This window comes from Vipera ursinii, assembly GCF_947247035.1.
Source record: "Vipera ursinii genome assembly, chromosome: 6".
Taxonomy (NCBI): domain Eukaryota; kingdom Metazoa; phylum Chordata; class Lepidosauria; order Squamata; family Viperidae; genus Vipera; species Vipera ursinii.
This window is the reverse complement of record NC_139515.1, coordinates 84,996,613-85,054,580: the sequence shown is the minus strand read 5'-3', so window position 1 is coordinate 85,054,580 and position 57,968 is coordinate 84,996,613. Positions and strand designations below refer to the sequence as shown.

Below are 57,968 nucleotides of genomic sequence, written 5' to 3'. Positions count from 1 at the left end.
AATCCCACCATTTTACAAATGGTTTGCCGTTGCAAATAATAAGCATTGTTACATTTGCAAGTTGTTTCCTTTCCTTTATGACTGGCTTGGCAGAGCAGAGGTTTAGATAGTCCTCGGTTTACGACCACAATTGAGGCCAACACCTCTGTTGCTAAGTGAGACAGTTGGGGACAGGGCTTTGCACACAAATGGTGGCCATGTTTTTCTTTTAAATCTAGCCTACAAACGCCCCTAGTTTTCTTTATTTCCAGTGTGAATAACAACTCCCCACCACCAAAAATAGCACAATCTCCCAGTTAAGAAAGAAAACAACAGAGCATCTTTATTTCCACAATAAAGTCCTCGAGTTACGACTATAATGGTGCCTGCCCCTTATGGCTGTCAATCAAAATGTGTTTTTTTTACAATTCTTTTGGGTGATGGTCATTAAGCAAATGTGGTGGTTGTTAAACGACCCCATTGTTCACTATATAGTATATTTATGCCAAAAACCAAGTGTGTCTTCTTTTGGGGGAAAAACTGTCATAAAATGGGACGCTGCTGTAATTGCGGCTGTGTTGCTGAGCTCCTGAAATTAGGTCATGTGACCCTGAGGGGGTGAGAGCGACCGTTGGAATTTTGGATCCAAGTCCCCCTTTTTGGGGGGGGGGGGACCGTCATAACTTCGAGTGGTTGCTAAGCAACTAGACATAAATTGAGGATACTTGTAGGAGCAGCACTAATTTCGGAATGGCTTTTCTGCTAGCGAATTTCAAAGTCCAGCCATCCTTGCAACCTTTAGCTGAAGGACAGGGAAAAAAAAGAATATTTCGCAATGAAAGGAAGAAGACGATGGAGAAAGAAGAGAACAAGAAACACAGGTGCTTTTGAAGGACTTTATTAAAAACTCATCTTCAAGTAAAAATTCGGCCTGAATAAAAATTAAAATATTAAAACTCTGAATATAAACCTTCCGACTTATTTACATGAAATTATATCGGGTAGATTTGTGTCTCTCTATTATACATATATAAAATCCTGTACAAAGAATAAAAAAAATCATAAATCCATAACTGCACGTTTTTGTTGTAAAGTGGTAAAATTTAACAACTTCCTTTTCTTGTCTTTTGTTTTTTTAGAAAACGCTCCTAAACTAGCCCATTCCTTCATGTTTACAATTTAAAAAAAAAAAAGCCAGAAAATTTAAGCTCAACCAATTTCTTCACCTTCTCAGCAGCCATGTTGCTTGAAGTTTTGAAGGGTATTTTAAACAAAGATCCGCAAGCAGAGGAAAAAGTGTAATTCTAGACAGAGAGGAAAAAAAATAATACGTCTTTGCATTAAGATTCTAATAGGCCACTCCGCCATTCCAACTATTTCATGTGACGTTTTAAATCAAATAGGACAATGCTTCCTTTCCTTGCGACTTGCTTCCCTCTCTGTATAAAGTTAACATCCCTATCAAAAGCTAAGAGACAAAAAGGCACGGACTTACACTGAAGATTAAAAAAGGAAGACACAGAATATTTTCAACTGTGGGCTGTATTTTATCAATGGCTGGAAAAACGGGGTAGAAATTAGGAATTTAATATGCATCGTTAAGGAAAACAAATGGACCCAGACAACACGTTGTTTACTAAGCACTTATGAATTGTAAACCCAGAAAACTATTAAAAAAGAAAAAGAAAAAAACCCACAACTTATGGGGTACTGAACTGATGTGAAGGCCTAACAAGGATTCTTAGAAATTGGACCCTAAAAAATCAAGAACTCGCTGTAATCTTTACTGTCTGGAATAAATCACCATCACTGGGGAAAAACAACAACCTAGATACATAAACTGTATTTGGTTCCTTAATTACCCCCCAAATTAATTTTTAAAATACCCTAAAACTCCAGCCTGATTGCTTTCAATAGTTGTGGGTGCTCCATCACTGGAGGCTTTCAAAAAAAGAGACTGAACAACCATTTGTCTGACGGTCTCCTGCAGGGGGTTGGATGGACTAGGTAAAGTTTACCCCTCACGTGTGTGCTAGTCGTTTCCGACTCTAGGGGCCGGTGCTCATCTCCGTTTCAAAGCCGAAGAGCCAGCGCTTGTCCGAGGACGTCTCCGTGGTCATGTGGCTGGCATGACTAGACGGCAAAGGCGCACGGAGCGCTGTTACCTTCCCACCGGAGTGGTCCCTATTTTTCTACTTGCATATTTACGTGCTTTTGAACTGCTAGGTTGGCAGAAGCTGGGACGAGTAACAGGCGCTCACTCTGCTACGCGGCACTCGGGATTCGACCCGTCAAACTGCCGACCTTCTGATCGACAAGCTCAGCGTCCTAACCCACTGAGCCACTGCATCTAGAACAGGGCTTTTCAACCTTTTCACCCATTGTACCACTTTTAGGATATGGCAACATCCGAGTACCACCAGTCGCCTAGCAAGATGTCAAAAACTTGATGACAAAAAAAAGTGATGAAGTACAGGTAGTCCTCGACTTACAACAGTTCGCTTAGTGACTGTTTGAAGTTACAATGCCACTGAAAAAAGTGCCCCCCAAGCCACAGCCGAGCAAGACACCTGCCCGCCCGGCGGCTCTTCCTCCTGTCTGAGGTTTCCATTGTTGTGAGCATTTCTGTTGAGGATTGGCAGCGGGGATGGGGTGGGGGGGTGTTTGGTTTTTATTCCCCCCGTCTGCTGGGTGGTTGCAGTAGGTTTTGGTCACTTCATATGCACCCTGGGACACTGTGACCGTCATAAATAGGAATCAGTTGCCAAGCATCTGAATGTAAATCACAAGACCCTGGAGGTGCTGCAACATTCCAGCTGATCGGCGCTTCTTCTGGGCTCAGCAGAAGCGCCGGGATGAGCGCCGAGCTCCAGCTGGATCCCGGCGCTGATCCCGGCGCTTCTGCTGAGCCCTGACAGCCCTGCAGCTCCAGCTGTCTCTCGCTCAGGCTTGTGCGGTGCTGCCACCGGTTCAGCTCATTCCCCTCCCCCACTACCACTTTTCTAGGATGGTCGCGTACCACCTGACAGGCGCCAATGTACCACAGGTGGTACCCGTGCCACTGGTTGAAAAGCCCTGGACTGGAAGGCCTTCAAGTTCCCTTCCAAGTCTATTATTCTTTTACTTCCTCATGGCCCCTCTTCAATTGGTTAAAGGCAGAAACTTCAAAATGGCCAAATCTGGCAGGATATCAGTGATATCTGATGAAGACTTGGTTGAAGAAGTCAATGATTTCAGGATGCGTTGAGTGAAAATGACGGTGTTGGGTTTTTGGGGGCAGGATTACTGATGACCTGAAGCAAGAGTTGATCTTGCAAGCTTTGCTGGTAATGGTGGTGGATTTCAAACTTTTATTTTATTAAGAGCCGCTTGTATCCCTTCCTGATCACGCACGGGTGCCCAGCACCTTAAAAGATTTCTGACTTCAGCTCAAAATCTTTACTTTAGTTCATCTTGTGGACATTTCTACGCAAACACGGAGGCTCCATATTTCCAAACACCAGGAGTTGAGAAACAGAAATTGCAGGCAAGGCCTTAAAAAAAAAATAAGAAAGCAAAGGGTGTTGTCAGTCGGCATACTGTGTATAAAACGCCAGCTTCACACGTTCAATCTGATGACACAGTTTGATGGCTGGTCCAAGTTTCAGATCCATGCATTCCTGGACCGTTGGAAGCGTTAGCAGGAGAAGAGCTTGTCCATCAATATCCTGCAAAAAGGAGGAACAGATATATATATATATATATATATATATATATATATATATATATATATATATATATATATATATATATATATATATATAGTTAAGGAGGCATCCTCGGTTGAAATTTGAAAACATCTGGACTGTGGGGCTTTTGTACAAATTGATCCAAGGAAGTAACACCCCTGGGTGTGTGTTAATTGAACAAAGGATTTGGCCCAAACAAAATTCATAGGCACCAAAATTTCATTTGGTTTTCCAAAAAAAAAAAAAAAAGGAAATAAGGAACTTTGATGGGAAAGGACTACAGCTTTGGGGGCTTTCTAATTCTTTCTTTCTTTCTTTCTTTCTTTCTTTCTTTCTTTCTTTCTTTCTTTCTTTCTTTCTTTCTTTCTTTCTTTCTTTATTTTATTGGATTTGTATACCGCCCTATTCCTTTAGTCCAGAGAAGTAAGGAAAAATATGGAAGAGACAGATAAAATCATACACGGAGTAGAAAATGTGGACTCCTGAGTTTTTCTCTCCCATGGTACGTGAACCCATTCAGATGACAACGTAAGAAGGTTCGGGGTCAGTGAATGGATCATCTGCCTATCATCAGAGGGGAGGGGAGGGAGGGAGGGAGGGAGGGAAAGAAGGAAGGAAAAGAGGGAAGGAAGGAAGTAAAAGAGGGAGGGAAGGAAGGAAGTAAAAGAGAGAGGGAAGGAAGGAAGAAAGGAAGGAAGGAAGGAAGGAAGGAAGGAAGGAAGGAAGGAAGGAAGGAAGGAAGGAAAAGAGGGAAAGAGAGAGGGAAGGAAGGAAGGAAAGAGAAAGAGAGACAGAAAGAGAAAAAGAAAGGAAGGAAGGAAAGGAGGAGAGAAAGAAAGGAAAGAAAGAAAGAAAGAAAGAAAGAAAGAAAGAAAGAGGGAGGGGAGGGAGGGAGGGAGGGAAAGAAGGAAGGAAAAGAGAAGGAAGGAAAGAAGGAAGGAAGGAAAAGAGGGAGAGAGGGAGGGAAGGAAGGAAAGGAAGGTGAGAGAAAGAAAGGAAAGAAAGAAAGAGGGAGGGGAGAGAGGGAGGGAGGGAAAGTAGGAAGGAAAAGAGAGGGAAGAAGAAGGAAGGAAGGAAAGGAAGGTGAGAGAAAGAAAGAAAGAAAGAAAGAAAGAAAGAAAGAAAGAAAGAAAGAAAGAAAGAAAGAAAGAAAGAACCTGTTCCTGAAATATTTTGGCAAGGGAAGCGCAGTCAGTCAGCCGGAGGAATTGCACCACATCGGTCACTGTCCACTCCAGTGGGTTGCTCTCCAGAATGAGCATCTCTTCCGCAGCCTGCTTGATCTGCAATGAAGCAAAATTGGGATCACAAAACTTAGGACTGTTCTGAGAGTTCGAGTCTGGCTCCTTTCCTACCTAGGATGTCCTCCGATAGGTCTTATAATGCAGCTTAAGTAATTAATATAATCTTGGAAATAGTAGCCTTTAGAATGTTTTATGTTTGCATTTATTTGTACTCTGCTCTTTCTTTCGAATGTTTTCTACTTAGATTTATTTTTAAGTTCAATACTCACAAAGAACACTATATATGTTAACCTTGGCAACTGGAAGAGGCGTGGACTTCAACTCCCAGAATTCCCTAGCCAGCATGGCTGACTGGGGAATTCTGGAGGTTGAAGTCCACAAGTCTTAAAAGTTGCCAAAGTGGAGAAATGCTGGTTTAGATCCTGGGCCAAGAAAAGAAATGGGGGAAGGAAAGTGGAATTCTGGGAGTTGAAGTTCACACAATGTCAAGTTGCCATGGTTGAAAAACACCGCAAGGGAACATCCTCTATTACAGGGGTCTTCAGACGTGGCCCTTTTATGACTTGTGGACTTCAACTCCCAGAATTCCTCAGCCAGTGTGCATGCTGGCTGAGGAATTCTGGGAGTTGAAGTCCACAAGTCATAAAAGGGCCACGTTTGAAGACCCCTGCCCTTATTAGGCTGTGTCTATTTGAAAAGATTTTTGGTCATATTACCACCTAATATTAGAACCATCATTAAAAAGGCACAACAAAGAATGTTTTTCCCATGTCAACTCAGAAAGCTCAGATTGCCCAAGAATTTGCTGGCACATTTCTAGAGAGAAATGATTGAGTCTGTCATTTGTACCTCAGTAACTGTCTGGTTTGGCACCAGCATCCAAAAAAGGACTGACACGGAGTTCAATGGTTAGTTAGGACTGCAGAAAAATGAGTCAGAAAGAGGGCTGAGAACATATATACAGATCGCTCACAACCTGGACACAAACTGTTTCAACTTCTCTCCTTAGGACACTACTACAGGTCATTGCGTGCCGAAACAACTAGACACAGGGACAGTTGCCCCCACTCCTCACCCCTGTGCCATTACTCTGTTGAGCATATAACTCCCACAGCACTCTCTTAGGCCTAAGGTTATTTACCCATGTAGTAGGTTGCATTACTATTATCTTTGTCGTCTTCTCATCTTTCCTACTACCTTCTCCTATTAGTATCTTATGATTCATCACTTATTGTTTGTATCTTATGATTATGATTGTAACTTATGATTTATGATCTATGACAGGGGTCCCTAACCCCCGGTCCGTGGACCAGTACTGGGCCGCGGCATGCCAGCAACCAGCCCGCACAAACAAGCAAAGCCCCATCCGTGGGATGCAGGCAGCACACAAAACCACGCACTCTCCGGTCCGCGGAAAAACCTCTCTCCATGGAACCGGTCCCTGTCGCCCAAAAGGTTGGGGAGCTCTGATCTATGACTTATCCCTTTGTTGTTTGTATATACACTCTTATCCACTGGAGACAATTCCTTGTGTGTCCAATCACACTTGGCCAATAAAGAATTGAAGGACAACTTAAGTGTGTTAGCTCTTAAGTAGCTTAATGTTTGCGAAGGTCCTTTCCTAAATAAACACATTTCCCTTTGGAAACTGGCCTGGGATAGACCACATAAAGAGGGATGTGGCCAACATCCCAAAACAAGCATATGAACAAAGCCTACAAGACAGCAAACCAATGAGGGTTGAGTTGAAGTCATTCCAATGTTGGAGACCCTCAAAAGCAAGGTATGGCTATCCAGCCACTTACCTGCCTGATTCTTTCACTTTTGGCGCGCAGAAAGGAAAGTGCCTTCTGGGCCCGCCCGTCACTCTCGGGCCGAGCCACATGGATGGAGCCTCTGCTGCTGCGTAACTTCATTGTGGCCACTGGTATGGCCAGAGAGATCTCCTCTGAGGAGACATCCGTTAGATCATCCTGCAATTCTGGGTTGATCTCCTCGCTCCATGGGGTGTCTGCTTCTTCCTCGCCGCTCTCCTGCCCCAAAATTTAATTCAATTAATGGACTGTACGCCCCCTGTGGGAGATGACAAGGCTGAGCCCAAGGGAGGGGTCAAATGTGTTATCAGTCTTGAGTCCCTTCTTGCTCGCAAGAATTTCCCGTGACTCTTATCTGCTGCCAATTTGCTTGGACCATTAGTTATTCAGATTCTTGTAGACAGCGCAAGCTTGCAATAAATTCTTATATTCATTTGAATGGCCTGGGTTTCCAGATTCCCATGCTGGACCCCCACCCCCACCCCCCTAAGTAACCAAAGGGCTCCCAGCAGAAAACCATGTTAAGAGAAATCAGCACGCTATCAGAACTGAAACTTCCCTTCTACCTGCAACGTGATAATTAATAATAAATAGCTGTTAATAAGGAGCGTGAAAGGCAATCTGGTGAAACTACCCAATCAAAACCCAGAGGGCCTCATCAAGTGTTTACTGGGAGAGCACCATTTTGCACTAATTTCCATTAAATCAAACAGATAGAACATAGCTAGGCTCCGAAGAGTGGTTATTCCATTAAATAGGAGCCAAGGTAAAGAAACAGCCTTCCCTTCCATGAGGGGTCTTCAAACTTGGCCCTTTTATGACTTGTGGACTACAACTCCCAGAATTCCTGAGCCACCATGGCTTAGCTTGGAAACCTTTCCCTTTTCTCTCAGCATGCCTGGCAGAGGAATTCTGGGAGTTGAAGTCCACAAGTCATAAAAGGGCCAAGTCTGAAGACCTCTTGCCTTACATCACTGCTTTTCAAACTTGGCCAATTGAAGACTTGTGGACTTCAACTCCCAGAATTCCCCAGCCAGCATGTTTAAGGGAATTATGGCATTATCCTGACTGAGGAATTCTGGGACTTGGAAGTCCACATGTCTTAAAGTATGAGGACTGGGGAATTCTGGGAGTTTTAGTTCACACATCTTAAAGGGGCTAAGTTTGAAAAACACTCATCTAGGCGTTCGTGAATTATCAGCTGTACCCCTTAAATTGTCCCCTCTAGCCATTTTCAGTCCATCTCTCTATCCTATCTCTCACCTTGGGGGGTTAGTTCTTACTCACAATAGAATGATGCAACTGGTTGTTTGAGTTATTTGTCTCTGACATTGCATCTCGATACTTTCTGTCTATCTAGCAAACTTTTTAAGGCAGGGGTCTTCAAACTTGGCCCTTTTATGACTTGTAGACTTCAACTCCCAAAATTCCTCAGCCAGGCATGCTGGCTGAAGAATTCTGGGAGTTGAAGTCCATAAGTCATAAAAGGGCCACGTTTGAAGACCCCTGTCTTAAGGAAAATTATAATTTACAATACAGATGTACAATGTAAACAATGTGACCCGAAGGAACGTGAATAGAAAGAGAAGAGCTAAATTATGCACAAATATGGGAGTTGAAGTTGTCTTAAAAGTTGTCTAGTTTGCAAAACACTACTCTGGACAGCACTGTAGTAGATGATTCCTCCCACGTTAATCTAATGTGAAAAAGATGCTGAGACTGTAAAAAGACTACAGAGAAGAGCCACAAAGATGATTAGGGGACTGGAGGCTAAAACATATAAAGAACGGTTATTGGAATTAGGTATGTCTAGTTTAATGAAAACTAGGGGTGACATGATAGCAGTGTTCCAATATCTCAGGGGCTGCCCCCAAAGAAGAAGAAGTCAATCTGTTCTCCAAAGCACCTGAAGGCAGGACAAGAAGCAACACGTGGAAACTAATCTTGGAGAGAATCAACCTAGAACTAAGGAGAAATTTCCTGACAGTGAGGATAACTAATCAGTGGAACAACCTGCCTTCAGAAGTTGTGGATGGTCCATCATTGGAGTTTTTAAAGAAGAGACTGGGCAACCCCTTGTCTGAAATGGCCTAGGCCAGGGGTAGGCAACCTTGACCCTTTTATGACTCGTGGACTTCAACTCCCAGAATTCCTGAGCCAGCCATGCTGAGGGGAAAGGGAGAGGTTTCCAAGCCGAGCCATGCTGGCTCAGGAATTCTGGGAGTTGAAGTCCACGAGTCATAAAAGAGCCAAGGTTGCCTACCCCTGGTATAGGGTTTCCTGCCTGAGCAGGGGGTTGGACTAGAAGACCTCCAAAGTTCCTTCCAACTCTGTTATTCTCTTCTTTCTGACTTATTCCACCTCGTGTGCAGATACTTTTCACAAGAGACCCCAAATCTCACCTCTGAAGATCCTGCTCTGTGCAGATCTACTGCAGAGGGACAATTTTTCTTCGGCATTAAAATGGCTTTCCGCATTTTCATGCAATCAGACAAGTGGGGTCTGCTCTCCAGGCTGTAAGCATTTTCTTCACTGGGGGAAGATTTAATGACTTTCCTCCGTTTTCCATAATAGTATCCTGGAGAGGAAAGGTTTGGTAAAAAAATAAAATAAAAATCAAACCATTCAATTCTGGGGAACTACAGATAGTCCTTGACTTACAGCCATTTGTTTAGCGGCCATTCAAAGTCACAACAGCGGTGAAAAAAGGGATTGAGGAACATTTTTTTTTCATACTTACGACCGTTGCAGCATCCACACGGTCACTTGATCAAAATTCCTACACTGGGCAACCGGTTCATATTTATGACGGTTGGCAACCTTCTGAAAACTTAATAACATAATAACTGCAGTGATTCCCCAAACAAGTGAGGCAAGAAAGGTTGCAAAAATGAGGCAAAACTCGCTTAACAACTGTCACCCTTAAGCAGTAGAAAGTTTGGGCTGAATGAGCATCATTAAGCTGAAGACTTCCTATATTTCTTTCCTCAGCCAGAATCCCAGAAATTCTGATGGCTTCCCCAGTGCTGTTCTTCAGAGTCAATTGAAATTGTTTCCCATCAGCAAATCCCAACACCAAATCTGATTTATTTGCAGGTTTCTAGGCCACCCCAATCATAATACTCCAGGCCAGGGGTAGGCAACATTGGCTCTTTTATGAGTTGTGGACTTCAACTCCCAGAATTCCTGAGCCAGCATGGGGGAACTATGGGCCCTTCATGACTCGTGGACTTCAGCTCCCAGAATTCCTGAGCCAGCCATGCTGAGGGGAAAGGGAGACGTTTCCATGCTTAGTCATGCTGGCTCAGGAATTCTGGGAGTTGAAGTCCACGAGTCATAAAAGAGCCAAGGTTGCTTACCCCTGCTCCAGGCCATGCAAGAGAAACAAAATCCACACAAATTAAAACCAAACCACCGTTTTCTGCCACCATTGTCGTGTACACTTACCATATTTTGTTTTGGTGTGACTGGAACAGTTTTCAGGGCAGTTTTCGGTGATCGGGAGAGGGCTGAATAAATTGGGGCAGCATTCCAGTTTCGCACAAACCTTCCGGCAAAAATCGGGAACTTGGTCAGACGTACGAACTATCTTGACCGTTGCCCTGTATGTTTTCCCTCGGTATCTGTGACAGTGGTTGCAACAACACGCCAAACGTTACACCAGAAATCAAGATATTTTTGGGGGGTGGGGGTGGGGGTGGTAACACTCTAGCCAGGTCCTCACCAAGATAGGTCACAGGGATACAAACCGGGATTTAGGAATGGTTTGTGGGAAGAATCCAGAGAAAGAAATATTTTGGGAAATATTAAAAAGGCAGAATATATTACCCCAAGGGATTTTAAAGGCAGAAACCACCCACCCCACCCCACCCCAAGTCTCTGTGCCCCCCACAGAAACCAGGTCTGCAGAAATGCAGATGTGATAATCTTGTCAAAAAGATTGGAGCCAGGAAGCTGGGATTAGAAAGACAAAGATCCCTACAATCAACAATCCCTCACAGCAAAAATACCCAACACTCGTCAGCTCCAGCTCCAGGGAAGCATGATATGGGACATAATAGGATTAACCCACCACCATCAGAATACCAGAAAGGCACACTCAGACTCAAGTCAAAGTTCATGCTCCAGGAACAACTCCAAACAAAAGCCCAAGAAGGTATAAAAACCCACCACTCCCCGCTACATGTGGTCAGTTTTTTTCCCCCAAGAGCCATCTTTCTCTCTGGCTCTCCTCTTCGATAAACGACAACCTTCTTTCTGAAGCAGTCTCCATTTTGATTATTCCCGGCTTGGACTGGACCCTGATGAAGATTTTTCCTTCAACAGGTTAATAATCTATCTCTATTTGCCATGGCCACCTGTCCACCATCTTGATTTGGCCATACCCAGCAGAAATTCCCAGTGCAAACTATTTCTTCACCAGATAACAAGAAACCATTTTTCCATAATGCAAATACTGGACTGGGGGAACTCACAGAAAGATAGAAAACTGATGGCAGAAAAAGAGCCATCGTCCATCAAGTCTGCCCTTTGAGGGTTTTTTTTCATATTTTTTTTCTTTTTTTAACATGAGAGTTAAATGTAATTTTTTCAATGTAACTCAGAATGTAAGAGATGTATGTTCAATCTTGGCAACATTAAGACATGTGGACTTCAACACCCAAAATGCCCCAACCAGCGTGGCTTAAAGTTGGCAAGGGTGAACATCCCCGTGTTACGGTGTTATTACGTCGCTTTCTGGAAAATTGGCTCCCTGAATTGATTAAGAAACCTTTGCCAACCTCCAAAATAAAGTTGGAGAACTTTTTAAAAAAATAAATAAAAAATAAGGTTTCTTTGGCAGGCATAGAGTCGAGGCCATAAGAGGTTTTCAACCTGCCAAACTGAGTGCGTAGTCATCAAACGGGTATCTCTTGCAATAACATAATAATAATAATAATAATAATAATAATAATAATAATAATAATAATGATGATGATGATGATGATGATGATGATGATGATGATGATGATGGAAGGGACCTTTGAGGTCATCTAGTCCAACCCTCTACTCAGGCAGGAAATAGAAAGACTGTGGCAAAGGCAAGCAAGGGTAGTACCAATAGTAATAGGTGCCTTGGGTACAATCCCAAAACAACTGGAGCAACACTTGAACACCATCATCGGCATTGACAAATTTGCCATTAGTCAATTGCAAAAGGCGGCCTTACTAGGAACTGCTTCCATCCTGTGGCATATCTGTAATACCATCAAACATCCAGATCTGCTTATCCCAGGTCTTTGGTAAGGACTTGATAGGTAGACAAAAATGCCAAATCCAGTCTGAACATCTGGCTGACTGTGCGATGATCAATAATAATAAAAGTTGTAAGGGACTTTGGAGGTCATCTAGTCCAACCCCCTGCTTAGGCAGGAAACCCTATACTATTTCAGACAAATGGCTATCCAGTCTCTTCTTAAAAACTTCCAGTGTTGGAGCATTCACAGCTTCTGGAGGCAGGTGGTTCCACTGATTAATTGTTCTGTCAGGAAGTTTCTCCTCACATATTCCTTTGTGTGATTGTTCCAATAATATCAGCCACACTGAGGTAATAGAAAAAAAAAGAAAACCTCATCCAAACCTATTAGCTGGAAGAATTTAAGATGTGATAGTTTACTAGGCCTTGCATCCGTCTGGAACAGCAGAAATTTCCCTAGTGAAATTCATTTTGCTTTCCTAATTAAGTGTGACATAACTGAAGTTGTAGAAGCAGGGATTAAAAATCTCCAAAGGGCTGTTTTACAAACGAACCTTTAAATAACGCTCCAAAACTTTTGTTCTGAGCAAAGAAGGTATCTATGCATGTACCCCTTGACTTACAGCAGGGGTCCTCAAACTTGGCCACTTTAAGACTTGTGGACTTCAACTCCCAGAATTCTCCAGGCAGCGTGGGGATGAAGCAACGGTGAAAAATGAAAAATGGTCATGTCACTTTTTTCAATTCTGTTGCAATGCTGAGCGGCCACTAAATGAAAGGTCATAAGTCGAGGGCTACCTGAATAGGTAGACCTCCACTTATGAACATAATGGGCACCAGATTTTCCACTACTAAGCCAGGCCCTTGTTAAGCAAGTCATGCCTAATTTTATGGGGGTTTTTTTTGCCCTGGTTGTTAAGTGAATCACTGCGGTTGTTAAATGAGTGACATGGTCATTAAGTGAATCCAGCCTCCCCCCACTAACTTTGCTTGTCAGAAGCTAGCTGCCAACTCTATAAACGAATTTGGCTGAAGCCATTTTCCCTTTGTTTTCGGCTGCCACAAAATTGGGAGGGGGGAACAAGCATTTTCTAGATAAGTCAAAATAATAAATTGTTCTGTGGGAACCAAGGTCACTGCTGGTTGCATTTTGGCCGGCTAAAGTTTCTGTTAGATAGGCCAAAGTAGTTAATTGGGAATTGTGATTTATGACATATTACTGGGGTGGGAAGTTCAACTTTGTAACATTGTAACCTGGGGGGGGGAAACTTCAGTCTTGGGTCCACTTTTGATCGTGCCGATACTTTGTAGCCAAATAAATATGTTCTTTAAGGAAACTTTTTTACCTTGAGAGTTCTTTTTCATCTATCAGAACCATGACACTAGCTAAGAAAGTGGCAAATGCTGTAGCCATCTTAAACACGCACCTGAGTTTCCTTTAGTGACCCATCAAAGTTACGACAGCACCGGAAAAAAAGTGACTTGATCCTCAAACTTACAACTGTCACAGCATCCCCACAGCTACGTGATTAAAATTTGGGCTTTGCCGCCTTGGCTTCACTTAACAACTTGACGCCAAAAGGTCGTGAAATCAAGGACAACTCACTTAACAATCAACCTTGTTTAGCAATAGAAATGCTAGTCCCCATTGTGGTCGTGGGTCTTCAAACTTGGAGTTGAAGTCCACAAGTCTTAAAGTTGCCAAGTTTGAAGACCCTTGTCGTAAGTCAAGGACTAGCTCCATCCTCAAGCACATGAAGTGGAGGCTTTTAAAGCTTTTTGCTGTAATTTGGCGACAGTGGCCATGTTTGGCTCAGTTATTGACACAATAGTTTGTTCAATTGCTTTCAGGTAAAATAATGTCTGCCTGCCAACATCCTTTCCCTCCCATGCCCGCCATTATGAATATATTCTTAAACAGAAACAATCTACCGGTAGTTTTTCTTCCTTTTAGAAATAGTCCTTACTTTGCTTTGAGATTCTCTTCCTGAAAGTTCCACCTGGGGTCGTCGACAAGTTGCAATTCTCGCAAAATGCTTCCGGGTTTGTAGGCAGACTTGACCACCATACGAAGGATCTGAGCAGACGAAAGACAATGGGCTTGAAGCTGTGGCTGGAAAGCATCAAGGACTGCACAGTTCAAGGTTAGTATCAGCACTGTGAGGTAGGCCAGCTTAGAACAGAGTAGAGTAGAGTAGAGTAGAGTAAAAAATATGGAATGCAATGGAATGCAATGGAATAGGATAGGATAGGATAGGATAGGATAGGATAGGATAGGATAGGATAGGATAGGATAGGATAGGATAGGATAGGATAGGATAGAATAGAATAGCAGAGTTGGAAGGGACCTTGGAGATCTTCTAGTCCAACCCCCTGCTCAGGCAGGAAACCCTACAGCATTTCAGACAAATGGCTGTCCAGTCTCTTCTTAAAAACTTCCAGTGTTGGAGCATTCACAGCTTCTGGAGGCAGGTTGTTCCACTGATTGATTATTCTAATTGCCAGGAAATTCCTTCTTAGTTCCAGGTTGCTTCTCTCCTTGATGACGTTCCATCCGTTGCTTCTTGTCCTGCCTTCAGGTGCTTTGGAGAACAGTTTGACCCCACTCCTCTTTGAGGCAGACTCTAAAATACTGGAATATTGCTCTCGTGTCAGTAGTGACACGATAGCAATATGGACAAACTATTGATGTAGACCAGGAGCGCCAAACTGCTGGCCCGCGGGCCCGATGCATTACGCCAAAACCGCGCTCACCCCATTGCCGGCAATGGGGAAAAAGTCGCAACACATCAAGTGACGTTGTAAGTTTGACACCCTTGATGTAGACTATATTAACAGGATCTTGAAAACTTGAGAACTCACGTTTACTCTCCAACAAAGTCAGACCTGCCTCTAGAAGTTATGGATGCTCCAACACTGGAGGTTTTTAAGAAGGGATTGGACAGCCATTTGTCCGAAATGATACCGGGTTTCCTGCTTGAGCAGGGGGTTGGACTAGATGACCTCCAAGGTCCCTTCCAACTCTGTTCTTGTGTTATTATTTTGCATTTTGTCTGCAAAAAATCAACCAAGTTCAGACAGCACGAAGGAGCCCAACCCCACAATCCTCCTCCTCCTCCTCTTCCTCTCTGCTAGCACTGATGATAATACGTAGTTGGTTCATGAAACGTCTGCAAGAAAACCACCAAACTCTGAGTGCACCAAGGAACCCAACCCCACAACCCTCCTCCTCCTCCTCCTCCTCCTCCTCTTCTAGCACTGATGATGATATGTAGTAGAGTCCTGAAACGCTTTTAAGAAAACCACCAAGCTCTGAGTGGACCAAGCACCGCAAAATTCAAGCCTGAGCTACAAATATTCTCTCCTATGGACAGAAGCTTCAACCTGGACTTCATACTCAGCAGCCAGGTGTTTCGGATGGCTTTCCCACTTTGTCTGGGACACCTCACCCTCCTTACCTCTTTAAGGACCAGGACACATTTGCCTGGCCCGACGGACTGTGGCAGTTCTGCCAGTCTGCCTTTGTTGAGATGCGGGCCAGAGAAGCATCGATGGTTGATGAAGAGCACGGGGCAACTGTATCTCCCATTGATGGTTCCTGCAGAGAAGCAGCACACACACAACCCCAACTTCTTCCAGCATCCCATCTGGGCTTCATTTGCTCTCTACCCTCCTCTTTCCCACCATCTTGGGACATAAACAGCATTTGTGTTTATGGAGTCTATCTACTCCAGGGGTAGGCAACCTTGGCTCTTTTGTGACTCGTGGACTTCAACTCCCAGAATTCCTGAACCAGCATGGGGGAACTATGGCCTCCTCATGACTCGTGGACTTCAACTCCCAGAATTCCTGAGCCAGCATGGGGGAACTATGGCCTCCTCATGACTCGTGGACTTCAACTCCCAGAATTTCTGAGCCAGCATGGGGGAACTATGGCCTCCTCATGACTCGTGGACTTCAACTCCCAGAGCTCCTGAGCCAGCATGAGGGAACTATGGCCTCCTCATGACTCATGGACTTCAACTCCCAGAATTCTTGAGCCAGCATGGGGAAAACTATGGCCCCTTCATGACTTGGGGACTTCAACTTCCAGAATTCCTGAGCCAGCATGGGGGAACTATGGCCTCCTCATGACTCGTGGACTTCAACTCCCAGAATTCCTGAGCCAGCATGGGGGAACTATGGCCTCCTCATGACTCATGGACTTCAACTCCCAGAATTTCTGAACCAGCATGGGGGAACTATGGCCTCCTCATGACTCATGGACCAACTCCCAGAATTCTTGAGCCAGCATGGCTCAGCATGGAAACCTCTCCCTTTCTCCTCAGCATGGCTGGCTCAGGAATTCTTCTCATTGCTATTATTTTGTTGCTTTTATTGCTATCTCTGAAGTTACAAAATAGTATTTTGTGACTCCTTTTTTATGCTTTCCCTCTGTTAATCAATGGAATACCATAAAAGTATTAACCCAAAGGTGTTTTTTTTATAAAAGGCAACTTGTTGTTTTTTTTTCCTTTGAGAACCTTTTGCTTCTCATCCAAGAAGCTTCTTCAATTCTGAAGTACCTTCTTGACAATCATAATCCAGATGGTTGAGAATCTCCATAGACATAAAATTATGAACATACAAAGCAACTTGGAAATTCAAATAATGTTTTCTGAACAGAACTGAAAAAAAAGCTTCTTGGATGAGAAGCGAAACATTTTCAAAGGCAAAAAAAAAAAACAACCAAGAAATTCCAGTTGCCTTTTGAAAAAAAGCACCTTTAGGATGGACAACCGTGATCTGGATGATTGAGAATCTTCCAAAGATATACAATTATCAAAATACAAAGCGACTTGCAGTTCATATGATGTTTTTTTTCACTTAGCTATTTCACCAACTTCCCCTTTCCGCCATTTTAAAAAACAATCTCAAATTCAGTAGCAAAAGTTTGAAGATTTGGGGTGGGTGGGTGGGTTTTATATTTGAGGAGCCTGAAGTTATGGATGCTGAGTCCATTGATTTATCTTCTTTGCACTTAAAAGTGGTGGTATTTCAGGTCCAACTTAGAAAAACAATAATCTTTTCCTGGATACTCACCTATCCTGTCCGTCTGAGGAACCCGATGAGGATTCTGAATTTTCTCAATAGGCACTCCCGCTATTATCCTAACAGAGGACCAAAAGAAAAAAGAAAAAAAAGCCACTCAGGTTGCAAACTACAGTCCCCGTTTATCAACCGACCTGTTTATTATTATTATTATTATTATTATTGTTATTGATTGTTAAGATAACTTTACCATCAATCCCATCATTTATTACCTTCGCAGGTCTGGAAAGCAAAGGAAACCTGAAGTTAGACTTAGTGTTCAAATGGCCGGTTCCGATTGTGGTCACTAAACGAGGATTAACTGTACATGAACGGGGGTGTCCAGAGAGGAAGTCAAAAAAAAGTTGGCAGCCACAACCATGCAGTTGAAGTTGAAGCCCACATATCTTAAATGTTGTTGAGAAACACTAGATGGATAAGCACATCCTGGTTTTAAGGAGCTACGGGAAGTCCTCAATTTACAGCCACAATTAAGACTAGAATTTCCATGGCTAACCTTAGACTGCTGTAAATTGAGATGCACCCCATTTGATGACCGTTTTTTTGCCACCGGTGTTAAGTGAATCACTGCGGTTGTTAAGTGAATCACACAGTTGTCAAGTGAATCTGGCTTCTCTCGTTGATTTTGCTTGATAGAAGCCAGCTGGGAAAGTTGGAAATGGGGATCACATGACCCCAGGATTCTGCAACCGTCACAAATAGATGATGATGATGATGATGATGATGATGATGATAATAGAAATAGAAAATAAATAGAAAATAGAAATAGAAAGACTGTGGCAAAGGCAAGCAAGGGTAGTACCAATAGTTAATAGGCGACTTGGGTGCAATCCCAAAACAACTGGAGCACCACTTGAACACCATCATCGGCACTGACAAATTCACCATCAGTCAATTGCAAAATGTGGCCTTACTAGGAACTGCTTCCATCCTGCGACGAGATCTGTAACACCATCAAACATCCACATCTGCCTATCCCAGGTGCTTGGTAAGGACTCGATAGGTAGACAAAAATGCCAAATCCAGTCTGAACATCTGGCTGACTATGCGATGATCAATAATAATAATAATAATAATAATAATAATAATAATAATAATAATAATAATAACAACAACAACAACAACAACAACAACAACAATAATAATAAATAGAGTTGGAAGGGACCTTGGAGGTCATCTAGACCAACCCCCTGCTCAGGCAGGAAACCCTATATCATTTCAGACTGTCCTGTCTCTTCTTAAAAACTTCCAGTGTTGGAGCATTCCCAACTTCTGGAGGCAGGTTGTCCCACTGATTAATTGTTCTCACTGTCAGGAAATTCCTCCTTCGTTCTAGGTTGCTTCTCTCTTTGGTTAGTTTCCATCTGTTGCTTCTTGTCCTGCCTTCAGGGGCTTTGGAGAATAGCTTGACTGCCTCTTCTTTGGGGCAGCCCCTGAGATATTTGAAGACTGCTATCATGTCCCCCCTCATCCTTCTCTTCGTTAAACCAGACATGCCCATTCCCAGCAACCGTTCCTTGTATGTTTTGGTCCCCTGATCATCTTTGTTGCTCTTCTCTGCACTTTTTCCAGAGTCTCAACGTCTTTTTTACATCGTGGTGACCAAACCTGGATGCAGTGTTCCAAGTGTGGCCTTACCAAGGCATTGTAAAATTTAAATTAAAAATTTAATCAAGTACTTTCTAGCTCAGAGCAACACTTTGATTTCCGTGATAAAAACTCTGCTGTAATTGACATTTTAAGGGCGTACTTACTGCTTTTCTGGCTGGACTATTGCAACTTTTCTCTTCCTTTGCACTGGAAAATGAGCACAAGGACAAGGGTTAATTTGGTAAGGCCTGTTTGCAAATGTACTTTCCTGCAGGGAAATTAAAGATCCGCTCACTCTTTTTTTCATGGGCTCAAATTACAGGCAGTCCTCAGTTTATGACCACAATTGAGCCCACAACATTTCTGTGGTAAAGCGAGGCATTTGTTACGTGGGGTTTGCTGGAGTTTACAACCTTTCTTGCCACAGTTGTTAAGGGTTCATAAATTAGTAACCTGGTTGTTAAGTGAATCTAGCTTCCCCGCTGACGTGGTGTGTCAGAAGATCATAAAAGAGGATCACGTGACCTTGGGACATAGCAACTGTCGTAAATAGGAACCGGTTGCCAACCAATTTTGATCACATGACCGTGGGGATACTGCAAAGGTCGCAACTGTGGAAAATGGTTGTAAGTCAGTTTTTCCAGCGTTGCTGTAACTTTGAACGGTCACTAAATGAACAGTTGTAAATCAAGGACTACCTGTACTTTCCAGGATCAAACTGAAAGTTGGGTTTATCTCCTGCCAACTGACACGGCTAACAAATCATCATTTCTCCTTCAATATGACCTTATTCCAGTAGAAGTTCTCCTTCTTCCAGGGGTAGGCAACCGTGGCTCTTTTATGACTCGTGGACTTCAACTCCCAGAATTCCTGAGCCAGCCATGCTGAGGGGAAAGGGAGAGCTTTCCAAGCTGAGCCATGCTGGCTCAGGAATTCTGGGAGTTGAAGTCCACAAATCATAAAAGAGCCAAGGTTGCCTATCCCATTCTCCAAATAAACAGCATTTTTAGAAAAGGCCGGGATGGGAAAACTGATGTGCAAATTATCTTTTTAAAAACCATTTTATAGGAATGTAACTAGTCTTCCTCAACCAGAATGTACTGAAGACGCGTCCTTCTCATCTTGCACTGAGATTACAGGTCATCCTCATTTAGCAACTATGATGGGGACTGGCCACGCAGTCATTAAATGAAGCAGTCACTAAGTGAACTTGTGACTTTGCTTAAGACGGGACTTCAGCTTTCCTTTGCTTAACAGACCTGCAAAGGACTGCTTTCAAAGTTTCTTTTCCGTCACCGGCATATCTGCAGATGGTCGCTAAACAAGACAGTCGCTAAACGAAGACCGCTTGTAGGCGATTTGCTCTACATGGAGCTTCTGTGGAATATGTCTCAAAAGTAGCTGTTTATTCACAGAACCCAGATAACAAACGTACTTTGTTGGAACTGGAGCGATTGCCAGCAAGGTTCCTGGCTCAATTTAATGTATAAGATTACCTATGAAACCTTCTTTTGGCTTAGACCAGTATTTCTGAAATTGTGCGATTTTAAGATGTGCGGACTTCAACTCCCACAATTCCCCAGCAGGACTGAGTTGAAGTACGCACATCTTAAAGTTGCACAGTTGTTAGCTTTGGGATCAACCCTAGATGAAATCCACTCACTCAAGGGTAGGCAACCTGGGTTCTTTGATGACTCGTGGACTTCAACTCCCAGAATTCCTGAGCCAGCATGGCTCAGCTTGGAAACCTCTCCCTTTCCCCTCAGCATGGCTGGCTCAGGAATTCTGGGAGTTGAAGTCCACCAGTCATAAAACAGTCAAGTTTGAAGACCCTTGCTTTAGGCCAGGGGTACACAACTTTGGCTCTTTTATGACTTGTGGACTTCAACTCCCAGAATTCCTGAGCCAGCTTGAGGGAACTATGGCCCCTTCATGACTTGGGACTTCAACTCCCAGAATTCCTGAGCCAGCATGACTCAGCTTGGAAACCTCTTCCTTTCCCCTCAGCATGGCTGGCTCAGGAATTCTGGGAGTTGAAGTCCACGAGTCATAAAAAAGCCAAGGTTGCTTACCCCTGCACTTGCTCAACACTGCCTACCATGTTTTTCTGAAAATAAGACCGGTGCTGTTGTAAATTAAAATAGTTACTACGGTAAATAAACAGTTGTGAGTCGAGGGCTTCCTTCATGGCCTTGGAAGAGAGACAATGCATTTGTTTTTGAGTAGAAACGCACAAGATCACCCACTAATAAGGTTAGCCGTTTGATCATTATGGCCCTCGGGATATTCATTACAATAAATTGCTATTACACCCCAGTCATCCGTGCTGAGGCGTAAGCTTTGAACAATTGTTACTACTTCATTAAAACATTATGCTAAAGGACCCCATGGCGCCCTCCAGCTCTTTGCTCATGATGAGTTTATGGGATCTGTACTTAATAAAAAAATAACCTAAAACAATAAGCAATATATTCTTTCCATTTCAGAAGAACATAATTTGTGATTAAATTTTGCAAGCCTGGTTACCTCCAGGCAGTTCTGTTCCAGGGATCGCATTAGAAGGAAACAAGGCCGGGGGCAATTTTTAATTTTGCCATGCTGTCCAAATTAGGCACGCTTCCTTGTTGATTGAAAAATCAAATTTGCTCTCCAAACAAAATGGCAACAAAATGGAACTGGTCAGTTTCTCAGTCCAACTTGTGAATGTTAATTACAGAATAACAGAAGAACAGAGTTGAGAGGGACCTTGGAGGTCTTCTAGTCCAACCCTCTGCTTAAGCAGGAGACTCTATACCATTTCAGACAGGTGGATGTCCAATCTCTTAAGATAGATCATACTTTACCTGGCTGGCAAAAACCTCCTCACCTTTTCCTTCTCCAGGAAACCCCCCCCTCCACATTTCCCTTCTTAAAAGGCTGTTTATAGGCTTAGATGATGATGATGATGATAATAATAGGGAGGGACCTTGGAGGCCATCTAGTCCAACCCCCTGCTCAGGCAGGAAACCCTATACCGTTTCAGACAAATGGCTGTCCAGTCTCTCCTTAAAAACTTCCAGTGTTGGAGCATTCACCGCTTCTGGAGGCAGGTTGTTCCACTGGTTAATTGTTCTAACTGTCAGGAAATTTCTCCTTAGTTCTAGGTTGCTTTCATGGCATTAAACTACTCCTGAATTCAACTGCATCTTGGCTTGTTGCTGAACTGCAGTTCCTAGAAGACGCAGCCAGTGTGGTTAATACAGGCAGTCCTCGACTTACAACAGTTCTTTTAGTGACCATTCAAAAGTAGAACGGCACTGGAAAAAGTGACTTATGACCGTTTTCTCACACTTAACGACCACTGCAGCATCCCCATGGTCATATGATCAAAATTCAGACAATTGGCAACTGACTCCTATTTATGACGGTTGGCAGTGTCCCCGGCTTCACGTGATCCCTCTTTTGCAACCTTCCAACAAGCAAAGTCGATGGGGAAGGCAGATTCACTTAACAACCATGTTACTAACTGAACAACTGTAGGGATTCACTTAACAGCTGTGGCAAGGAAGGTCGTAAGATGGGGGCAAAATTCACTTAACTGTCTTGTTTAGCAATGGGAATTTTGGGCTCAAAATTTGTAAGCCAAGGACTATCCGTACTCCTTGGTGGAGCAGTGGACTAAAGCCTCCTTAAGTAACACCAGCTGCCTGCAATTAGTGCAGGTTCGAGTCTCACCAGGCTCAAGGTTGACTCAGCCTTCCATCCTTCCGAGGTAGGTAAAATGAGGACCCAGATTGTTGGGGGCAATTAAGCTGACTTTGTAATAATGCCGCTTGGGGGTGTGTGTGAAAGCCCTAATAAGCAGGCATATACATAGAATGAAGGCTACTGCTAAGCACATTTGATTTGTGCTTAGATTGTAAGCTGCCCTGAGTCTTCGGAGAAGGGCGGGATATAAATGGGATTAAAATAAAAAAAAACTCCTGGAAAAGGCCAAACAACTGAAAACTTGTTGCAAAACTTAGCAATCCAGAATTTGCTCTTCCGAAGACTTACCGATGTTTTTATGCGGTGCCAAGAGCTTGTAACCATTTGCTTCGCACCAGCCCACAGGGAAGATGTTCATCGATTCGACATCGGCTATATATTGGGAAGCAGGGGTGTGCGGCGGACCTATCAACGCATTAGAATGCATTATAAACACCAGAAAGGCATCAATTTAGTGGCAAAAAAGAAAAGAAAAAGCACAGACACGTACAAGTGTGGAGAAGACTTTGTTTTCTCCAGCTTTAAATGTGCTTTAAATGGGAGGGAAGGGAGAGAGAGAGAGAGAGAGAGAGAGAGAAGGAAGGAAGGAAGGAAGGAAGGAAGGAAGGAAGGAAGGAAGGAAAAGAAACAGAGAGAAAGAAAGAAGAAAGAGAGAGAGAGAAAGAAGGGAAGGGAGGAGAGAGAAAGAAAGAAAGAAAGAAAGAAAGAAAGAAAGAAAGAAAGAAAGAAAGAAAGAAAGAAAGAAAGAAAGAAAGAAAGAAAAAGGAAGGAAGGAAGGAAGGAAGGAAGGAAGGAAGGGGAAAAAGAAGAATTTAGCAGGAGTCAAGTAGGACTGACTTCCCTTGCAAGCAGTGTTGTGATGTACCTTCAAAAGAGAGCCACATTAGCCGGCCTTTTACCAAAGCGACGGATGCCACGCAGATCTCGGCTGGATTCTGGGGGTTCACTGCTTCAAGCATCATGTTTTTCATAAAAGTTTGGCTACAGGAAGCCTGAATGGCATAAACAGAAAACAAAAGTAGAACATAAAATAACAGGGTTGGAAGGGACCTGAGTGGTCATCCAGTCCAGCCCCATGCTGGAACAGAAAACCTTATACCATTCTGGACAAATGGTTGCCCGCTCTCTTCTTTTCATTTCCCTGCTAGTCCAGTTCCCAAAACAGGGAGTCCTAACCCTAACCCAGAAAAAAATGGTCACCACTCATACTATAATCTTGATATCGAAGATTCTCTTTCCAGGTCTTCGCATATAGACAGTAGGCAGGGAACTACATAGACTGGAAAGCAGGGCCCGTTTTTGCTTCCTACATCCACCCCTACCTTGAGAATTAGGGAATTCAGCTGCTGTGCTGGGACTGCAAATGCTTCTTCTAATTACTTTGGACTTCTGCTGATCTAGCTGTATTTCCCTCTGCATACACTTCCTTGTTGGCTTCTATTCTAATGCTGAAAAGAAGGAAGGGAGGGAGGGAGGGAGGGAGGAAATAGGGGAGGGAGGAGGGAGGAAGAGGAGAAATAGAGGAGGGAGGAAGGAAATAGGGGAGGGAGGAGGAAGGAAGAGGAGAAATAGGTGAGGAAGGGAGGGAGGAAGGGAGGAAGGAAAAAGGAGGGAGGAAGAAGAAAAAGGAGAAAGGGAGGGAAGGAGGGAAGGAAGGAAGGGGAAATTGAGGGAGGGAAGGAGAGAGGGAAGGGAGGGAGGGAGGGAGGAAATAGGGGAGGGAGGAGGAAGGAAGAGGAGAAATAGAGGAGGGAGGAAGGAAATAGGGGAGGGAGGAGGAAGGAAGAGGAGAAATAGGTGAGGGAGGGAGGGAGGGAGGAAGAAGAAAAAGGAGAAATGGAGGGAGGGAGGGAAGGAAGGAAGGAAGGAAGGAAGGAAGGAAGGAAGGAAGGAAGGAAGGAAGGAAGGAAGGAAGGGGAAATTGAGGGAGGGAAGGAGAGAGGGAAGGAAGGAAGGGAGGTAGGGAGGTAGGAAATAGGGGAGGGAGGAGGAAGGAAGAGGAGAAATAGTGAGGAAGGAAGGAAGGAAGGAAAAAGGAGGGAGGAAGAAGAAAAAGGAGAAAGGGAGGGAGGGAGGGAGGGAAGGAAGGAAGGGGAAATTGAGGGAGGGAAGGAGAGAGGGAAGGGAGGGAGGGAGGGAGGAAATAGGGGAGGGAGGAGGAAGGAAGAGGAGAAATAGAGGAGGGAGGAAGGAAATAGGGGAGGGAGGAGGAAGGAAGAGGAGAAATAGGTGAGGGAGGGAGGGAGGGAGGAAGAAGAAAAAGGAGAAATGGAGGGAGGGAGGGAAGGAAGGAAGGAAGGAAGGAAGGAAGGAAGGAAGGAAGGGGAAATTGAGGGAGGGAAGGAGAGAGGGAAGGAAGGAAGGGAGGTAGGGAGGTAGGAAATAGGGGAGGGAGGAGGAAGGAAGAGGAGAAATAGTGAGGAAGGAAGGAAGGAAGGAAAAAGAGAGGAAGAAGAAAAAGGAGAAAGGGAGAGGGAGGCAAGGAAGGAAAGGAGGAAGGGGAAATGGAGGGAGGGAGAGAGAGAAGGAAGGAAGGGGAAATTGAGGGAGGGAAGGAAGGAAGGATGGTTCTGTGACCCCAACCTCTTTGACCTTAACTTTCTACACAAGTGGCTTTTCTTTGGGGAAGAACACATACAATGAAGGTGTAGGACGGTTAATGGCACTGGGCATGGGTCAAGAAAGATCGCGATGCAGTAAAAACGAAACCAGAGCTTACATTTCTGAAGCAGCACTCAGGAGCTGCCTCCACTCCGCACTGCTTCTGGTAATCTGCCCAGTCAAAATCCGGATTAGAATAACCTGCAGGAAATCCCAGGAAACGAACAAAAGATGGTTTTCTCTCATTTTGTGTGGACAGCCCAACAGCCTTCCACCCTCAAGAATAACACGTTTCCTCAAATGTTTACATCAGCCCATTCAAAGCCTGTCTTTCGCTAACTTGAGTTTACAGGAATTGGATGAGCTGAGCCAATGTACACGATTTAGAAGCTTTCAAACATTATCCAGCCCAGGGGGTCTTCAAACTTGGCAACTTTATGACTCGTGGACTTCATCTCCCAGAATTCCTCAGCCAGCGTGGCTCAGCTTGGAAACCTCTCCCTTTCCCCTCAGCATGGCTGGCTCAGGAATTCTGGGAGTTGAAGTCCACCAGTCATAAAGCGGCCTAGGCCTAGGCCAGGAGTAGGCAACCTTGGCTCTTTTATGACTCGTGGACTTCAACTCCCAGAATTCCTGAGCCAGCATGAGGAAACTATGGCCCCCTCATGACTCGTGGACTTCAACTCCCAGAATTCCTGAGCCAGCATGGCTCAGCTTGGAAACCTCTCCCTTTCCCCTCAGCATGGCTGGCTCAGGAATTCTGGGAGTTGAAGTCCACGAGTCATAAAAGAGCCAAGGTTGCCTACCCCTGCCCTATACCACTCTGGATAAATGGTTGCCCAATCTCTTCTTAAAAACCCCCAGTGATGGAGCACCCACAACTTCTGCAGGCAAGTCATTTCACTGATTATACATACACACACACACAAACACCAAATCCAGCCCAATTCTTCGATGCCAAGACAAACCTTTGGGAGGGGTGAGAAGAACTCCGTTTTTAAGGCACCACTGCACCGGCAGGATGCCCAAGGAATCGGCGTGGCAAAGCATCGAGGTGTTGCGTGGTTCGGGACGGAGATCGTCAAGAGTGACTTGCACAAAATGGTGGTTGAAAACCTACAGAGAAACAACGGTCACTAAGTGAATCGTTGTAAGTCGAGGACTGCCCGTACTGTGGTTGGGCGAGAAAAGGAAAGTTCCAGAAGTTCCTCCAAGCTACTCAAGAGAAAGTTTTATGCTCAGTGATAACATGGGCAAAGTATTTTGGACATAACATAGAATTAGAGAACTGCCAAAGCCTTTGGGAAAGAAATTCTAAAATAACAAAAGCAGTAGTGTACAAAGAAAATCTATACAAAATGTTTTATAGATGGCATTTAACATATTGTCTAGGTTCTAACATTTAACTTACTAATATATTGGAAATGTAGACAAAAACCAGGCACTTATTACCATCTTTGATGGACATGCCCCAAAGCCAAAAGATTCTGGTTCAGAATACACACATGGTGAGAGAAAATGACTAAAAAAACATAGAATTTTTAGATTGTGCAAAAATGGATAGATTGACATTGTAAATGAGAGAGAAAGAAGATTTAGTTTATTTTAGATCATGGGACACATTTTATCAATGACTAGAGAAAGGAATTTAATATATATTAGTAAGTTAAATGGTAGAACCCAGACAATATGTTGCTGATAAAATATTAAGCACTTGTGAATATATATATACTGCTCAAAAAAATAAAGGGAACACTTAAACAACACAATGTACTGTATTTAATAGTAGGATGTCTTATCTTGTGTTCCGTTTATTTTTTTTGAGCAATATATATATGTGTACATGTATGTGTATGTGTGTGTGTGTGTGTGTGTATATATATATATATATATGTATGTATGTATGTATGTATGTGTATATATATGTATATATGTGTGTGTATGTATGTATATGTATGTGTGTGTGTGTATTTCTTTTAATTCTTTGTTAGCAAAACCAAAAAAATTACACAAATATGAGCTGTCACTGCTGTGACTACTGCCTGTGGATGGCCTTGGGTTAGACTGAAACAGGAAATAAGATTTGTCCCGTGTTTGGAGCCTAGCAAGGTAATCTAAATGTTGGAGCATTCCTAGGAGACCTCAAACCCTCATGCTTTACCTCAGCTGCAAAAGAACTGATTTTAATTCTCAATTCCATTTTGGTGTCCTCACCTTGGTTATAGTAGCTGGGCAAATCGTGGCTGGTTCCCGTTGATCCACTGCTTCCAGCTTCATCCCGACTGTAAACGAGTGCTCCCTCAGATCGGCGTGATCCTGGGAAAGAGATGTTGAGAACTTTGGCCTCATGGCCAAGATGTTTGGTCCATCCTGCCAGAGATAGTCCTCGACTTACTACTACTCTGTGCATTAACGATTCACCTGTAGAGAAGGCTACCAGCATCAAATTCCTGGGTGTGCAGCTGACAAGTAGGCTGGCTTCATTAGACCAGAAGTGTCCAACCTTGGCACCTTTAAGACCTGTGAAATCCCAGAATTCCCCAGCCAGCATGAGTTGAAGTTCACGGGTCTTAAAGGTGCCAGGGTTGGACACCCTGTGTGTGTGAAAGAGAGAGTGGGGGGAGGGAGAAAAAGAGAGGGAGGGAGGGAGGGAAAGAATGAGGGAGAGAGAAGGACGGAGGGAGAGAGGGAGGGAGGGATAGAGAGGAGGGAAACAATGGGAGAGAGAGGGGGTAGAGACGCAGGGAAGGAAAGAGAGAGAGAGAGGGAGGGCGGGAAAGAGCGAGAGAGAGGGAGAGGGAGGAAAAGAGTGGGAGACGGAAGGAGAGAGGGAAAGAGTGAGAGAGAGAGGAGGGAGAGAGGGAGGGAAGAAGTGGGTGGGAGAGAGGGAGAGAGGGAGAGACAGAGAGAGGGAGGGAAAGAGTGAGAGAGGGAGGGAGAAAGGGGGAGGGAGAGACAGAGAGAGGGAGGGAGGGAGGGAGGGAGAGAAGAAAACAAAACTTTAAGAAGGAATATCTACCATTCCCAGTGCTAAATTATCCCTGGCTAGATTCAAATCTGAAAAGCGAAGGAGGATGGCAGGGCAGCCCTTTAAATGGCTCAAAGGAGAAATAATGGTTTACTACAAAGAAATCAGGGTTTTATTAAGGTTTACCTTAAAGACTTCCATGGGAAGGGAATGTTTCTCTGCCTCGGTCAGAGCTGCGGTTAGGGCTATCCGCCATTCAGACGTGGTCTTCAGAGAAGAGATTTCTGCAGAAAAAAGCCCGGGAAATCCCGCAACCGATTAAGCTGGCTGCACACATTCAACGATCCTGCATGCGGATAACAGGCGCTCCTCGAATTACGACCACAACTGAGCCCAAAATACCTGTTGCTAAGTGAGACCTTTGTTCAGTGAGCTTTGCCCCGTTTTACGACCTTGCCTGCCACAGCTCTTAAACGAACCGCTGCAACTGTTCAGTTAGGAATACGGTTGTTAAATGAATCCGGCTTCCCCACGGACTTTGCTTTGTCAGAAGGTCGCAAAAGGGGATCCCGTGATCCCGGGACACACAATATGAGTGGGTTGCCAAGTGTCTGAATTTTGATCCTGTGACCCCTGGGGATGCTGCAACGGTCACAAAGCGTGAAAAACAGTCTTAAGTCACTTTTTTTTCAGTGTCGGTGTAAGTTCGGTCACTAAATGAGCTACTGTAAATCGAGGACCGCCTGTATTAAATCTGTACGTTTGCACTTTTCCCAAATATCTGGCTATAGCGTTTCTTTTGAACTGAACAAAGTTTGTGGAGTTTAAGCTGGGCGGTGGGGGGCGGGGCGGCGTTCCCTGTAGCATTTTAAGCAAAACTATTTAGACATTGTCTCCTTCGCTCGGTTGATGCCGTCACTCCTCCAAGCCACGTCCAGTAAAGCACGGGGAAAGCGAAGGGGGTCATTTGATTTGAGGAAGCCTGGCTTAACTCTGCAGAGAAAGAGAAGTCAATTTAATTGTTAATGAAGACAAAAAGCTCAGACACCTGGCACCATGTTGGCTTTCTTGCAGCAGCTCCGAAGAAGCTCCTTCGGTGAGAAAAAAAACCGGGGATCCCTCAGCTGCAGCTATAATCTGGCTGGTTTGACAGCAGTGTTTCTCATTTTTTTTTTAAAAAGGGTGAACTACAACTCCCAGGATTCCCCAGCCAGCCAGCCAGCCTGATGTCAAAAACAGGGGAAAGGAAACTTGGCAAAGCAAAGTCACCGCATTTTAAAATCCATGTTGTAGACAGGAGGCAGCTGTCTAAAATAAGGTTAGGGCAGGGGTAGGCAACCTCGGCTCTTTTATGACTCATGGACTTCAACTCCCAGAATTCAGCTGACTCAGGAATTCTGGGAGTTGAAGTCCATGAGTCATAAAAGAGCTGAGGTTGCCTACCCCTGGGTTAGGGAAAGTAAAAGCTCCCTTGAATCAAGTTTGTCTCTTCATTTTATTTTTTTTTAAAATAAGACTGTATTAAGTTTCAAAAGAAGATCGACGGCCACACGAAGAGATTCATCTGTTTCTTCCAGGAAAATCATAGCCCCTCCACACATCCCACTGTTTAATCCAGCTTAGCTTTTCAAGATCTGCCAAAGACATGCAGATGTTTTTGCCGTAAATCAGGCACCTGGCTGAGGAATTCTGGGAGTTGAAGTCCACAAGTCATAAAAGGGCCAGGTTGGAAGACCCCTGCCTTAAATGAAGATTCCTTTGAGCTAAGTTGGCTCCTGTTGACTTTGAGACACCTCAAGTTTGTTTTCTGAGCAACAGTAGCCTTTTTTCTAGGGTGGAGTGGATTTTGTTCTGTTTTTCTGTGTGTGCTTTTGCATTTCCAATCTAGCATCCACCCAGCCTGAGATTGCCTTGGCCTCCACTCACTTCTGACCCCGTTTAGCTTTTCTCAAGATGAACCAAATGACATTAACACCTTGGATGGATGGATGGATGGATGGATGGATGGACGGGTGAGTGGATGGATGGGTGAGTGGATGCAAGATTGATGGATGTGTGGATAGATAGATGAATGGTTGGTTGGTTGGAAGGAAGGAAGGAAAGATGTAAGCAAGTATGGATGTGTGGTTAGACTGATGGATGGCTGGGTGCAAGAGATGGATATGTGGATAGATAGATGGTTGGTTGGTTAGATGGAAGGGAAGGAAGGAAGGAAGGAAGGAAGGAAGGAAGGAAGGAAGGAAGGAAGGAAGGATCAATCAATGGAAGCATAGATGTATGGTTGGTTAGACTGGTGGGTGGGTGGGTGGGTGGATGGGTGGATAGATGGGTGCATGCAAGATAGATGGATGTGTGGATACATAGATGGTTGATTGGCTAGATGGATTGATGGATGGTTGAATGGGAGTATGGATGCATGTTGGTAAGATGGATTGGTGGATGGAAGATTGGGTAGATGGATGTAGGGGTACATGGATGGATGAATGAATGGCTGGTTAGATGGAAGGATGGATAAATGGATGGATTTATGCATGCATGGAATCATGGATGCATATTGGTTAGATGCATGGATAGATGGTTGGATGGAAGGTTGGATTTATGCATGGATGGATGGAAAGATGGATGGATAGATGGATTTATACATAAGTGGATGGATGGATGGATGGATGGTCTGATTAATGCATGGATGGATTTATGCATAGATGGATGGATGGATGGATGGATGGATGGTTAGATGGATGGATGGATGGATGAATTTATGGATGGATGGAATGGACTAATTAATGAATGGATGGATTTATGCATAGATGGATGGATGGAATGGACTAATTAATGAATGGATGGATTTATTCATAGTTGGATGGATGGTTGGTTAGATGGATGGATGGATGAATTTATGGATGGATGGAATGGACTAATGGGCGGTATACAAATTAAATTAAATAAATAAAATAAATAATTAATGAATGGATGGATTTATTCATAGTTGGGATGGGTGGTTGGTTAGATAGATGTATGGATGGATGAATGGATACCTGGGTAGATGATAGGTGAATGGATAGTACTTTCTAGTACCTGCAGGTGGTTCCAGCTGGTATTTATTCTCCTGACACCAGCCCACTGGTCGAAGTCTACAATCCAAGTAAAACAGCCACTGGTCGTAAGAGTCTGTTTCCTCCAATCCTGCATAGCGAAGGCGCAATCTTCCGCCGACATTCTCCACCACGCTCACTACCCAGAACTGAAAGGGACTCTGGCCATCCTGTAGCTCTATTAAGGAACCCACCGTAATGAGGTCTACAGCGTTTTTCCCTCGCAGAGGCTGTTTGAATAGAAGCAAAACTCCTTCTTTTAAACTTCATGGAACAACTCCTCTTAGCAAAATACTTAGAAAATCACCAAAATTTCCGTCTACCCACACTCCTAGGAAATCATTTTTCCTCTGTCCTCCATGCTGCACTTGCCATCCCATTTGTCTCCTCATTTTATTCCTGTTAGGCTTTAATTATAGTAAGATAAAAGGGCCGCGGTGGCTCAGTGGGTTAGGACACTGAGCCTGTCGATCAGAAGGTCGGCATTTTGGCGGGTCGAATCCCGAGTGCCGCGCAGCAGAGTGAGCGCCTGTTACTCGTCCCAGCTTCTGCCAACCTAGCAGTTCGAAAGCACGTAAAAATGCAAGTAGAAAAATAGGGACCACTACGGTGGGAAGGTAACAGCGTTCCGTGTGCCTTTGGCGTCTAGTCATGCTGGCCACATGACCACGGAGACGTCCTCGGACAAGCGCTGGCTCTTCGGCATTGAAACGGAGATGAGCACCGGCCCCTAAAGTCGGAAACAACTAGCACACATGTGCGGGGGAATGTTTACCTTTACCTATAGTAAGATAGACGGCCAATAAATTTAATAATCAATAAATTTAAAAAAAATCCTTCTAGAAAAACTAAAGAAAAACAAGAAATCATTTCTCCATAATCATTCATCTCCAACCTGATTAAAAACACCAAATATATATATATATATATATATAATTTGGGGCTCAGTTGTGGCTGTAGGCCGAAGACCACCTGTAGGAGCAAATATTCCTTCCTTCATTTTCTGCCGAGTTTGAAACAGGAAGTGGCACACCTAAACAATACTGTAAACCAGGGGTCTTCAAACTTGGCCCTTTTATGACTTGTGGACTTCAACTCCCAGAATTCCTCAGCCAGCGTGCCTGGCTGAGGAATTCTGGAAATTGAAGTCCACAAGTCATAAAAGGGCCAGGTTTGAAGACCCCTGCCTTATACCATTGCAGACAAATGGCTGTCCAGCCTCTTCTTTAAAAACTCCATTGTTGGAGCACCCACAACAGACATGTCAAACACAAGGCCCGGGGGCCAGATCCGGCCCGCGAAGTGGTTTCATGCGGCCCACGAAGCCATCCTGGGAACGGCCCCCACTGCCTTGGCCCTGGCCCAGAGACCCTCCTCCTGCCAGAGACCCTCAGATCTGTCCCACTCCTGCCCAGGCCCCCATAGGCACCCTTGATGCAAACCGATGTAGAGCTGGCCACGCCCACCCAGTAGGCCATACACACTTTAGCCACGCCCACCCAGGCCACGCCCACCCTGGCCACACCCACCCAGCCCCCTGAGGGCAACCACAATGCTGATGCGGCCCTCAATGAAATTGAGTTTGACACCCCTGACCCACAACTTCTGGAGGCAGGTTGTTCCTCTGATTAATTGTCCTAATAATCAGGAAATTTCTCCTTTGTTCTAGGTTGCTTCTCTCTTTGGTTACTTTCCATCCCTTGCTTCTTTGTCCTGCCTTCAGGTGCTTTGGAGAATAGGTTAACCTCTCTCTTCTTTATGGCAACCCCTTAAGACAAGGGTCTTCAAACTTGGCCCTTTTATGACTTGTGGACTTCAACTCCCAGAATTCCTCAGCCAGCGTGCCTGGCTGAGGAATTCTGGGAGTTGAAGTCCACAAGTTATAAAAGGGCCACGTTTGAAGACCCCTGCCGTAAACACAGCAGGAGATGAGAACAGAAATTAGCCAATACCTACGCCTTCTAGTAATTTTGCAGGCACCGTTCGTGAGCCCGTCAAATCACGTATGAGGAACTCCGTCCAGTCCGAGTATTTCTCTTTGATAGCTTGAAAACAGAACAGGAAGTATGCGATTACTTGGAGGACACGATAGCCTCTTTCTTCGTGTAGCTGAAGAGGCTGCATCCTAGTGGAGGAAGAGGCAACACAGCCCAGGCATTGCGTGTGAGAGAAAGAGGGCGAGGACACTCTCTCCCCAATTGTTCCCAGAGGATGTTGTAGATGCAGAGAATAACAGAGCCTTTCAGCTTGGCAAAAGTTTGCCTGTAGGGTGTGAAACAGTAAAGAATTGAGCTTGGAAGAATCGCAACGTGTGTCCTTCTTGATTTTGGGCCCATCGCTTCCTAAACAGATTCGGGGCAATGATTTCTCGCCGTCTGGATTCTGCGAACCTAATATTATAGCCACAAATTGCATTTGCATTTTGAACGATACTATCGTGGTGACTCATGAAGTATTCGTTAGTTTTCAATTTATGATGTACCAGGACACCCAGAGCCTTCCTTGACTGCTAAAGTCAAGTTTCTCTTATACTGTATTATGCTAAGGCCTTCCTTCCTTCCTTCCTTCCTTCCTTCCTTCCTTCCTTCCTTCCTTCCTTCCTTCCTTCCTCCCTTCTTCTCTGCTTTCCTCCCTCTCTCCTTTCCTTCCTTCTTTCCTTCCCTCCAATCCCTCCCTCCCTTTCTTCTTTCCTTCCCTCCCTTCCTTCTAATCCTCCCTTCCTTTCTTGTAGAAGATTTACTATACTGACTCTGTTTTTGCAGCTTTGTTTTTTTAACGTTTTCTACAAGGAAAGCTCACTCATCCCTCAGCCCCAATCTTTGGGGCAGTGGTGGCGAACCTATGGCACGTGGGCCAGAGGCGGCACTCAGAGCCCTCTCTGTTGGTACGCGCGCCACCACCGCCAGCAGCAGGTCCATCAGGCTGCCACCGCCGCCCGGAGCAGGAGCCCCGCCCAGCACAAAGGAGGCAAAACGGATGACTAACAAGCTCAAGTAGAGGTGGTAGAGCAGAGGTCACCAACCATTGTCGATTGGTGGACTGGAAGAAAAGGGAGGGGGAAGAATTTTATATGCGTGCATGCGCTCACGGGGCCCCGAGCACGCACACACGCACTGCAAATGGGGTGGAGCTAGCGCCTGCGTGATACTCACTAGCCCTGCCCCGTTCTTGTGTGGTGCGGTGCCTTGTATCTGCACCCCGCGGTGCGGCGGTGGCCGTTTTTTGCACCTTGCATCACGGTGGCCCATTTTTGTGCCTCCCTGCCCACCCACCCCCCAGGGCACCGCAGTGCTGATAAGTGGTTTTTGGGTTGCCGTTTGGGCACTCGCTCTCTAAAAGGTTCATCATCACTGCTTTGGGGTATCTTCTAAGTACCCTTCCTGGCTGCTGTCCCAAAATAGCCCTGTGAATCCAGCTTCTTCCAAAGGGATCCAATTGATTTGCTTAACCCAGATTTATTGCAAAATAAATCTCTCCATTCACCAGGGGGCGGAGGAGAAACAGACAATTTTCATCAAATTACACAAGGCAAACAAAGCTTTCAGTAGCTGAACTCTAATAGAGGCCATAGAAAACAGAGAAAGGGACTCAGCTCAAAATGCAACACACACACACACACACACACACACACACACACACACACAAATACACCGCCCAAGTCTCAAGGTTGCTTAGAGAAGTTGATAAAATTAGCTGCGTTTAAGTCCTGTAAACAAACCCTCTTAGCTGTTTCTTTTATGACTAACTTGTCTGCCACTGAAAAACCCCTGTGTTCGCACAAAATTGGTATTCATTAAATCTTCCATAAATTTCCACTCGGCATTTCAACGCACTCAAAATATTATTTAGAAATAGTTATGGGCCATTAGCTTGCTTCTTGCCGCCTGAAGCCAATTGTACATTTCCTTGCTATTATTTGCTTTGCCCACAGGTTATTTGGAGGTTGCTAGGAAGCCAGAAGCATTTCTGAAAGAAAGTAAAATAAAAATGGAATTTTAAAAAGGCCCAGATGGATTGCCGAACATTTCATAAGGGAAACCGAGGCTGGTCCACACTTTGATATTATGGGGTAAAACCACATGCTTGAAGTGGGAGATGCAAGTCTAGTGAAACATAATGGGAGAAAACAAAATAAAAGACGGAAATGAGTGGGATAAGGTAGGAAAGATGTACTTTTATATTGCCTGGATAGAACACTGAGACATCTGACTTTTGAAAACTTAAAAAGTCAATAGATTCTAAATATGTCTGGCTACAATACCCAGAATTCCAAATCTCTTCATCATCAGGACTAGAAACTTAATAAATTAATTCTCTTGACAATCGGGAGGCACTGCTTGACTGGCTTCCTCCTTTGTGGGTCTCCCCAGATGTAGGTAGGCAGATGTTTTTCTATAGCAGAGGTCTTCAAACTTGGCCCTTTTATGACTTGTGGACTTCAACTCCCAGAATTCCTAAGCTAATGTGTCTGGCTGAAGAATTCTGGGAGTTGAAGTCCACAAGTCATAAAAGGGCCAAGTTTGAAGACCCCTGCTTTTTCATTTAAGTTTAAGTTTATTAAATTTTTATACCGCCCTTCTCCCGAAGGACTCAGGGCGGTGAACAGGGCATATGAATAAAAATACAAAAGTACAAAAGTTAAAAAAAGGATTAAATTATTGCCCAAATTAAAACAATCAAAATATACAAATATTAAAACCCTGACTCCCCATCAGGCCAGGCCAGCTTGTTCGAATAAATGGGTCTTTAACCCGCGCCAGAAGGAGCGAAGATCTGGTGCCATCCGGAGCTCAACCGGCAGTTGATTCCACAAAGCCGGGGCGCCCACAGAGAAGGCCCTCCCCCTGGGGGCCACCAGCCGGCATTCTCTGACCGGAGGCACCCTGAGGAGGCCCTCTCTGTGGGAACGCACAGGGCGGAGGGGAGTCGACGCCGGCAGCAGGTGGTCCCCGAGGTATTCCGGACCCATGCCATGTAAGGACTTAAAAACCATCACCAAGACCTTGAACCTCACCCGGAAGACAACTGGTAACCAATGCAGCTCGCGGAGCAAAGGTGTAACATGGGAGTACCGGGAAACTCCCAAGACAACTCTCGCGGCCGCATTCTGTACCAGTTGGAGCCTCCGAGTGGTCTTCAAGGGAAGCCCCATGTAGAGAGCATTGCAATAGTCAAGACGAGAGGTCACGAGCGCATGAGTGACCGTACACAGGGCATCCCGGTCCAGATAGGGCCGCAACTGACGCACCAGGCGAACCTGAGCGAAAGCCCCCCTAGTCACGGCTACTATGTGGTCTTCTAAGGTAAGCCGTGATTCTAGGAGGACTCCCAAGTTGCGGGCCTAGAGAGCTGTTGGAGGTCCAGCCGATCCGAATCCGACTGGTTGCGGCTAAGAACCTATATTAGGTCTTATCTTGAAGCGATGAGGGCGGCGAGGTGTAATTACTTCTCTGCCCTCATCGCGTCCACAGATAATCGCCCGGCCGCCCTGTTTAGGGTGACTCGCTCCCTCCTTAATCAGGAGGTGAGTGAGGATCCCTTGCAGGGTCGTGCCGAGGAGTTTGGTCAACATCTGTCGGATAAAATCGCTCGGATTCGGACCGGTTTGGACTCCAGCTGGGCAGAGTCTGACGATCAGGACACGGGCGGTCTTGTCAATGTTATCTGGCAGGAGTTTGATTCTGTGACCCCTGATGAAGTGGACAGGATTATGGGGAGGTTGAGCTCCACCACATGTTTATTGGACCTGTGCCCTTCTTGGCTGGTTTATGCAGCTAGGGAGAGGACACGAGGCTGGTTCCAGGCAGTTATATCTGCTTCTTTGAGTGAGGGTTATTTCCCCACCGTCTTGAAGGAGGCGGTGGTGAGACCTCTCCTCAAGAAGCCTGCCTTGGACCCAGCTGTGTTGAACAACTTTCGTCCAGTCTCCAACCTTCGCTTTCTTGCGAAGGTTGTTGAGAGTGTGGTGGCGCATCAGCTCCCTCTGGTCCTGGATGAAGCGGATTATTTGGACCCGTACCAATCGGGTTTCAGGCCTGGGTACAGCATGGAGACGGCATTGGTCGCTCTGGTGAATGATCTCTGGAGGGCCCGGGATAGGGGATATTCCTCTGTCCTAGTCCTATTAGACCTCTTGGCGGCTTTCGATACCATCGACCATGGTATCCTGCTGTGGCGTCTCAGGGGATTGGGAGTGGGAGGCACAGTTCTTCAGTGGTTCTCCTCCTATCTCCTGGGACGCTCGCAGTCGGTGTTGGCAGGGGGGGCAGAGGTCGACCCCTAGGTCTCTCGTTTGTGGAGTTCCTCAGGGGTCGGTCCTCTCGCCTCTCCTGTTCAACATCTACATGAAACCGCTGGGTGCCAGGGTCTCCAGACTTGGCAACTTTTTTTTTTATTACATTTATATACCGCCCTTTCCCGAAGGACTCAGGGCGGTTTACAGGGAATTAAAAACCAAAAATACAAAAGTTAAAAACCAAGTTTAAAAAAGATTAAATTTATCCCTGTACAAATAAAACCCCAATTAAAATAAATTAATCCTCAGCCTGGGCCAGAGAGCTCGAAGAGCCAGGTCTTCAGGCCCCGGCGGAATGAACGGAGGTCGGGGGCAGTCCTCAGCTCCACTGGCAGCTGGTTCCACAGGGCAGGCGCCCCCACTGAGAAGGCCCTATCCCTGGGTGTTACCCGCTGGCAATCTCTTACCGGTGGGACCCTGAGAAGACCCTCCCTGTGGGAGCGCACTGGACGAAGGGAACTTGATGCCGGCAGCAGGTGTTCCCTCAGATACCCCGGACCCAAGCCATGTAGGGCTTTATAGGTAATGACCAACTTTAAGACATGTGGACTTCAACTCCCAGAATTCCAAGCGCCAGCAGGTTCCTAACTTAGCAATTAGATGGCTGGATGGAGAATTCTAGGAGCCAAAATCCACAAGTCTTAAAGTTGTCTAGTTTGGAAAGCCCTGGTCCAGGAGAACCACCATCCTGGATCGAGTCACACCATCCAGATTTGAGATTCATTCATAAACGACCTCCAGCTTTTAAGATTGGAAAGAGCTTTGATCAAGCTCCTTTGTCACCATGAGGTTCACCACCAACTGGCAAGGGATCTGAGAATCAAATAGCAGTTCCTCTACCACAGGGGTCTTCAAACTTGGTCCTTTTATGACTTGTGGACTCCAACTCCCAGAATTCCTCAGCCAGGCGTGCTGGCTGAGGAATTCTGGGAGTTGAAGTCTACAAGTCATAAAAGGACCAAGTTTGAAGACCCCTGCTCTACCACTTCAAAGAGACCAGCCTGTTAGAACTGAAGAAGCTTCTTGAATGAGAAGTGAAACAGAGTAAAGAGTCAGACGGGACCTTAGAGATCTTCTAGTCCAACCCCCTGCTCAGGCAGGAAACCCTATACCATTTCAGACAAATGGCTGTCCAGTCTCTTCTTAAAAACTTCCAGTGTTGGAGCATTCACCCCTTCTGGAGGCAGGTTGTTCCACTGGTTAATTGTTCTAACTGTCAGGAAGTTTCTCCTTAGTTCTAGGTTGCTTGTCTCCTTGATGAGTTTCCATCTGTTAGGATTCTTGTCCTGCTTTCAGGTGCTTTGGAGAACAGCTTGACTCCCTCCTCTTTGTGGCAGCCCCTGAGATATTGGAAGACTGCTATCATGTCCCCCCTCGCCCTTCTCTTCATTACAGTGTCTCTGACTCACCGTCGGGCGGCATCAACACTTTCCCGTTCTGCGTGCACCAGCCCACCGGGTGGAGGTCCGCCGTCATCACGTCACACCAGAAGTCAGCCCGGCGGTCGTCTTCGTAACCACAATAGCGCAGCAGCAGCAGCTGGCCACACGTGGAGATGGTGGTGGCCACCCAGTAAGTGTCCACGTTGTGCTTGTTGGCCACCTCCAGTTTCATGCCAGGCTGCAAGCTGCTCTGGAGGCTGATCTCCACCTTGGGAAAGGAGACCCAGAGGTAATGTCATTTTGAGGAGGGGGGAGGCAACGAAGAGATGGGGAGGGTCCCAATCTCTAGTCTGGATTAAGCCAATTTCATCAAGTAAACTAGTTGCAGGGCAACACAGGTGGTCCTCGGCTTATGACCACAATAGAGCCCCAAATTTCCGTTGTTGAGCGAGACAGGTTTTTAAGTGAGTTCTGCCCCATTTTACGGCCTTGTTAAGTGAATCACTGCAGTTGCTGGATGACTAACACTGTTGTTTAGTGAAACTGGTTTCCCCCGTGGACTTTGCTTGTCAGAAAGTTGCAAAAGGGGATCATCTGACCCCGGGGACACTCTGCGACCATCATAAATACGGAGCCAGTTTGAGTGAAAAATAGTTGCGCCGGTTTTTCCCCCCTGTGCTGTTGTAACTTCGAAGCCAGATTCACTAAGCGACGGTGTTGCTAACAACAACTGCCGTGATTTGCAGTTGCTGCAGTTGTGGCAACAACTGAAAATCACTCCCGTTGTTAAGTTAGTGACACAGTCGCTAACTGCAGTTGTGCAACTGTAGCAAGAAAGGTCGTAAAACAGAGCAAAACTCCCTTGATAAAACTGTCTTGCTTAGCAATGGAAATTTGGGGCTCGTAAGTGGAGGACTACTGCACAGATGTGGATTATGTGTAAGGATGCTTACAATGAAATAAAGGTAAAGGTAAAGGTTCCCCCGCACATGCGTGCTAGTCGTTTCCAACTCTAGGGGCCGGTGCTCATCTCCATTTCAATGCCGAAGAGTCGGCGCTTGTCCGAGGACGTCTCCGTGGTCATGTGGCCGGCATGACTAGACGCCAAAGGCGCACGGAACGCTGTTACCTTCCCACCGTAGTGGTCCCTATTTTTCTACTTGCATTTTTACATGCTTTCGAACTGCTAGGTTGGCAGAAGCTGGGACGAGTAACAGGCGCTCACTCTGCTACGCGGCACTCGGGATTCGACCCGCCAAACTGCCGACCTTCTGATAGACAAGCTCAACGTCCTAACCCACTGAGCCACCGCGTCCCTTTTTTTTTTACAATGAAATAGCCATCCTTTATTCAAACCACACACAGTCATACATAGAGGGGAAACTGCTGCGAGGGTAACTTCTGTTGTTGCTTTCTTTTTCCTTTCTTTCACTCTTTCGCGCGTTATAAATGCAAAATAATTAGCTCACGCTAGCCACCACTGTGTTCCCTTTACTGAATTACCACGGCTGCATCGTTTTCATCAATTCTCAAATTTCACTGTAATCGGTAACAGAAAATGAATTTGCAACCTTTTTTTTAAAAAAAAAAACAAATCCAAAACCAAAACATAGCAAGGCTTGTCGGGGCCACGAAAACCAAAGCTGTAACCAATTTTTTTATTCTTCAAAAATACCACACGGGTCTTCTTTTTCTGTTAGTAAGGTCTCGTTATCGTTCAAATATGTTGCCCTGTTTTATTATAGAGATTTAGCACCACCACGATCAATTCTCTGGGACGCCAGCTGGATGCCTTTCAACTGTCAGTTTGGCTGACCTAAAAGATTCCCAGGCTAAACTTTGCAAAGCATTTCCCGCTAATTTGCAGACTTAAGTTGAATGTGTGCTGCTTTTTATCTTTCTCTGCTTTCATTTCATAGCTGAGCAATTGCAGAGAAATTGGCTTCTCCCCAGCTAATTTAAGCATTTTTCCCCCCTACGTCCTTAGCTGAGTTCCTCTGCTTCTTTTCCCATTTCCTGCTCATTTAAACTAAGATTAGAAACGCTGTACACTTTCAAATATCAGTAGCCAGCAGCCAGTGATCAGAGATAATGGGAATTGTAGTCCACATCGGGTGGGCTCACGGATTCCTGAATTCAACAGGAATTTCTTTTAAGTCAACTAGGATTGTGCTGTTTGTCAGACATTAGGCCATGCCCCCCCCCGCCCATGTCTAAATTCTCAATGAGGAGTAGAAAACCTTACAGGTCTGGCAATAATATACATACGTGCTTAAATAAAGAATGTGGAGCTGCAGTAGATTCTGATTCTTCCAGGTATTCGTCCCAGTTGAAATCTTCAAGGTTGCAGCTGTCATCTGCTTTAAACAATAATGATGATGATGATACGACTTAGCGAAAAAAAGCAAGGCTACCAATACAGATAGTTTCAACTTACAACCATGAGCCCAAAACGTCTGCTGCTAAGCAAGACAGTTGAGTTGTTAAATATTGCCCCGTTTTATGACCTGTTGAATCGTGACTCAAGACTGCTGCCGGCAATGAAATCCTTGTGGAAAAAGGAGTGGTACTTAGGAACAAGGACTTAGGAGCCTTGGCGGTGTCTGGCTTTCCTCTGCAATAAACTGTAACCTTCTTCCCAAAACAGTTGCCATGTTTATTCCCAGCTTGGATGGAACTATGATGAAGACTTTCCTTCCAACAGAAGGAAGGAAGGAAGGAAGGAAGGAAGGAAGGAAGGAAGGAAGGAAGGAAGGAAGGAAGGAAGGAAGGAAGGAAGGAAGAAAGGAAGGAAGGGAGCCATGATGTTGCAGTGGTTAAAATGCGGTATTGCAGGCAAACTCTGCCCACTGCCAAGAGTTCAGTCCTAACCGGCTCAAGGTTGACTCAGCCTTCCATCTTTCCAAGGTCGGTAAAATGAGGACCCAGATGGTTGGGGACAAGAGTCTGACTCTGTAAACTACTTAGAGAGGGCTGTAAAGGACTGTGAAGCAATACATAAGTCTAAGTGCTATTGGGAAGGAAGAAAGGAAGGAAGGAAGGAAGGAAGGAAGGAAGGAAGGAAGGAGCCATGATGGTGCAGTGATTAGAATGCGGTATTGCAGGCAAACTCTACCCACTGCCAGGAGTTCGATCCTGACTGGCTCAAGGTTGACTCAGCCTTCCATTTTTCCGAGGTCGGTAAAATGAGGACCCAGATTGTTGGGGGCAATATGCTGACTCTGTAAAGCGCTTAGAGAGGGCTGTAAAGCACTATGCAAGCGGTATATAAGTCTGTCATCACTATTGCTACTTACACAAGCATGACTAAAGATTATTAGCACTATAACGTTTAGAGAACTGAAACCTTTGAAGATAAAGAAGAAAAATATGTTTGTATCGCTATTAAATGCTCACAAGAATTTAGTCCCCTGAATTGCCACACTTGTAGGTTTTTATATCTGCTGCACAGTGTGCCAGTAGTAATAAATTATTAGATCTGGTTGAGCGGATCTGAAGCCCTTGCAGACACAGGCAATATCTACACCTGTGTTACTCAACATTGGCAACTTTAAGATGTGTGGACTTCAACCCCCAGAATTCCTCAGCCAGCCATGCTGGGTGGGGAATTCTGGGAGCTGAAGTCCACACATCTTAAAGTTAGCAGGGTTGAGAAACAGCATATTAGGTGCAGACATGCATTCAATATCACCTGTAACCGGTCTTTTTCCCCCCTTCTTCTTCAGCTCTGCATCTCATCCAAGAAAGGTTTGGATAAACTAAAAGATCTGAAAACAGAAGAACTAACCAAACACTTTCTCTTCATCTTTGGAAACCCAAAAGCAAAGTAATCAACTCAGCTTTGTGCCACATCCTTCGCTAAGCCTTTAAAATCCATGCTACTTGTGCGCTGCAGGAAAACATTGATCATCACAGGAAAACATCGATCATCACGGCGCCTCAAAGATGAACAAAGGTTGTGGAGACAAAGTGCCCGAAGCAACAACTTCCTCAGACAGGTTTATACAGTAAAAGCTACTGCAAGAACCCTTTCTGTGCCTCTTATTATTTTATAGGATTAAAAAAGCACCATTTGGAAACAGGTAAGCGTTTAAAAGGGCGTCTCAAGTGAGAGTTAAACAACCATGTCCATTTCCAACCAGATAATGGTATATAAATAGACAAAGATGGAGTTTCATGCTGTCCCTTTCTCAAAGACAGTGTGGAATTGTTTTTTTTTTTTTAAAAAAGATGCAAGAGTTCCAGGATGGAATAAAAATCCCTTCTCACTTCCCTTTTCTTGGCTCCTTTGCCTGTTCCAGAATTGCCGAATTACCTAGCAAGTATCTCTTGTCAGGCTATAAACCTCAACCCACAATAGTTAGATTCCCACAACCTAGTAATGGAAACTCATCAAGGAGAGAAGCAACCTAGAACTAAGAAGAAATTTCCTGACAGTTAGAACAATTAACCTGTGGAACAATTTGCCACCAGACGTTGTGGGTGCTCCAACACAGCCTCATGTAGATCGCCTTGCAGTAGTCAAAGATGTCAACCCGTTGCAATGTTGATAAGAAAATATTTTTTTTAAAAAAAGCACCTGAATGAAAAGGTTCCGTGTTGCCTTTAGCTAGGCTGGGATGCTTTTCCAAAGGAAGGTGATGTGAATCTTCCATCTTAAGGACCGGAGACTTTGCCGTCTCCATCACTCAGGCCAAAGTGGTTTTGTTGTTCATTCCAGGGCACGGCATTCCTATAGAAATAAAGACGAGAGCCTTAAGAAACTTTTCCCATTGTAAAATCTTTTCCCTTTGTTCTTTCCTTCATGGATCCAAAACTTTGGACTGGATACTCTAACCTAAAATCAATTTTTTCAACTTAAAAATGCGTAGACTTCATCTCCCAGAATTCCCCAGCCAGCCAACGCTGCAAACGCGCTGCAAACAATATTGTCCAACTTGAATCACTTCTTAGTGGGCAGACTGCTATAGTTGCTGGATCAGGAATTCTGGGAGTTGAAGTCCAGGAATCATAAAAGAGCCAAGGTTCCCCACCCCATACCAGGGGTAGGCAACCTTGGCTCTTTTATGACTTGTGGACTTCAACTCCCAGAATTCCTGAGCCAGCATGGCTCAGCTTGGAAACCTCTCCCTTTCCCCTCAGCATGGCTGGCCCAGGAATTCTGGGAGTTGAAGTCCATGAGTCATAAAAGAGCCAAGGTTGCCTACCCCTGCTCTATACCAACAAAACTGAATCTCAACGGATCCCTCTTACAATACTAGACAACACAATACCAACAGTAAAGACCTCCAAGTTTCTAGTTTCTATAATATCTCAAGACTTAAAATGGACACCTAACATCAAAAATGTCATCAACAAAGCACAACAGAGGATGTTCTTTCTGCGCCAACTCAGACTGCCCCAGGAGCTGCTGATACAGTTCTACAAAGGGATAACTGAGTCTTATCACCTGCACCTCTGTGACTGTCTGATTTGGCGCTGCAATCAAACAAGACAGACACGGACTTCAACAGATAGTTAAAATTGCAGAGTTAAAAAGATGTTGAGACTCTAGAAAGAGGGCAGAGAAGAGCAACAAAGATGATCAGGGGGCTGGAGGCTAAAACATGTAAGGAACGTTTGCTGGAATTGGGCATGTCTAGTTTAACAAAGAGAAGGACGAGGGGGGACATGATAGCACTCTTCCAATGTCTCAGGGGCTGCCCAAAGAAGAGGCAGTCAAGCTATTCTCCAAAGCACCTGAAGGCAGGACAAGAAGCAACGGATGGAAACTAGTCAAGGAGAGAAGAAACATAGAACTAAGGAGAAACTTCCTGACAGTGAGAGCAATTAACCAGTGGAACAGCCTGCCTCCAGAAGCGGTGAATGCTCCAACACTGGAAGTTTTTAAGAAGAGACTAGACAGCCGTTTGTCTGAAATGGTATAAGGTCTCCTGTCTGAGCAGGGGGTTGGACTAGATGACCTCCATGGTCCCTTCCCACTTTATCATTGTTGTTGTTGTTGCTATTATGTGCAGAAACAAAAAACAATTGCTACCAGCCTGCCTTCCATTGAGGACCTGTATACTGCACCAGCCAGAAAGCAGGCTGTGAAAATATCTACAGACCCCTCAGATCCTGGACATAAATTATTTCAACTTCTACCCTCAAAACGACACTATAGGGCCGTGGTAGCGAACCTATGGCACATGTGCCACAGGTGGCACGCAGAGCCCTCTCTGTGGACACGCACGCTATCGCCCCAGTCCTAGGCCTTCAGCTGGGTTTTATAAAATCTTTTATTTTTAGGCAGTGCTTTTTTGTAAAAGAAAAAGGTGCCAGAACTCACACATGTCATACAACCCGCCTTGCCTACCCTACAAGGTTCTATCCAAAAAAGGTGCCGGAACTCCGTTCTGAGCATTCTATGAGAAAAAAAGCCCTGGTTTTAGGCCTCGGCCACCGTGTGCAAAAAAAAAAAGGTTCAATCAATCAATCAATTTCAACTTCTCACGGGAAAAAAAAATCTCACGAAGTTGGAATTGAATGATTGAACTTTTTAGTCCCACCAAGTCTACTGTTACCACCACAGCCACGCCCACCCCATGGGCCACACCCACCCCATGGGCCACACCCACCCCATGGGCCACACCCACCAGGCACCCGACGGTACATAAGTAGGTTTTGGGTTGCAGTTTGGGCGCTCGGTCTCTAAAAGGCTCGCCATCACTTCTATAGGGCATTTCACGCCAAAACAACTAGACACAAGGACAGTTCCCCCCCACCCCCCAATGCCATCACTCTGCTAAACTACTAATTCCCATAACATAAGGAGAAACTTCTTGACAGTTAGAACAATTAACCAGTGGAACAACCTGCCTCCAGAGGTGGTGAATGCTCCAACACTGGAGGCTTTTAAGAAGAGACTGGACAGCCATTTGCCTGAAATGGTATAGGGTTTCCTGCCTGAGCAGGGGGTTGGACTAGATGACCTCCAAGGTCCCTTCCAACTTTATATTATTATTATTATTATTATTATTATTATTATTATTATTATTATTATTATTATTATTATTATTATTATTAACACTGTCAAAACAGCTAGTAAGGTTGCATTACTTTTAATCTTCTCATCTCCCCTATTACCTATCTCCTTCTCTTCTTATGACTGGAACTTCATTGCTTGTATCTTACGATTGATATGAATCGTTTTATTTAATACGCCAGCGTGATTTGTGTTGTTTGCTTATTTTGGTATTCTGTGACTATCTCTAAGCGTCGTATCATCATGATTTATGATGAATGTATTTTTACGATGACGATGGTCGTGATTTATCACTTGTTGCATGTGCGTACGCTGAGAGCTTATGCGCCGGAGACAAAGTCCTTGTGTGTCCAATCAAAGAGTCCTATTCTAGGTGCAGGGACATACCAGTAGATACAACTCGTTTGCGTTGACTTGGAAAAATCTGACCCTGGTTTAAGAATCGACTTTCAGTTTAAGGAGTTGATTCTTTAAAAGAGGCTTCGGAGGAAATTAGCCGGTTCTAAAGTGCTCTGCTGGCACCGGTTCCTTGGAAGCGTTTTCAAACCTTCACACAGCTGTAATGCACAAACACAGGTGTGCGCATGCACACACATGCAAAGCAATACTGTCACGGAGTTCGTAAATGGGGGGGGGGCGACAGGAGAGAGAAAATGTAAGGTGGACCTAAGACAGGGGTAGGCAACCTCGGCTCTTTTATGACTCATGGACTTCAACTCCCAGAATTCCTGAGCCAGCTGGCTCAGGAATTCTGGGAGTTGAAGTCCATGAGTCATAAAAGAGCCGAGGTTGCCTACCCCTGACTTAAGACTTCAACTGAAACAATCTCGACTTACGACAGACCGTTTAGTGACTGTTCCAAGTTAACAGCGGCGCCGAAAAAGCTGACCTATGACCCGCTTTTCAGAGTTAGGATCTTTGCCACATCCCCGTGATCACGTGATCAAAATTTCAGGTGGCTTGGTAATTGGTTCACGGGTATGATGGCGGCTGCGTCTCGAGGTCACCTTCAGACAAGCCAAGTCAACGGGGGGAAGCGAGGGTTATTCAACAGCCGAGTTGCTAACTTACAAACTGCAGTGATTCCCTTAACAGCTGAGGCAAGAAAAGTCCCTTAACAATGGTCACACTTAACAACAGATATTTTGGTTGTAAATCGAGGACAACCATTTTTTTTTTTTTAGCAAAGCAGATTAGGTAGCAGCTAGATCAGGGGTGGGCAATTACGGCTGGCTCAATTTCAAGATATGTGGACTTCAACTCCCAGACTTCAATTCCCCATGCTGGCTGGGGAATTCTGGGAGTTGAAGTCCACAGGTTGGAAAGTTGCCATATATGCCTATCCCTGATTTAAAGCATAAACCTTGCATAAAGTCTTGCAAAACAACAACAACAACCCCGATGTCTAGAAATCTTGGAATTACGTTAAATTTCAAAAGCCAGGTGGGTAGGCTAAAGTGGGTTTACAGACAGTCCTTGACTTACGACCACAACTGAGCGGAAAATTTCTGCTTGCTAAGTGAGATAGTTGTTAAGTGAATTTTGCTCCGTTTTACAACTGTTCTTCCCCTAATTAAGTGAATCACTGCAGTTGTTCATTTAGTAACATGGTTCTTAAATATCTGGCTCCCCCCCCCATTGACTTTGCTTATCTGAATGTCGCAAAAGGGGATCACGTGACCGCGGGACACTGCGACCGTCATAAATGGGAACCAATTGCTAAATGTCTGAATTTTGATCATGTGACCGTGGGGATGTTGGCTGACTCAGGGAGGGAACTGGCTGACTCGGAAGGAAGGAAGGAAGGAAGGAAGGAAGGAAGGAAGGAAGGAAGGAAGGACCCTGGTGGTGCAGTAGTTAGAATGCAATATTGCAGGCTAACTCTGACCACAGCCAGGAGTTTGATCCTGACTGGCTCAAGGTGAACTCAGCCTTCCATCCTTCCCAGGTCGGTAAAATAAGGACCCAGACTGTTGGGGGGCAATAGGCTGAGTCTGTAAACTGCTTAGAGGGCTGTAAAGGCACTGTGAGGTGCTATTGCTCTACCTACCTACCTACCCATCCACCCACCCATCCATCCATCCCTAGAGCTCAGTGGCTAGAATCCTGTATTGCAGGCAAACTCTGCCCACTGCCAGGAGTTCGATTCTCACCAGCTCAGTTGACTCAGCCTTCCATCCTTCGGAGGTGTGTAAAATGAGGAGCCAAATCTTTTAACATGTAGTGCCCTGTTCACCGCCCTGAGTCCTTCGGGAGAAGGGCGGTATACAAATAAAATAAATAAATAAATAATAAATAATAAATGGTTGAGGGCAAATCTGCTGACTGTGCACGGCTTAGAGAGGGTTGTAAAGCGCTGTGAAGCGGTATAGAGCAGACATGTCAAACACAAGGCCCGGGCGGGGGGGCTGGATCCGGCCCGCGAAGTGGTTTCATGCGGCCCGCGAAGCCATCCTGGAAACAGTGAGGGAACGGCCCCCACTGCCTTGGCCCTGGCCCAGAGACCCTCCTTCTACCAGAGACCCTCAGATCTGTCCCACTCCTGCCCGGGCCCTCATAGGCACCCTTGATGCGAACGATGTAGAGCTGGCCACGCCCACCCAGTAGGCCATATGCACTTTAGCCATGCCCACCCAGTAGGCCAGGGGTCTTCAAACTTGGCCCTTTTATGACTTGTGGACTTCAACTCCCAGAATTCCTCAGCCAGCGTGACTGGCTGAGGAATTCTGGGAGCTGAAGTCCACAAGTCATAAAAGGGCCAAGTTTGAAGACCCCTGCAGTAGGCCATACACACTTTAGCCACGCCCACCCAGTAGGCCACACCCAGCTAGTAGGCCACACCCACCCAGCCCCCTGAGGGCAACCGCAATTCTGATGTGGCCCTCAATGAAATTGAGTTTGACACCCCTGGTATTGAGGTTTAAGGGCTATTGCTATTTTAGCCTAGATTAGCACATTGTGAACCGCCCAGTGTGTCCCCCTCCACACACACACAAACCTAATACAGGTCTCCAATGGCTAATTTCTCTCTAAGCTACTTGAAATCTGAGAAAGATCCCCACTCAACATTTGCTTGCCAAAGGACCACACACCCACACATACACAAACCTGCCTGGTTTTTCCAACCACACGTCCCCCGTCCCCGCTTCTCACCTTCCGCCTCCTTTTGCAACAGAGAGGATCGTCTGCGTTACGAGCTGGCGGAGACGCGCGCAATTCAAAACCTTTGCTGGCTTCTCCCGTCCTTTTCCTGTCCTTGGAGCCTTGCTCCGCTCTACGGAGGCCCAATCCCGGGAGAAAACCGAACCAGCCTCGCAGAGAAAAGCTTGGATTCAGACGTGCGCAGGAACCGGAGACCCAACAGGGTCCGCCCGAAGGAGATTTCTCTCTCCCCCCCCCGTCGGAATGAGGAGGCGGAATTGCGCAACCAAATGACGCCGCGCCCACCCCCATTTGTTTCGCTGTCACGTCTGGAATAAAACCGCCCCGTGTACAACCCGGGTTGCCAACACGCCAAATCTTTATTCGCCTTGCAAGCTCCCAGCCTGTACGCCAAGCCTGCTGGGCGATTTAATTGTGCAGACTCGGGAAATGCGTCGATCATGCGGGTTAGACGGGTCGTGTGAACACAGACCCGTAATTAACAGCCACCCACCCACCCACCCTCGCCTCCGTATTCTGTCGGCATTAAGCGATCCTCTTTGCACCTGCGCTCGGTCGCATTTTTCTACGGATGCGCGCAGGAGACCCACCCCCCCTCCCCCTTTCAAACACGTCGGAATGTACTTTCCAGAAACAGTGCGACCTGTCTTAAAGTTGTCAAGGTTGCAGACCCCTGTCTTAGCCAACGTTAAAGTCTCCTTCGTTGGACTTTGCGATCGAAGCGCTTTTCCGGGGTGCTTTACGTCCTTTCAACGCGGTCTGCAACTAAGGGATTTCTACGTGGTGCTCACTCCAAATATTACCGTGATCGGAGCCGACTCTGTTTTCCCTTCAGAGTTAGTAGATGTCGGCGGCTGACTTCTACAACCTGGTTTTACTTGAAAGTAAAGTCCCAATCGAAGAAGTACTACGTAATCCCAGATCAAGGGGCCCGGAAATGGTCCATTTTATTTATTAATAAACCCACCCAAATCCTGTGAAGCAATGAGACTTCGCCTGGATTCACACAACCCCATGAACCTCTGAATGAAGCCCCATTGCGTGGGTTAAGACACCCCGCCCACGTGTTTAGCGGGCGTCTTGTGTGTCCCGTCCAGAGTAACAGCACTGAGACGATGCATTTCGAGTCTTCAGAATGTTTAGGATGTTAGACACGGGAAGCGAAGAGGCACCGAGTGTTGAAATCTTGGAGTCTGCTCGAGACCTTGGTTGAAACAGAAAAGCCGGCAGGCTCGCAATTTAAGGCTTCAGTACTGTCCCGATTGCTTGTTCACACGAGACGTTTAAACCCGCCTTAACCAAAAGACACATTCCTGCAGCTCCTAAGAAACGCCTTGACAAATTGGCTGTACTGACATCACACGCCAATCCAAAAGTTTTCCCAGCACGGTCAGCTCACTTCCAAATCAGTCTAGTCTAGTGGGTCGTGTGAACTCGGCCCCGCTGCTGCTTCTTCTGGGGGAAAAAAAACTGCAGTCGCTTAAGAACAAGGGGAAAGGATATATTATGGACGAGTAAATTGCCTCTTTCACCGAAGCGCGGTTACCCCTTTGCCCCCAGAACGTGTGAGCGAGTTTCAGGATGGAAATCAGAGGGATCCGCCCCTTTAAAGAAAGCAGGGCGAAATTTCAAGTGTTTTAGGATCGCAACCTGCGACTTCCCACGACACGGTCCCGATCCTCGCTCTTGTGGACTCAGCAGAAATTGAACTGAGTCGGGGAGATGTTCCTGATCTCTCCATCTTTCTTCTCCTTTTAAAAAGAAGAACGCGCTTATTTTCCATTTCTGAACCCGCCATGTTGAAATAAAGCCTATTTCCATGCGGGGCGTAGAATTAATGAAAACGGTGGGTGAGTCTCTTGGAGTTAGTTCTGCAAGTTGGGGGAGTGGGGGGGGGGAAGAGAAATGCGTTTGTGCACGTGTACGTGCCGCGTTCACACGTTTCTCCTGCTTACAGAATTGACCGTTTTCTGGGTTCGCAGACACTTAGCAGCTCACAAAACCGGCAGGGATGACCGCGAACCTAATTAGGCCCCCCCAAATGTTAAAACTCGAATTAAGAACTAATGAAGATTAATTATAGCGCGTTGGGCGAACGCAGCCAAGGGGCTTTCATTTCCCCGGTGAAGAGAGTCGTGGGGACAAGCCATTTCTAGCCAGCATCACACCCCGTTTTACAAGGCACACCCTCCTCCCAAATTGATTTAAACCCCCCCACACACACAAAAAAAAAGAAACCTCATCCAAGCACCGTTGCTGCCCGGCGTTCCCGACACCGTCCCTGGGAGCCAAGGATGATGGGGACTGTAATTCAACACGCCTGGAAAGGAGGCGGGTCTGGGGGTGGGGGGAATCATCTGTCAATCCCACCTGTCAAGTCGGAAGAGATTCCCCCCCCCCGCCCAAAAAAGCGCATCTTCAAACATACACTATCGAAAAAACAGGAGGGTCATCCAAAGCATTGGACAACCGTTCGTCCGAAGCGGTGTAGGGTTTCCTGCCTGAGCAGGGGGTAGGACTAGAAGACCTCCAAGGTGCCCTTCCAACTCTTTTATCATTTTAAAACCCAGAGATGCGCGGCACGGCAGTGGCGATCCTATACTGTCTCCGATTGGGAGGGGCTGTAGACTTCCTCCCCCTCCCCCTCCTCCTCCTCCCCGGGAACTAAAGCTAGCCAAATCCGCGCAGCATTTCCCCGCAGTCTCCAGAGTCAGGATCTTAGGCGCCGTCTCTGGATCGGGCCTAATTCAGAGCTGCCACCCACCCCCTAAAAGGAGGCTGCGGGTCCCCCGACAAGCGGGGCGCCCCTCCTCCTCCTCCTCCGCCCCGCCCCCACCCCCACGAGCAGGGAGCCTTGCGGAGAAGCACAGGGGCGCTTCTCCTGCGCAAACGGGGGGCGGCGGCTGGGGTTAGGGTTTTTTTTTTTAGGGGAACCCCGAGCCCCAAACCTCCTCCTGGAAGGCAGGCGGACCCCGGAGCTCCGCTTGGCTCCGACTTGAGACGGCGAAGCGCCGGGAGAGGCGCGCCAGATCTCCCCTTGCCTTCGCCTGTAACTCGGCTATTAATAAATCTGCCAAAAAGGGAATCGTGGAAAAGAGAGAGAGAGAGAGAGAGAGAGAGAGAGAGAGAGGGAGGGAGAGAGAGAGAGAGAGGGAGGGAGGGAGGGAGAGAGGGAGGGAGGGAAAGAGAGAGAGAGGGAGGGAGGGAGGGGGAGGGGGAGAGAGAGAGAGAGAGAGAAGCCCAGCCAACCAGGCATCTTTTTCCACCCGAGATGCTCGCGTCCTCCGTGGCATCGGCTTTCGTCGCGAGCCGAGCCGAGCCGAGCCGGGCCGGGCTTTACCTGCGCCAAGTTGCGATCCCCGCTTCTCGCTCTCCGGCGGGGACCAAACGGCGGAGCCGCCGCGCACTCGCCTCCCGTCCCCTTCCACTTCGACACCCTTATTCCAATATGGCATCCGCGCACTGCGCATGTGTGTGTGTGAGTGTGTATGTGAGTGAGTGTGAGTGTGTGTGTGTGTGTGAGAGAGAGAGAGAGAGAGAGACCCTGGCCGGGCTCCGGGCTGGGCTCACTCTCTGCGGGTGTGTGTGTGTGTGTGTGTGCGCGCGCGCGTGTGTGTGAGTGAGTGGGAGCGCGCGCGTGCCTCCTTTTGCAGCCCTTTGCCAAAATTTGCTGCTTTGCACGGAAGTTAAACCTCTTTCCACCCCCCCCCCCCGCCCGCCCACTCCCGCGCACCACCAGCTCCCCGGTGCGAGGTTGCAAGCCTTAAGAGTTGCGCCTTCGCCCGGATCTCCCGCGGAGTTCTGGCGGGTGGATTGCTAGGAGGGGCGCACGCACGTCTGAAAGGGCGAGGAGCGGCAAAAAACTTGGAGGAGGCGAATAAACCCGGTTCTAAGCGGGGGCTCGGACAGCTCCTTGCTAAATAAGAGGAACTCCTCTTGCAGGCCTATGTCGTTTTTTCCAACTTTCTCCATCTGATGTGGATAAACTGGACTGCACTAAAACCTAACCCTATCATTTACACTCGGTATAAATGGACTCCAGAAGATGGTAGAGGACAGGAAGGTCTGGAGGAAGTTGTCCATGGGGTCTCGATGGGTCAGACACGACTTCACAACTAACAACAACAAATAAATGCAATAGAATAGGGCTAGGGCTAGGGCTTGGAGTAGAGTAGATTACAGTAGATTAGAGTAGATTAGAGCAGAATAGAATAGAATAGAATAGAATAGAATAGAATAGAATAGAATAGAATAGAATAGAATAGAATAGAATAGAATAGAATAGAATAGAATATGGAGTAGAGTAGAGTAGAATAGAAAATAGAATAGAATAGAATAGAATAGAATAGAATAGAATAGAATAGAATAGAATAGAATAGAATATGGAATAGAGTAGAGTAGAGTAGAATAGAATAGAAAATGGAATAGAATAGAATAGAATAGAATAGAACAGAACAGAACAGAATAGAATAGAATAGAATAGAATATGGAATAGAGTAGAGTAGAGTAGAGTAGAGTAGAATAGAATAGAAAATGGAATAGAGTAGAGTAGAGTAGAATAGAATAGAAAATGGAATAGAGTAGAGTAGAGTAGAATAGAATAGAAAATGGAATAGAGTAGAGTAGAGTAGAGTAGAGTAGAGTAGAGTAGAGTAGAGTAGAGTAGAATAGTTGGAAAGGACCTCCGTGGTCATCTAGTCCAACCCCTGCTGAGACAGGAAATCCTACCATCCCAGACAAATGGCTGTCCAGTCTCTACTTAAAAACTCCCAGTGTTGGAGCATTCACTGCTTCTGGAGGCAGGTAGTTCCACTGGTTAATTGTTCTCACAGTGAGGAAATTTCTCCTTAGTTCTAGGCTGCTTCTCTCCTTGATGAGTCTCCATCCGTTGCTTCTTGTCCTGCCTTCAGGCGCTTTGGAGAATAGCTTGACTCCCTCTTCTTTGGGGCAGCCCCTGAGTTATTGGGTCACTGCTATCGTGTCACCCGTGGTCCTTCTCTTCATTAAACTAGACAGAAGTCAGGATAAATCTTGGATGCTGCAGTCCTGTTAATTTTTTATGGAAATGATTCTTCGTACATGTAATATCCCAGGGAGAGACAAAAGACGACCAGTTAGATGCCATCCACTTAAAACCTGGCTCTGGTGTGTTGATTGGCAAATAAAATCCAAAGTGTGAGTTGCGTAACATATTAAACTACTTGGCCAGATTTACCCAGCTCTGAACCATAGTTAATCAAGCATATAGTTTACCGAATGACACCAACTGCCTTGATTCACACAAGACACAAAGTAGAAAGCTAGCTGATGTGTTGTACCAAGCCAGTATGGGTAGTCCTCTATTTATGACCACAACTGAGCCCAAAAATTTCTGTCGTTAAGCAAGACAGTTGTTAAGTGAATTTTAAGACCTTCCTTGCCGCAGTCATTAAGTTAGTCCCACGATGGTTTAAATGAATCGGGCTTCCCCATTAGCCTTGCTTGTCAGAAGGTCCCAATAATGGATCGGGTGACCCCCCAGGAGATTGCAACCGTCATAAATATGAACCAGTTGCAAAGCGCCTGAATTTTGAACATGTAACCATGGGGATGCTGCATAAGTGTAAAAAAAATGGTCATGAGTCACTTTTTTCAGTGCTGCTGTAGCTTCGAACAATCACTCAACAGTTTTAAGTCAAGGCAAGTAAGTCAGTGTGAACCCATCAAAGGGGGTGTCATGGTTCCGACAGATGAAACTCTTCAAAAGAACTGCGAGGCATTGTTTACCTTAAAGAATCTTTATTCGAGGAGCATAGCGTCGGCACGTACATAAAGGTAAAGGTAAAGGTTCCCCCGCACATGCGTGCTAGTTGTTTCCGACTCTAGGGGCCGGTGCTCATCTCCGTTTCAAAGCCGAAGAGCCAGCGCTTGTCCGAGGACGTCTCCGTGATCATGTGGCCGGCATGACTAGACACCAAAGGCGCACGGAACGCTGTTACCTTCCCACCATAGTGGTCCCTATTTTTCTACTTGCATTTTTACGTGCTTTCGAACTGCTAGGTTGGCAGAAGCTGGGACGAGTAACAGGCGCTCACTCTGTTACGCGGCACTCGGGATTCGACCCGCCAAACTGCCGACCTTCCGATCGACAAGCTCAGCATCCTAACCCACTGAGCCACCGCGTCCCTACAGGCACGTACATAGGTGAAGCCAAAATCTGAATTTCCCTCCCCTGAGCACATAGTATCAAAGCACAATTCCCTCCTCTAATTAACAGTCATAAATCACATTCTCCAATTAGTTTGAAATGCAGGCTGTCCCCCCAGTTCTCCAACCCACCTGTTCTTATCATCTCTTATTTCAAAAACCCTGGGTTCACACACTGTTACAATATGGTTATGTCTAACCATATTGCATGTTCCCATGCACATTCCTCCTCCGCATACCCCTCCCCCCAGTATCATCTAATTCTAACTCTAATTCTAAGAGTAGAGCATAAGAAAGAAAAGGGCTGCATCTCCATACGTTGTCAAAGCAAGATGTCGTGGTTCCAACAAATGAAACTCTTCGAAGAACTTCAAGCCGTTGTTTACCTTAAAGAATCTTTAATAGAATAGCATAGCTTCGGCACATACATGGTTGAAGCCGAAATCTGAATTCCCCTCCCCTAAACATATAGTATCAAAGCACAATTCCCACCTCTAATTTGCCGTCATAAATCACATTCTCCAATTAGTTTGAAATGCAGGTTGTCCCTCCAGTTCTCCAACCGGCCATTTCTTATCATCTCTTATTTCAAAAACCCTGGGTTCACACACTGTTACAATATGGTTATGTCTAACTTAACTCCCATGCACATTCCTCCTCCGCACACCCCCCCCCCCCAGTATCATCTAATTCTAATTCTGAGAGTAAAACATAAGAAAGAAAATGGCTGCATCTCCATATGTCGTCAAAGCAAGAAGATCCGATGTTAGCAGCGTTGACATCAGACTCGCTTGAGTTTGGAATTGTGGTTTCTTTTACTAGTCTTATTTAAAATAGACCAGTGGAATTCCTTCTCCCCTCCCAGTTATTTCCCACTAATAGATAAACCTGTTCAGAAGATAATTTTTATATCTACAACATTTCAGCCAGCCGCATTTCTATGTCACCGCATCATACTAAGCTATGTGGTGTCTTTAATGAAGTTTTGTCAATGTCATCGGAGCCCATGCACCATGCTGAGGCATAAATCTGGTTTTGCAAAGTAGCGCCCGTCGAAATATTAAGTCAAGATAATGTTCTGGTTTAATGTGCGTTACAAGCCTCTCTGTATAGGAAGCATGTCTGTGCATAATTTAGCTCTTATCTTCCTATTCACGTTCCTTTGGGTCATGTTGTTTACATTGAACATCCTTATTGTAAATTATAATTTTCCTGAGGAGGTTTGCTAGAGAGAGAGAAAGTATGGCGATGCAGTCAGACAGAGATGAATAAGTCATAAAACAGGTTGCATCATTCTATTGTGTGTAAGAACTAAAAAGCCTCAAGGTGAGAGATAGGAGAGAGAGATGGGCTGAAAATGGCTAGAGGGGACAATTTAAGGGAGGGGCCTTCAAACTTGGCCCTTTTTTGACTTGTGGACTTCAACTCCCAGAATTCCTCAGCCAGCTATACTAGAACTATATTAGAACTAAGGAGAAACTTCCTGACCGTGAGAACAATTAACCAGTGGAACAACCTGCCTCCAGAAGCGGTGAATGCTCCAACACTGGAAGTTTTTAAGAAGAGACTGGACAGCCATTTGACTGAAATGAGTATAGGGTTTCCTGCTTGAGCAGGGGGTTGGACTAGATGACCTCTAAGGTCCCTTCCAACTTTATTATTATTGTTGTTGTTACTGTTACTACTATTACATTGTTGTTGTTGTTGTTGTTATTCACAGTTCAGCCAGTTACGCAAACTTTGCCAGTTAGGGGTTATTCAAAATACATCATGGTTTCAAATTGTGCCATACGGTATGAGGCGTTAAGCAAATTCAGGGTTTTTCTTTTAGCCAGCTTTAAGCCAGGTTTTCTGCAAAATACAAAATACAATTTGCATTGTTCAGCAAGGTGGTTGTTACATGAGCAGGCCTCATTTTACCTGTTTGGTCACAGTTATTAACCAATCACTGCAGCTGTTAAGTGAATCATGCAGTCGTTAAGCAAAAAAAACATGGTCATGAAGCGAATTCGGCTTCCCCCCCCCCCCCATTGACTTTAGATGTCGGAAGCCGGCTGGGAAGGTCACAAATGGAGATCACGTGACCCTGGGACGCTGCAACTGTCATAAGTACATGCCAGTTGCCAAGCACTCAAATTTTGTTCATGAATCCATGGGAATTCTGCAAGAGTTATAGCAAATCATGCTTGAAACATCTATTTGCCAAAATGAGGAAGAGAAAGGAAGAGGGAATGAATGAATTTAGACTGGGTGCCTCCAGATGTTTTGGACTCCATTTCTCATCATTCCTAGCCATCTGGAGAAGGTGGCTTTAGAACCATTCTGTGAAGTTTGTTCAAGTCTCAGATGAAGTAAGGCTGTTGGGTTAATTCAATAAACCACGATTCAATTAAGCGTGGACCGGCATGTTGTGGGAGCATAGAAAATGTTACAAATGTTACAGAATTGGCTCTGGGGTGTCTACATAGGGTGGTCAAAAAAAGTAAGATGGGGGCCACAATTGTGTGATCAAAGCTCCACCCGTTTTATGGGTTTTAATGAATCGTAGGCACCATTTTGACTTTTTTGCCCACATCTTGCAGACTCCCCTAACCTACTTTTTCTGATCTTGCGTTGCTAGCCACACTTTTCTCCAACGTGGCAAGGAAGGAATTTTATCAGACAGATCCAGCGTTTCTTCCAGCATTATATGGAAGGCTCAAGGAATTCTGGGAACTGTAGTTCAGCAACATCTGGAGGGTTGGACGTTTCCCATAGTTTTCTTGAGCACCTAAACAACCACCAACCCTTACAGGGCAAGCCACTAGTGCAAGGGTCTTCAAACTTGGC

At 45.6% G+C, this 57,968-nt stretch overlaps 1 protein-coding gene across 1 annotated transcript; it reads right to left on the bottom strand.

The window, feature by feature from the left end:
- Positions 1 to 2,929: 2,929 nt before the first annotated feature.
- SFMBT2 (Scm like with four mbt domains 2) lies at positions 2,930 to 52,375 on the bottom strand. Its single transcript, XM_083366572.1, has 22 exons — positions 52,294 to 52,375; positions 43,347 to 43,499; positions 41,036 to 41,124; positions 38,795 to 39,035; positions 33,047 to 33,135; positions 31,074 to 31,320; positions 28,185 to 28,282; positions 27,245 to 27,346; positions 25,999 to 26,146; positions 25,149 to 25,231; positions 23,295 to 23,421; positions 22,718 to 22,834; positions 18,847 to 18,889; positions 17,084 to 17,151; positions 15,460 to 15,599; positions 13,969 to 14,078; positions 10,173 to 10,388; positions 9,672 to 9,686; positions 9,168 to 9,396; positions 6,757 to 6,984; positions 4,865 to 4,990; positions 2,930 to 3,686 (listed from the first exon to the last, which is right to left on the bottom strand). Exons 2-22 carry the CDS (start codon positions 43,450 to 43,452, stop codon positions 3,546 to 3,548), a joined length of 2,763 nt encoding a protein of 920 aa, XP_083222698.1. The 5' UTR covers positions 43,453 to 43,499; positions 52,294 to 52,375; the 3' UTR covers positions 2,930 to 3,545.
- Between the last annotated feature and the right edge of the window lie 5,593 nt (positions 52,376 to 57,968).

Coding starts and splice junctions, on each gene's coding strand:
- SFMBT2 (XM_083366572.1), bottom strand. CDS start 43,452: ATGGAGACGGCAAAGTCTCCGGTCCTTAAGATGGAAGATTCACATCAC. Junction 26,147..27,244: donor GCCCAGCTACTATAACCAAG/GTGAGGACACCA, acceptor GTTTCTCTGTAG/GTTTTCAACCACCATTTTGT. Junction 17,152..18,846: donor ATAGTCCAGCCAGAAAAGCA/GTAAGTACGCCC, acceptor GTCCTCTGTTAG/GATAATAGCGGGAGTGCCTA.